Raw genomic sequence first — 72,089 nt, 5'->3', positions numbered from 1 at the left:
TTTTAAATTGGAGGGTTTTTTAAAATAACCTTCGGGTTCATAATGGATTGTGCCTTTCGGGGGGGGGGGGGGGGGAGGGGAGGAGGAGGGGCCTCGCGTTAGGTGAGTTGATCCTTACTACTCTCTTACGGGTCGCTGCTCCTCTGGCCCCTGGTTCACCTGGTATCTGCCATCTTCTCCACCCCACCGGTCGCATCTGCCAAATTTTGTAGTTCCTGGCAGTGTCTCGCCTGCATGCTGGGAGATATAGTCCATCGATGGCAAGTACATCCCCGAACTCACATCCACAGACTACATCTCTCTTTATGTATTGCGGACAGTTGGGTGTGTAGGTGAGCAGTGAGACTCAGACCCTCCCCCTCTCCCCCCAAGGCACACTCCATTATGGCGAAAGTTATGTTTTTTTGTACTGGTGCTTAGTTGCAGTGAAAAATATGTTTGTATGTTGAAATCAATCTAATATGTTTACAGTTTTGACTGTCTCAGGAGAACGACAACAGTTTTCTAAGGTTTGTTCAGCTCCCATACAAACAAATATGTTCCCTGAACTCAGAAGAGGTTTTCTCTGCCACACACGGGAGTTTCATGCCCTCTAATTAGTTACCAGTGAGAGTTTACTCCTCAATTCCGGTGAGAAAAATGGAGCACAGTTTAGGTTTAAGAAGGTGTAAAACTGTACATACAAAGTTACATCGATTGCTGGGGGGAAAAAAACATCAGTCCATCAAGTTCACCCAGAAAAAAAATTAAAAATAAAAATTGGTACATCACTGTCCTGGACCCACTGGATCATTCTCGTTTATCCCTACACTTTTTTTTTTTTTTTTTTTATACAGAGTGGAGCCTTATAAAAGTTATATACAGTATGTAGCACCAATATATAATTTTTTTTACATGAAAATGGAGTTACTTCCTTAAGGCCCATATGCTTTTTCATATGATTGCTTTAAGTGTTCCTTGTCCTAAGAGATCTCCTAAAAGATATTATTTTTGCCCTGGGCTTGGCTTCCTAGGGGCACCTATGAGCAATTTCAGACGCCATGGCGAAACCGGTTTCTGGGACGCCTATCTATTTTTTTTTTATACTACCGCTCTGGGATCCAGCCATTCTTCCACACCTCTGGCAGAAAAGAAAAAGGGGTCTTAAAAGCAGTAGCCTATTTGCTGTGGTGCAATCAAATTTTTCTATGCGTCGCTTTAAAGTGGATTCGAGATGAAAAACTATTTATAACAAGTAACTTGTCCATCTTAAGTTTTTAGATTTTACACAGCAAATCTAGCTGCAAACAGCTTCAACAGTACTGTATATGATTATTTCTTCCTGTGATACAATGAGAGCAGCCATATTCTGCATGTGATCATTACACACAGGCAAGCTGCTCTGCATCTCCACCCCTGTGAAAACTCTCCTCTCTCCGCCCCCTTGCCTCTAAATTCTCTGGCTGGTAACGCCTCCTCCCACTTCGGGAAAAACCTCCTCCTCCCAGACTGAGCTCCCATGAGCACTTGCAACATGGGACTCAGAATGCCTAGGCACTGGAAGAGCTGTGGGTGAGGCTTGTTTTGTTTATAGGGAATTGGGGTATATAAAAAAACAATTTGGCTTGAGGAATGCCCTATAAACTGTATGTATGTATGTATCCTCAGATCCACTTGAAATTACTGTGTTTAGGAAAGACAGCAAGAATGGAAGTTCAGGCCTTTTAGTTGCTTGCAGAGAATGAATGCTGATTTCTCTCCTCCCCCCCCCCCCCTTTTTTTCCCGATTCCCCTTCCGGCATTGAGAAGCCCACACATAATAGCTGTAAACCAACAAGAGTGCATGTGCCAAGAAAAGGGTCATTGTTTTTCTGAATGGGGTTACTTTAGCTCCCTTTTCCAAGGCACCAATTTGAAGTAACTAAATGCTTAAGAGCCAACGTCTAGCACGAGAACGCTGGCTGGAATCAAACTGGCTGGACTACAAGAACAAGCAGGCCTGGCTCCGTATAATTGGGGACGAGAGGGAGGAATGGCTGGACTGCAAAAAAATACACGCCCCGTGTTGTTACCCCCCAAAGAGGGTATATTTTCACCGGGCTGAAAACACGCCATTTTACCTCCCTAAAATCTCTACTCCCAAAATCACAGCCGCCAACTGTAAATTAACTTTCAATGCAGTTATATAAAGTCACACAGTGACTATAAACTGAACATGCTTGAAAAGGATGTTGTCTGTTCCTCCTAGACTAAAAGTTCATATTAGGATTTATCCATTCAACCTATCAAAAGAAGTGTGAAAATATACTTGCCTCTCCGTTTTTTGAGTAAAAAAAAAAATATCCTTCAAATCAAAGATAGCTTTATTGGCATGACCAACTTCAATACAGGCATTGCCAAAGCCGGGGGAATCCCCCATTCCCCCTGCTTTAGCAATGCCTGTATTGAAGCTTGGTCATGTCAATAAAGCTATGTTTGATTTGATTTGAAGGATATTTTATATTTTACTCGAAAATGGGGTGGGGGTGCAGTAAGTTAGCAGTTCATGGAGGTTTTTTTTTTTTTGGGGGGGGGGGGGGGGGGGAGTTTACAGTTAATTCATGCTCCTCCGTCTGTGGCATGCTGTGACATAGTGTGCAGCGATTGTCAATGTGGATTTCTCTTCTAGTAGAATGCAGAGTTTTCTCTAATTCTCTGTGTGAAAGTCTGGAAATAATTCCATCAGTTTTTTAATAATAATAATAATTCCTTTTTTTTGTATAGCGCCTTTCTCCTGTCGGACTCAAAGCGTTTGCGAGGCAGCCACTAGAGCGCACTCAGTAGGCTGGAGCAGTGTTAGAGAGTCTTGCCCAATGAACTCCTTACTGAATAGGTGCTGGCTTACTGAGTAGGAAGAGCCAGGATTTGAACCCAGGACTCCTACATCAGAGGCAGAGCCCTTAACCATTACACTATCCAGCCACCACTTACAGGTAGTTTCCCTGGTAGCGGTATATTTGGGGCAGTGCAGCAGGAAGTGATTTTCGTCCTCGAGGGTCTTCTGCTCACAGTGTTGGCACAGTCTCTCCTCCCTGGGTTTATACGTCTGTCTGTGTCTCCCAGACTCGATTTCGAGGATGTGAGCACTCAGTCTGTAGGTGCTCAGGATTTTCCTCTCTTGAGCATTTTGGAGAGTTTCCAGGTATTTTGTATTCTCTCTGTAGGGACTGGTATATGGTGAGCTTTTGGGACTGTTTTATTTCATTCCTCCATTTATTCTATCCAGAGGTCAAACGTTTTGGAGAAACGGGAAGAGCATGCATATACTATCACCTATCCTGATTCTCCCCCCGTTCTCCTCTCTGCCCCCCATAGCTTACCTTACAGCCCCCCCAAAAAAACCCAGGATCCACATCTGGTCAGCCAGGTCGGTCTCTAGTGTGCAGGCGCACACTAGAGACCGACTTCTCAACCGCAGGGTTTTTCACCTAAAAACCACAGCAATTTTCACATTTCAGGGAGGCAAGGGTTAATAGGCTTAATGGGGGGTATAGTTTATTTAAAAAACAAAAAAAACTCACTGATGCTGATCACTCACTAATGCTGTATTAGTTATCTGAGATCCTCTCACGAGTGATCTCAGTAACTGTAACAGCATAGTGACTGATGCAATGTTTACACGCATTCTGAATGAATGAGCACTGCCATTGGCTTTGGCAGTGCTCATTCAAACTTGCAAGCACTTTGATTGGCTTTGTGAACACATGTTCACATCAGCCAATCACGGATCAGCGGGTGCCCGATGCGTACGCACATGCGCGTGCAGGCGCGCGATCGCACACAGCGGCAAAGTAAACAAGAGTTGCTTATCTACGCCCCTGTGAATTTTAAAGGGGCGTAGATCAGCGTGGTAGAGGTTGCCAAGTGGTTAAGGCCTCGCTGCAGGGCTGTCCAACTCGGCACACAAGTGATTTCCCCCCCCCCCTCCCTTTTCTCCCCACCAACAGAGCTTGGTGGGGTCAGATCGGCCGAAGGATTGTTAGGCGGTCCTTAGGAGGTTAACCACGTTTTATCGATACTCTGCACCTCTTTCCCCCTTTTCTTAAAGGGAACTTAAAGAATTGTTTTTTCTGTTAGTCTTTTATTTATTAAAGGACACCAGAGTAGTCCTCATGCCCACTTTTTTGCGCATATGCCCCAAAACCCACCCCATCCCCCCCCCCCCCCAGCTAGTTCCTTGTCGGGCATTAGGCCGGAGGTGCGTTCCCAGTGCACTCCCGGCCATCAGGGACGCGTGCAGCCAAACCAGCGTCTGCGCACTAATGCCCGACCCGGCCGACAAGGCACTAGCCGCAGCGGGGGGATCATTTGCGCAAAAAAAGGAGGGGGGTGGAGAAAAACAGATGCAGAAATGTATGGGATTTCTGATCAACACCACACCAAGCATTGCACTTAATGTCAATCAGCAGCTGCAAAAGGCAATCCTGGGATGTTTGTCTGTCAGACGAGACCCCCCCCCCCCCCCCTTTTTTTTTGTTTCTTTTTACATTTTTACTCAAGCCGGAGCTCAAATTGCCTTAAAAACAGTGTAATTCACAGCAAAAGCGTTAGTTAGGTAATATAGGGGGATATGTATATTGTAGGATTACCTTTCGACGATTCTACTATTATTATTTAGGATTTATTTAGCACCAACATCTTCTGTAGCGCTGTACAGAGTATACGGCCCTGTCACTTAACTGTCCCTCAGAGGGGCTCAAAATCTAATCACTACCATAGTCTTATGTTCATGGATGTATCATTGTATGTATGTATTGCAGTCTAGGGCCGATTTAGAGGGAAGCCTGTTAACTTATATGTATGTTTTTGGAATATGGGAGGAAACCAGAGTGCCCTGAGGAAACCCACGCAGACACGGGGAGTACATACAAACCCCATACAGATAGTGCCCTGGCTGGGATTAGAACTGGGGACCCAGCGCTACATGGCGAAAGCGCTAACCACTACGCCACCGTGCTGCCCAATTAATAGCTCTAATAATCATTTATTATTAAGGTACCAAAAAAAAGTAAGACCCTTCTCAGCCAGCAAAACTTGCGACTGAAACCAGCAGGTCGATCCTCCAAAGAAATAAAGCATTTTATTGTCATTTTTTTCAGATGTTTAGACTAACCAGAAAGCTCATGGTGAACCAGAACTCATTGGAGTGTGTGAGGGGCTACAATGGTCCTAAAAGCCCCCTTACTAAAATGCTAAGAAAAACAAAAGTTTGCTTTCTTAAAACAGAAAGAATTTGCGATAATTCAGGTTGGAGTGAGCTTGAGATGTCTCCAAGGGCATCACTGCTGAATATATGCAAATTAACCATTGTTGCCCTTAGAAGCTAAACACACCTCCAGGTAAAGTGTAGAGAAACCGAGAGCCCAATATAGTGTAGTATGTTAAGCATAAATGAAGTAAAGGTTATCGTGAGAAAATTATACTCACAAACATGGGTTACCACACAGGCAACCACTGTATAGGCAGGTGAGGAGATTAGACCTGTCCTCACTCAGGGATAAGAAGTCGCTCTCTGTAGATGCGAAAGGGGGTAGATCACCCCTCCACCAGGGGTGGACACGGTATAGCAGTAGGAGAACAGAGGCGCCAGCAGGATAAAAGTGGATAAAAACTTTAAAATTTGCTGGGAGGAAGTGGTGGACTTACCTCCATAAAGCAGACACGAAAGACTGTCTGAATAGTAGTCACATTTATTAATTAGTACCCCAAAACAGTGCAACGCGTTTCGCAGGCCCAGCCCGCTTCATCAGGCAATAAAAGTGGGGACAAGACTGTAGACAAGAGACAGTACATTATGCTATAGTAAATTCTGCAAATTTGCATATTAATATATTGCATATCATAAAGCATACCATATGAAATAAATAGCTTCGTGGAGATGGCATAAAAGAGTTGGGTGTGCAAGTAGACAATAGGGGGTAGAGGCTATGGTGCTCGTGATAGTAATGGGCTATGGGGTGTTATTTTAAACAGATTTGCAATGAGTGGTATTGGTAATGGAAAAGGGTATATGTCAGCAAGAGTAATGGGTAATAGAGCATTGAGAAGAGAACAGGGGGCCAGAAATACAGGGTAAAGTGTGCAAATAAAATAACATAAAGAACTCACCAGAATTTCAGCAATAGCAGGTGTAGCGCCTCAGTGAAGTGGTGAGGACGCTCAGCTCCTTATATATACAGGTTCTTGCTAAAAGGGCCAATTAGATGCATGGGAGGTATTTGGTGGGCGGGGTTAGGGTGAGTGTGCGAGCAGCCAATGGGCTCTCGCCACCTGTGTTCAGTGAATTGGGTTTTTGGGAAGGGTGGGTGGGGTTAGGGCGGGCTTGTGAGTAGCCAATGGGCTCTCGCCACCTGTGTTCGGTGTATTGGGTAGTTGGGGGGCGGATACAGGTATCATGGTTACAAAATGTGCAGCTGAATAGTGTACTAGCTGAATAGAGTACTGGTTAAGGGCACTGCCTATGACATGGGAGACCAGGGTTCAAATCCCGGCCGGGGCATTATCTACTCATTGGTGTTTGGATGCTGTAAATGGGCAAAAGAATAAATTAAGTAAAAAAGAATATGCAAAGGTCTTTTTCAAGATTTAAATAAATATAATGATTCGATCCAGTGGGAATAAAATTAGTATATTTGACAGAGGGATTGATGTGTAAAAGTATTTAGCTGCCATCTAGTGGACCAAAAAGTTATGACCCGGTCCTAAGACACAAGCATCAATAGACATGTAAGAGCAACATAAAAATTAATAGAATAAATAGACATGTAAAAGCACCATAAGAATTAATAGAAACATAAATATAATATAAAAAATAACCAAATATGGATCAACTTAGTAGTCCTGGACAATTGTGGCAACTGGTAAAAAAGCACATAACAATCAAACCAAATTACACTTTTTGACATAAAAATATGTAGAATAATAATCAAGCCAGAGGTGTAGTTGTAAAAATGGACGGTTACACTAAAACTTATTGGGACAAATAAAATAAAATACAATAAATAAAAAAGTCATGAAACAAGACAAAAAAAGGGTAAAAGAGAGCGGCCAAGATAAAAGAAAAACGGTACAGGAGGTATTTTAGTAAATTTTTTCCAGAACTTCATTCAGACCCTCAGGGCTGAGGGTTCTTATAGTTTGTATCCAGAACATTTCAAATTTTTTTAGTTTTTCGAATGCATTTAACGAACTTGCATCAATTGAGTCAATTAGTGTAATGTTGAAGAATTGTGGGTTATTGGCGTGGTGAGTGCAGAAGTGCCGTGATACGCTGTGAAGGGGGAATTTTTTTGTGATGTTTCTTTTGTGTTGTCCGATTCTGCTGCGGGCCAACTGTGTAGTCCTCCCCACGTACTGGAGTCGACAGGGACATGAAATGAGGTAGATGACAAATTTAGATTCGCAGGTGAGGTGTTTTTTTATGGGATATTGAATACCGGTACTGGAGGACACAAAGAATGTGCAGGTGTTGATGAATTGACAGGCTGTGCAACGGTTTTTGTTGCAAGGGAAACAACCAGGCTCCTGTGTTTGAAGGGTGGTGGGTTGGATTGGTATACGTAATTTGCTTGGCGCTAAGAGATTGCGGAGATTTGGTGCTCTCCTATATGTAATTGATGGTGTTGTGGGTAGTATAGGTCGTAGATAGGGGTCTTGCATAAGGATGTCCCATCGGTTTTTTAGGATATTGCGGATGGACAGATGTTGGGCATTGTAACGAGTGATGAATCTGGGGGGGCATGTAGTATTAGTAGGTTGTTTGGTAGTGGTATGAGGGTTGGGATGTTTGGCTCTGTATCTTGCATCTTTGATCAGTTTTTTGGGGTAATGGCGGTCTGTGAATTTTTTGGTAAGGATCTCTGATTGAATGTCAAATTGTGATAGGTCCGTGCAGTTCCTATGTATTCTTCTGTATTGACTGTAGGGGGTGTTAGTAATCCAAGGGTGGTGGTGAAAGCTATTGAAATGTATGTAGTTGTTGGCATCGACTGGTTTGAAGTATGTTTTTGTCATAATGTGATTCGATTCTATGTATAAAGTGAGATCAAGGAATTCAATGGAGGAAATGTGGTGGTGGTGTGTGAATTGGAGTCCTGCTGTATTAGAGTTGAGGTAACTGACAAAATGTGGAATGCGTGAAGCGTCGCCTTTCCAGATGAAGATTAGGTCGTCAATATACCGCTTGTATAGTACTATGTTGTCGGAAAACGGATGATGTGTGGATAGTTTAAGTACTTCCAGGAGCCCCATTGTAAGATTGGCATACGAGGGGGCGAACGAGCTCCCCATCGCGGTCCCACTCGTCTGATGGTAAATTTTATCATTAAATGTGAATATGTTGTTTTTTAAGATGAATTCTGCACATTGCAGAAGGAAGGTTTGTTGTGTAGGTGGCATGGAAGGGTTGGTGGCTAAATAATATTGTAAGGCTTGAAGACCGAAGGAATGGGGGATATTGGTATAGAGGGAAGTGACATCGCATGTTAGCCAGACATAATCTGGCTGCCAAGCGATGCCACGTAGGAGTAGTATGAGCTGTTGTGAATCCTTGAGGAAGGAGGGCAGGGACTGTACGTGTGGCTGTAGGTGTTGGTCCAGGAATCTGGAAAGGTTGCAGGTGATGGAGTTGATACCTGATATAATGGGTCTACCGGGCGGTTTTTGTAAACTTTTATGTATTTTTGGTAAATAGTAGAAGATGGGGGTAATCGGTTGAGCGTTGATAATAAAATTTCTTTCATTTTTGGTGATGATGTTAGACAGGAAGGCATTATTGATAAGGGTTTTTAATGTAATATTTAGAGAGGGAGTTGGATCTGTAGTCAAGGTTTCGTAATGTTTGGGATTGTCGAGGAGCCTGGCTGCTTCCTCTAGGTAGTCTGCGTGATTGAGTATGACAATTCCCCCCCCTTTATCTGCAGGTTTAATAATCAGGTTATGGTTTTTTTGTAGATTTTTGAGGGCATGGGATTCACGTGGATTAAGGTTGGATTTGGCGGTGGGTAGGTCGTCCTGTAGCGTTTGTAGGTCTTTAAGAACTAAAGAGTAGAAAGTTTCAATGTAGCAGCCCTTAGAGGCTGCTGGGTAAAAGCGGGATCTCCCTTTTAACTGAGTAGTAATGTATTTTTCTGTGCTAATTTCAGGATGAGAAATGGTAACATTGGGTAGGGTGTCATTGTTGGTGATGATAAGCGAGGTTAGGGCATTATCTTCAGTGGGTTTGAGGTTTTTGATGGCAAAATGTCTTTTGAGTGTTAGTTTGCGGATATAACTATTGAGATCTGAGAAAAGTTCGAATGTATTGACTTGATTAGTTGGGCAAAAGGATAGGCCTTTTTCTAAGAGAGTAGTCTCATGGGTGCTAAGAATGTGGTCTGATAAATTGAAAATGCATCTGCTAGCATTTGTGGGGGATGGGGTTGTGATTATGGTTTGTTTCTTTTTCCTTTTCCCTCTACTTCCTCTTTTTCTATGTCTGGTAGTGGTCGTTTGGATTTGTTGGTGAGTTGGAAAAGTACTATCTCTGATCGCGGGCTTGGTAACTGGGTAGAGAGAATGTTTTGTGATAGTGCTGAGGGAAGTTCTAAAAAAGAGGGGGAAAGGGTGTGGTTAGCTGATTCACTGCTGGAGGTGGGGTTGTCATTAGTCATTTGAAAAAAGGTTTTTATATCAGTTTGGAGTTTGTGTGAGTTGGTGGTAGTATTGACCTGGGGTGGATTGGGGTTTTGATTGGTAGGGGATTGTGGGGTGGGGTGTATCGTAAAGTCTAAAGAGTCGGGGTCCGAGTGGCAGATGCTAATCTGGGATGCTTGGGCAGGTGAATCAACGGTGGTTGTAACAGGTATAGTGGGAGTGGTGTTTGAATTGGTGATGTTAGTGTTCTGAGTGGTTTTGAGCAGTGTTGCCGGGGGGCCATTGGGTATAAAGTTGAATTGGATAGAGGTCTGGTCTTTGTTGTTTTTTTTGGCGGCCCCAGTACGGGGGGTAGAGGTGATAGATGTTTTCTTGTTGGTTTTAGTGCGTTGGGTTTTTGGAGTTGCTGTGGGTTTTTTTGTGAGATCAAAACTGTTTGGGGGAGGGGCCATACCCATGAAGGGTGTGGGCTTGGGTACGGTGTTGGGGTGTGGTAGGGGAACAGTGTGTGAGGCTGGAGGTGTATGCAAAGGTGGTGGGGGAAGTGCTAAGGATGGTGTTGGTGCCTTTGGTGTGGGGAGTAGAATGGGAGGTGGTGGGAAGGGTGGGAACCAATATGTGGGTGGGGGAATATTGAGACTCATAAGTGGGGGCGGTGGTGGAGGTGGATGGTTGGGGCCCGTCGGCTGCGCAGCGGGGATAGGACGTGGCTTGCGTTCCCTCTCCCGATGCTCAGCATACGCTAGACGGTCCCTGTTCAGTTTTTTAAGTTTTGACTCTATGGTGTCAAGTTCGAAGCGTTTAACTCTAGAAGTGAGATTTGACATAAGAGGGTGATATTTGTCACTATTTTTATGGTTAAGTAGGAATTCCCTACATTCATTTATGATGGGCTGCAATTCACTGATTAAGGTTTTTCTTTTAGCTATGATCCTCTCCATCATGCCAGCAGTGCAGACTTCAAGGTAAATGTACCAATCTGCACTGAAGGTAAGATCCTTAGGGAAGGCCGTGAGAGTTTTAATTCGTATCCCATCGGGTGAGATCTTTTCATCAATGTATGTCTGCTGCATGGCAATGTCTGCTAGGTGGCCCCCACTTATGAGTCTCAATATTCCCCCACCCACATATTGGTTCCCACCCTTCCCACCACCTCCCATTCTACTCCCCACACCAAAGGCACCAACACCATCCTTAGCACTTCCCCCACCACCTTTGCATACACCTCCAGCCTCACACACTGTTCCCCTACCACACCCCAACACCGTACCCAAGCCCACACCCTTCATGGGTATGGCCCCTCCCCCAAACAGTTTTGATCTCACAAAAAAACCCACAGCAACTCCAAAAACCCAACGCACTAAAACCAACAAGAAAACATCTATCACCTCTACCCCCCGTACTGGGGCCGCCAAAAAAAACAACAAAGACCAGACCTCTATCCAATTCAACTTTATACCCAATGGCCCCCCGGCAACACTGCTCAAAACCACTCAGAACACTAACATCACCAATTCAAACACCACTCCCACTATACCTGTTACAACCACCGTTGATTCACCTGCCCAAGCATCCCAGATTAGCATCTGCCACTCGGACCCCGACTCTTTAGACTTTACGATACACCCCACCCCACAATCCCCTACCAATCAAAACCCCAATCCACCCCAGGTCAATACTACCACCAACTCACACAAACTCCAAACTGATATAAAAACCTTTTTTCAAATGACTAATGACAACCCCACCTCCAGCAGTGAATCAGCTAACCACACCCTTTCCCCCTCTTTTTTAGAACTTCCCTCAGCACTATCACAAAACATTCTCTCTACCCAGTTACCAAGCCCGCGATCAGAGATAGTACTTTTCCAACTCACCAACAAATCCAAACGACCACTACCAGACATAGAAAAAGAGGAAGTAGAGGGAAAAGGAAAAAGAAACAAACCATAATCACAACCCCATCCCCCACAAATGCTAGCAGATGCATTTTCAATTTATCAGACCACATTCTTAGCACCCATGAGACTACTCTCTTAGAAAAAGGCCTATCCTTTTGCCCAACTAATCAAGTCAATACATTCGAACTTTTCTCAGATCTCAATAGTTATATCCGCAAACTAACACTCAAAAGACATTTTGCCATCAAAAACCTCAAACCCACTGAAGATAATGCCCTAACCTCGCTTATCATCACCAACAATGACACCCTACCCAATGTTACCATTTCTCATCCTGAAATTAGCACAGAAAAATACATTACTACTCAGTTAAAAGGGAGATCCCGCTTTTACCCAGCAGCCTCTAAGGGCTGCTACATTGAAACTTTCTACTCTTTAGTTCTTAAAGACCTACAAACGCTACAGGACGACCTACCCACCGCCAAATCCAACCTTAATCCACGTGAATCCCATGCCCTCAAAAATCTACAAAAAAACCATAACCTGATTATTAAACCTGCAGATAAAGGGGGGGGAATTGTCATACTCAATCACGCAGACTACCTAGAGGAAGCAGCCAGGCTCCTCGACAATCCCAAACATTACGAAACCTTGACTACAGATCCAACTCCCTCTCTAAATATTACATTAAAAACCCTTATCAATAATGCCTTCCTGTCTAACATCATCACCAAAAATGAAAGAAATTTTATTATCAACGCTCAACCGATTACCCCCATCTTCTACTATTTACCAAAAATACATAAAAGTTTACAAAAACCGCCCGGTAGACCCATTATATCAGGTATCAACTCCATCACCTGCAACCTTTCCAGATTCCTGGACCAACACCTACAGCCACACGTACAGTCCCTGCCCTCCTTCCTCAAGGATTCACAACAGCTCATACTACTCCTACGTGGCATCGCTTGGCAGCCAGATTATGTCTGGCTAACATGCGATGTCACTTCCCTCTATACCAATATCCCCCATTCCTTCGGTCTTCAAGCCTTACAATATTATTTAGCCACCAACCCTTCCATGCCACCTACACAACAAACCTTCCTTCTGCAATGTGCAGAATTCATCTTAAAAAACAACATATTCACATTTAATGATAAAATTTACCATCAGACGAGTGGGACCGCGATGGGGAGCTCGTTCGCCCCCTCGTATGCCAATCTTACAATGGGGCTCCTGGAAGTACTTAAACTATCCACACATCATCCGTTTTCCGACAACATAGTACTATACAAGCGGTATATTGACGACCTAATCTTCATCTGGAAAGGCGACGCTTCACGCATTCCACATTTTGTCAGTTACCTCAACTCTAATACAGCAGGACTCCAATTCACACACCACCACCACATTTCCTCCATTGAATTCCTTGATCTCACTTTATACATAGAATCGAATCACATTATGACAAAAACATACTTCAAACCAGTCGATGCCAACAACTACATACATTTCAATAGCTTTCACCACCACCCTTGGATTACTAACACCCCCTACAGTCAATACAGAAGAATACATAGGAACTGCACGGACCTATCACAATTTGACATTCAATCAGAGATCCTTACCAAAAAATTCACAGACCGCCATTACCCCAAAAAACTGATCAAAGATGCAAGATACAGAGCCAAACATCCCAACCCTCATACCACTACCAAACAACCTACTAATACTACATGCCCCCCCAGATTCATCACTCGTTACAATGCCCAACATCTGTCCATCCGCAATATCCTAAAAAACCGATGGGACATCCTTATGCAAGACCCCTATCTACGACCTATACTACCCACAACACCATCAATTACATATAGGAGAGCACCAAATCTCCGCAATCTCTTAGCGCCAAGCAAATTACGTATACCAATCCAACCCACCACCCTTCAAACACAGGAGCCTGGTTGTTTCCCTTGCAACAAAAACCGTTGCACAGCCTGTCAATTCATCAACACCTGCACATTCTTTGTGTCCTCCAGTACCGGTATTCAATATCCCATAAAAAAACACCTCACCTGCGAATCTAAATTTGTCATCTACCTCATTTCATGTCCCTGTCGACTCCAGTACGTGGGGAGGACTACACAGTTGGCCCGCAGCAGAATCGGACAACACAAAAGAAACATCACAAAAAAATTCCCCCTTCACAGCGTATCACGGCACTTCTGCACTCACCACGCCAATAACCCACAATTCTTCAACATTACACTAATTGACTCAATTGATGCAAGTTCGTTAAACGCATTCGAAAAACTAAAAAAATTTGAAATGTTCTGGATACAAACTATAAGAACCCTCAGCCCTGAGGGTCTGAATGAAGTTCTGGAAAAAATTTACTAAAATACCTCCTGTACCGTTTTTCTTTTATCTTGGCCGCTCTCTTTTACCCTTTTTTTGTCTTGTTTCATGACTTTTTTATTTATTGTATTTTATTTTATTTGTCCCAATAAGTTTTAGTGTAACCGTCCATTTTTACAACTACACCTCTGGCTTGATTATTATTCTACATATTTTTATGTCAAAAAGTGTAATTTTGGTTTGATTGTTATGTGCTTTTTTTACCAGTTGCCACAATTGTCCAGGACTACTAAGTTGATCCATATTTGGTTATTTTTTATATTATATTTATGTTTCTATTAATTCTTATGGTGCTTTTACATGTCTATTTATTCTATTAATTTTTATGTTGCTCTTACATGTCTATTGATGCTTGTGTCTTAGGACCGGGTCATAACTTTTTGGTCCACTAGATGGCAGCTAAATACTTTTACACATCAATCCCTCTGTCAAATATACTAATTTTATTCCCACTGGATCGAATCATTATATTTATTTAAATCTTGAAAAAGACCTTTGCATATTCTTTTTTACTTAATTTATTCTTTTGCCCATTTACAGCATCCAAACACCAATGAGTAGATAATGCCCCGGCCGGGATTTGAACCCTGGTCTCCCATGTCATAGGCAGTGCCCTTAACCAGTACTCTATTCAGCTAGTACACTATTCAGCTGCACATTTTGTAACCATGATACCTGTATCCGCCCCCCAACTACCCAATACACCGAACACAGGTGGCGAGAGCCCATTGGCTACTCACAAGCCCGCCCTAACCCCACCCACCCTTCCCAAAAACCCAATTCACTGAACACAGGTGGCGAGAGCCCATTGGCTGCTCGCACACTCACCCTAACCCCGCCCACCAAATACCTCCCATGCATCTAATTGGCCCTTTTAGCAAGAACCTGTATATATAAGGAGCTGAGCGTTCTCACCACTTCACTGAGGCGCTACACCTGCTATTGCTGAAATTCTGGTGAGTTCTTTATGTTATTTTATTTGCACACTTTACCCTGTATTTCTGGCCCCCTGTTCTCTTCTCAATGCTCTATTACCCATTACTCTTGCTGACATATACCCTTTTCCATTACCAATACCACTCATTGCAAATCTGTTTAAAATAACACCCCATAGCCCATTACTATCACGAGCACCATAGCCTCTACCCCCTATTGTCTACTTGCACACCCAACTCTTTTATGCCATCTCCACGAAGCTATTTATTTCATATGGTATGCTTTATGATATGCAATATATTAATATGCAAATTTGCAGAATTTACTATAGCATAATGTACTGTCTCTTGTCTACAGTCTTGTCCCCACTTTTATTGCCTGATGAAGCGGGCTGGGCCTGCGAAACGCGTTGCACTGTTTTGGGGTACTAATTAATAAATGTGACTACTATTCAGACAGTCTTTCGTGTCTGCTTTATGGAGGTAAGTCCACCACTTCCTCCCAGCAAATTTTAAAGTTTTTATCCACTTTTATCCTGCTGGCGCCTCTGTTCTCCTACTGCTAAACACACCTCCAGAACCGCTGGAATGCAATGATGTGTCAGCTTGTTAATTTGTACAGAGCTAGAATAATCCAACATGCATACAGACTGTTTCGGATTGTTTGATCCTCATCAGTGCATGGCATGGATTACTGTGGCTCTATGCAGTAGGGCTTGTAATCCGAGAGGTACAGACTTACCAGCAAGCTCATGGTGACCCATAACTCATTGGAGTGTGTAAGGGACTACAATGGTCCTAAAAGGCCCCCTTGCTAGGATGTGAAGAATAACAAAAGTTTGCTTTCTTAGAACAGAAAGAATTTGCGATAATTTGTGTTTTTTCAGATGTTTGTAATGGGAAAAAAAAGCAAAACATTCCTTTTTGACACTCCTGAAAAAGCATAGTAGCTACTTTTTAAACTTTTTAGGCAATGAACAACTTAGACAGCGAGACGAGCACTTTAATGACAAAACCAGTCATCAGGCTTGTCTCCGCAGCCCCGCTCGCTTTGCGAGAAGCGGAAGAATAAACACTTTTTTTCCCACTGCTTTTGTAAAAAAGAATTTGACTTTAAATATCACGTCATAGAGCAAAATTAATTTTGACAAGAAAATCATGACCTGTTTTATAGTTTGCTCTTTAATTGAAATTGTGATTGAATTTCATTATAGTGTTTAAATATAAAAAAAAGAGGTTATTAGCGAGTTGAGTGCGCTGAACCATTTACGCTATGCCACTGTCAGCCAAGGTTTTGTTCTGAGCTCCGAAGTCTTTTCTGCTGCTCTGATATCCGTACATATAATTATCATATGAATTGAGGTGAAACTGCTTTCCAGATTAAATCCATCACGTAAAATTCGGAGATTTTTGCCGAGACTGAACGTGAATTAGTGTTTTGAAAGATTAGAGTGTTGAGCGTGGCTTCCTGTCTCTGTCCAGCTACCGGCGTGGGCCTGTGCGGTCCAACCAGCGGTCCACCCAGAGCAAGGCGCTGACCAGGTCCGATTTTCCTTGGAGTCGCCGGTTCATCGCCCAGCCATGTTTGCCTATTCGGTGACGGAGAAAGCATTGTTGGTAGAGGCTGATCATCCCAGTGAGAAGAGCGATATTTGCCAAGTTTTACGACTGAAAGCTGAAAGCGAGGTTTGTATGAATTTACTTATGGCGTTTAAAGGATGAGTGAAGGTAGACCTCATTCATACGAGTCATTGAGGGCCCTTGTACACTTAAAGAAAACCTGTAATGAGAAAAAGTTCCCCTGGGGGGTACTCACCTCGGGTGGGGGAAGCCTCCGGATCTGATTGAGGCTTCCCGCGTCCTCCTCGGTCCCACAGCAGTGGCAAAAAAGCTTATGGAACGGTAGGGATGTAAATATTTACCGTTCCAGCACAGGCGCAGTATCGGCTCTCCGCTCTGAGATAGGCGGAAATAGCCGATCGCTGTCAGGCCGCTCTACTGCGCAGGCGCAAGTCGCCTGCGCAGTAGAGCGGACCCGACAGAGATCGGCTATTTTCACCTATCTCTGTGCGGAGAGCCGCAACAGCGCCCCCGCCGGAGCTAGGAAAGGTAAATAAATCAGAGCTTGTCAGCCTTGTCGAGGGAGGATTCTGGGACACTTCAGGGGAGCCAGCGCTGGATTGCCTGCAGCTACAGGGGAGGGGGAAGCCTCATTGGGACCCTGAGGCTTCCCCCTACCGAGGTGAGTACCCCCCAGGGGGGACTTTTTTGGTTACAGGTTCTCTTTAATGTGTTGAGTTGAGTTGCATTTTGGCATCTGCAAAAATATCTGCGACGCATCTCAACTCAACGCAAAGCATTAAAATGCATTAAGTGTAGAAAGGGCCCTAAAGCAAGTGAAGGGTTCAAGATAGTTGCACTTGTTATGAATCTTAGCAGATAGGCATGGTCAATGAAATGCAAATATTTTTGAGTTGACGCAGGATTATGCAAATTCAGCTTCAAAATGGACCAATTAAATTTTTACCTCAGTAGGATTTGATTGGTTCATTTTGAAGCTGAATACATTTGCATAGAAAATTTTGCATCAATTTGAAATTATTTGCATCTAATTGGCCATCCCTAATAGCAGAAAAGCGCCAGGCTTTGAGGGTTATCAAGATGGGAAAGGGGTGGGAATATTGAGGTGCCCTATCAAAGTTTTTTGTTTGGGGCGAAGGGGGGGGGGGGTTACATCACTGCTTTAAAGGGGCACTACAGTAGGTAGTAGAAATCTGACAGAAGCGACAGGTTTTGGACTAGTCCATCTCTTCATAGGGGATTCTTAGCAAGGCTTTTATTCTTTATAAAGATATTCCCTAGAAAGGATTTAAACAATAATGCTGGCCAACTTTCCTGCTCGCTACGCAGTTTTTTTTTGGCAGTTGGACAGAGCAACTGCCATTCACTAAGTGCTTTTGAAAATAAATATATCCCTGAGAATCCCCCCATGAAGAGATGGACTAGTTCAAAACCTGTCGCTTCTGCCAGATTTCTACTACCTACTGTAAGTGACAGCAACATAGGAGAAAAGTAATTTATGGCTCATTTTACTCTGGAAAAAATGTACTTTTTATCTAAATGTACTTATCTGTATATGTTTGCACATATTTTAAATTTTACAGTTTTTCGCTGTAGTGCCCCTTTAATCTCTTTAGGAACGCGGTTTCTGACTTTTTGTTTTCAGTCTTGAGTTATATTTGTGGTTTATCGTATTTCTGTTTGCTGCTGCTGCTGCTGATGACAGGACAGTACGCAGGTGCCAGTTACCATCATCTGCAGAGTGGGTGATGAGCTTGCCCTCCGACAGAGGCCTCTCCTGGTCCACGTGTATGGCGCCTACGGGATGGACCTGAACATGAGTTTCAAAGCTGAGAATAGATTGCTGGTGGAAGACGGCTGGATATTGGCTTATTGTCATGTCAGGTAATGTCCAAAGTGTAAAAAACAAAACATTGTAGAACTGTGTGGAACGTTGAGCAATGCACCCTAAGAAGAAAACACAGAGACCACGGGAGCCCAAATGCAGTACGTCACAAAGTACTGTATATAAAAAATATTCACACAAATAGACTGCATAGAGAGCAACCAACCACTGGAAGCTTGTGAGATGCGCAAACCCGACTCTACTTTGGTACCCAGAGAGGGTGGTGAGGGTCGCACTCATGAAAAACCGCAGCAAGGTCCTGGCATGTGACATTAGCCATGTGGTGACCAGACTCGCCCTCGCAGGGAGGGAAACAAGCACAAAGGGGGCACAGGAGTTTATAAAACGGAGTTAAAAACAAATAAAAGGGGAATGGTGCTTACCTCAATGACAAATTCAAATAGATACATCTAATGAATTTTTAATAAACACAGGCAACGCGTTTCATAGGTCTCTGCCCACTTCCTCAGGCCAAATAAAGCGCCAAAAGATTTCAAGAGACAGAGAACCTCTGCCACCTGGCTCATGAAACCCTTCTGCACTTTATTTGGCCTGAGGAAGTTGGCAAAGACCCGCAAAATGCATTGGTGTTCATAAATGATCTTGCTAGATATACTGAAGCCCTCTTGTCGGAGCCATGTCACACCCCATCCCTCAGTACACTGCTCAGCAGAGAGTCCACTATTTTGGAAGAAATTGAATGCAGTTTTGAAGTTGAGTTGGGCCTCGTACACACATACAGTTGGGCGCTGTGTTCTGAACAGACCCATCACTAGCCTAGAGGCTATCAATGTTGGTATGGAGGGGGTAGGAGGAACAATGTGCAGCGCAAGACAGGAGCAGCTTCCAGAGGTTGTGGTGAGTAAGAATATTGAGGTCGGTCAGACGTCCCTAAAGCGGTTTAATCCATCATGTAAACATAGCTTTACCCAATATGTATGTTACATGTTCACTCATCCCAATGCAGATTGTGACCTTTTCCTGTAAACTCAAGCTTAGCCCAACCCATCTCCGTTTCCAAGCTTCTTTGTTGACCTTTTAACCATTTCCTTACCCTAGGTTATATCCCCTTATTAAAACTAGAGCAATTTTCTACATTTCATACTCCTACCATTAATTCACCAATAACTTTATTACTACTTATCACACCTAAATGATCCATACCTTGTTTTGTGGTACTTTTTGCTAAGTATTATTATATTTCCATGTAATATGCATTTTAATAGGATGGGAATAAGAAGAAGAAAAAATGCATTATTTCTCAGTGTTTAGCTATTATAATTATAAAACAAAACATGGGACACAATGGGACAGATTTATAAAAAACAAGTTAAAAGGGGAACTTCAGCCTAAACAAACATACTGTCATTACGTTACATTAGTTATGTTAATTAAAATAGATAGGTAATATAATCTCTTACCCACCCTGTTTTAAAAGAAAAAAGTGGGATACTGCTACACTTGTGATGGTAACCGAGCTGGACCTGGGTAGCCAACCCAAGGTCAAGGTAGGACAAAAGAAGGTTTGGTCCGCTTCAAAGTCACTCCAACTATTTATTAGGGACTTGTCCCGGAAACGCCACAGAAACACTCAGCTAACATGTTTCGGACCTACAATGGTCCTTAATCATAGCATGATTATGGCAAAATCATCACAAGTTTTAAAAGACATGGTAAGGGGAGTGGTTGGCCCAGATCCACCTACTAAAGGGTGGAGCCGAGCAAAATACAACCTCCACCCCCTCCTCATGTTACAAATGCTAAAATAAAATGCAATTTAAGAAACAACGAAATATAAAAGAGAAAAAGGTCTTCATTACCTCAGAGGAGAACACTGCATAAAAGATTGGTTTGCTAGAAGTACCCAAATACTGCAATCAGAACATACATAATGTATATAAGTAATGATATGCAAAAATTGATCTGAAGGTAAGACATGAAAGATACACTGGGGATACACAATAATAATGGTAATGTCCCAAAAACATTAGGGGAATCAAACCCAAAGGATAAACAACTAAGATGTAATGAGTGCCAAGTCCCATCTCGCATTTAAACCTCGTGGGGCTCTTGTCTCCAAGCGAAAGATCCAGAACGCCTCTCTCTTCTTAATTAGGGCTTGAAAATCCCCTCCTCTCTTAGGCAAAAATACCCTCTCTATGCCCTGGAAGGAGAAAGAGGACATGTTACCTCCATGAACACTTCTGAAGTGTTTAGCCACATTAGATATGTGTGTGGTAGACCACCCGGCCCCCAAGAAATGCTCTGAAATCCTAGCCCTAAGGGGTCTGGTGGTGCAACCCACATACTGCAGTGAGCATGCCAAACACGTCACCAAATCACATTTTTTTGTCCCACAATTGATGAAATGTTTCATAGTAAAATAAATCCCCGTGGTACATGATCGGATGGTGCGGGTCTGGCCATGCACAGAGCAATGACGACAAGTTGCAACAGCACACCTATATGAGCCCTTCACAGATAACCAAGTCGAAGTCTGTGGAACAGAGGTAAAAAGACTGGGCGACAGGAGACTGCCCAAAGTCAGAGCCCGGCGACTGGCAAATTTGATACCATTCTGAAGGAGAGGACGCAAAGCGTCGTCTCCCTCTAAAACCGGGAGATATTTCTTTATAGTCTGAACAACCTTGGTATATTCAGAACTGTAGGTAGTGACAAAAAAGGGACATCCCCCCGAAGTGCGCACAGGCGTCTTATCACGTACCAGGTTAGTCCGAGGAATAGAGCGGGCACGTTTTCTGCCTCTCTCTATCATCCAATGTGGATAACCTCTTTCAGACAGGCGCCTCCCAACCTCCGCAAATTCCTTGTCCAAACTCTCTGGATCCGAACAGTTCCGGCGGGCCCGAATAAATTCACCCACCGGAATAGCCCGGATCGTATGCTCAGGGTGACAGCTGCCTGCCCTCAGAGTCGAGTTACCCGCGCAGGATTTTCTATACGTGTATGTCCTGATGGATTTGGAAACTGTATCTCCCACCAGGGTGACATCCAGATAATGAACACTTTTGTCCTGCCATGTGTGTGTAAACTGGAGATTGCAGGCGTTGTCATTAAGAGAGGTGACAAATTCCTGCACTTCCTCCTGTCTCCCCTTCCCCTTTTGTCCTACCTGTTTTAAAAGAACAGGCAAATGTTTGTGATTTCATAGGAGCAGCCATCTTTTTCATGGGGCAGCTATCTTTTTGGTTGAAAGGAGGTGACAGGGAGCATGAGACACAGTTACAACTGTCCTGTGTCCTGATCACCCCTCGCAGCTGCGCGGTCTAGGCTTCAAATCTCAAATCCAAAAAGGTTTTTTTTTTTTTTTTTAAATGTGCACCAAAACAGTAGAACAAGAACAACATCATAAATCCCATCATGCTTTGAACAGCATCAGGGGAAAAATGCCCGGGCAGTTTTCTTCTGTGCAGCTAAAAATGAGGATTGGGTAAGAAAAACAAAGTTCTGATGATGTGAAACTGTTAAAGAAACACCAAGCCTTTACAGTGCTGCCGAGTAGAGTTTTAGTCTGGATGTTCACTTTAAGGAAAATTGGAGGAAGAAGTGGAGTAGATGCCCAGATCAAGGATTTTGATTGGTTACTCATGAGTAACTGCAGTTTTTATTCACCTGTGTGGCACCAGTTTTCCTTGCACTGGTTTTGATAAATCTGCCCCACTATCGATATCCCTTGTGTAAACTTGTTTTCTCCTTGCAGGGGTGGTGGTGAACTGGGCTGCCATTGGCATAAGCAGGGGATTCTGGGTAAAAAACAGAACGGACTACGCGACCTCCAGGCTTGTATAAACCACATGCATCGTCTGGGGTTGTCACAGCCCTGTTATACAGCAGTGATGGCTGCCAGCGCTGGAGGAGTCCTTGCTGGGGCGCTGTACAATTCTTCTCCTGAGCTTTTCCGAGCAATGATCCTGGAGGTAACCACATTTTATTTATTATTTTTACTCAGATTTATTTTACTTCCTGTTTCTTACCGAGCATGCGCGAGTTCATGAACCAGCATCATCCACACACAAAGGTGCCATCTCCATACCTCCCAACTTTTTGAGATAAGAAAGGAGGACACTTTAAGACATGCCTTGTCCGCACCTTTAACCACACCCATCGCCATGCATATCAAAAAGAATTCAGAATCAAACAATGTAGTTTTAGCATTCGAACCACACAGATCCATTTTTATTATCATTACTTTTTCTAAATTTTATATATCAGTTTACTGGTAATCGATGGTAATAAAGTTGGGTCAGTTAAAGAGAACCAGAGACGAAGCACCCGCATGTATTTTACCTTATAAATCAGTGGGAACATGACAGTAAACACCTAATCTGCTGTTTGTTTCATTGTTCTCTGTTTAATCTGACTGTTATCACCTCTGATAAGAATCCCCGACTGAGCACTCAGTCTAGCTTTGCTATGGAAAGATTATAGCTGAGTCTGTCTTTGGTGTCTTTCCAAGCCTGCCCCCTTGTGGCTCTGCTATAATGACTCAGCTATAATTATTCCCTGCAAAGCCAGACTGAATGCTCAGTCCGGGATTCTTATCACAGCTGTTAACAGAAACTTTTAGCAGTGACTGCGCTTCCCCTGGCCCCACTGTCGGTTTGTTCGCTCCCAGGACATGCATTTTGCACTTACAGGTGGGTATTAGCAAAGTTAGGGAATCTATCCTTTGGGGGGGACAGCGTGGCTAGTCCCCCCCTAGACGTCTGCCATGTCTGGGGGGTGTACCATCCACATGCTGTATTTTACCGACCTTAATTCTTTTACCGAACTGCCCTTTAGTGAATTGAGGCCTCCGGATTGTAAGCTTGCAAGAGCAGGGTTGATAAAAGCATTGTTGGAAGGATTGCTTTTAATGTAAGCATCCAAGCACTGTAAAATATAGGTAGCTGTTATTTTCCATACTGTTTGTTTTCCAGGCTCCTTTCCTGGATGTTCTGAACACCATGATGGACACATCGTTACCCCTGACGATAGAGGAGCAGGAAGAATGGGGCAATCCCCTGCACAACAAAGAACACTATCACTGCATACAGTCTTATTGTCCTTACCAGAATATCAAAGCCCAGGTAGGAACACTCTTAACATAGCTACTATAGAATGGTGTGCACCTTGTGTCCCGGATGTAAGTATCATGGTTTGTGGGTTGTTTATTGTCGCCATGTTAGGAGTCCTGTTTGGAGTTGCTCATGCCTCTACCTGCCACTGTCCAGCCCTTCCTCCTGTAGAATAAGTCCATGAAGTCCCATGCATGCATGTGAAATTTTTAATCCCGCCTTTTTGCTTGTGCCGAAAATGTTACAGGCACTCTCAACATGAGATTGCACGCCGCTGCTTGGTTGAAGTGCTATCGACTTTGAAAGTCGCAGAGAGCTCTGTCTTCAAAAGATTATTATCTCAAGTGTCTGGCACTGTATTTTTTTTTTTTTTTTTTTTTGCTGCAGAGGACAGTTCAAAAGTTCACTAGCCTGCTCTGTAAAATCATTTATAATGCTGAGTAGCGTGTAAAATGCAAATATTAGAGAATGATGCAATGTTATTTAAAAAAACGATATAACTGAAAATAAAAATATGAGAGTATTTTCTTTGCTACTAATTTTCTAGTAATTATTCGTACTACACAACCAATTCATTATATCATAATTTTTTTTTTGCTTCAGTGTCTCTTTTATCAGGTTACTTTATGTGCAAGTTGGGATGTTCAATGAAATGTGAAGAAGTTGGATTTGAGTGAGATTTGTATGCAAATGATCACAGATATGAAAATTGTTCCGAGTAAATTTATGCAAATTTTTATGCCTCGGTTTAAACCGGGGTTTAAATTGATTGGTCCATTTGCAAACTGCATACATTTGCCTAAAAGGTACATAATTTCTGAACAATTTGCATCTCACTGATCATCCTTAAAGAGGAACTCCAGCCTAAATAAGCATACTGTCATTAAGTTACATTAGTTATGTTAATTAAGATAGATAGCTAATATAATCTCTTACCCACACTGTTTTAAAAGAACAGGCAAATGTTTGATTTCATTAGGGCAGCCATCTTTTTGGTTGAAAGGAGGTGACAGGGAGCATGAGACACAGTTCCAACTGTCCTGTGTGCTGAGCACCTCTCCCAGTTGCTAGGCAACGTGAATAACAACTTAGGAAATCCCATCATGCTCTGCACAGCATTAGGGAAAAAAAGCCCATGCTTTTTTTCTTTGATGAGTGCTCCTTAGCTAAAAATTCAACTAAAAATGAGACTTTGGTAAGAAAAACAAAGTTCTAATGCTGTGAAACTGTTAAAGAAACACCAAGCCTTTTCAGTGCTGCGGAGTAGATTTTTAGTCCGGAGGTTCACTTAACTACCATACTAGATTGACTGAGTTCAGGTATCCCCCGAGCCCAACATAAATACCCCTTGAAGTACACATACTGAGTGTTGAAAACCTATGCCGGAATGTGCGAGCTCGCACACTAACCCCCTAATTTGATGTATTTGGTTGTTGGGTGGTCATTCTTTAACTACAAAAGATTTGGTGTCTTGAATTGGCATAATCTCTACCCTCTTATGCAAAGTCAGCCCCTTTATAATGTGAGTTAACCCCCCCGCCCCGGCATTTATGAACACATAACTTTTTCCCCTGTACACAACACCATGCACTGATCTGAGACAATCTTATGTGCTTTGGGTCCTACGGGAGAAAAGTGCTTTACAAATGTTTTGTTGTCATTGTTGTGTGTTTTTCTGCAATAAGTTTAATACACCTGATCTGCAGGATGGTCCCTGTATTGGAGGAAGGGAAGGTTAGCAGTCAGCATCCCAAAACAGCTCTGGGCCCCGCTGCGATCGCAGGTGTTGCTCTCCCCTCTATGTACGCCCCTGTAACAAAAACTTATTTTTTGGTGCCTTATCTCACCACCATGGTCAGCAGGGCCCACTTCCACAAGACAAGGCTAGACGTGACCATGACCGCTGGACAGATGGCATGCTTCAGCTGGGTCAGCACTTGGTATCCTCCCAGTGCTGGTTTCCTGTCGTTCGGCCTCACAAAGTTGTCCAGAAGTTCACTCTTTTTAGCGAGGTGATGTTTGTTCTGTGTGCTTGTTGGGTTTTCAGCCGTCATGCAGTGAATAACGTTCCCTGACGACGTGTGGCCTCTGAGCCCTTTTGCGGCAGTAACTTGTCACAACAGTCAGGAGCACTTTTGTTGTCATTTCTTTTTATGTCGAGCCGAAATGTGTGAAGCCGAGTTAACAATAGACTAATTGTAGCTGAAATTCCGGGGTCCTCATCCTGCGTGAGAGAGGCTGAAAGCTTTGCTGTGACCTGTTCGGAGCCAGGTGAAAGATCAGCCTGTTTGGTCTAACGTGTAATTTTCCTGGTATTTTGGGATTTTTAGAATTGTCCTTCCCTTCTGATCACGGCGTACGAGAACGACCAGCGCGTCCCTCTGAATGGAGTGCTCAGCTACGTAAGGAAGCTCAGGACAGCGGTGGAGCAGCACCAACAAAGTTCTGATCAGCCAGGTATGTGAACAGGTAGGAGCTGCAGAAAGGTGGAGTCTGAGCTCAGGGCAAAATTTCCTTTTTTGACCCTTAAAGGGACACTTAAGTCAAACAAAACAAATTAGTTTTACTCACCTAGGGCTGTCCGGTGCCCTCGCCGTCTCCCTCCGATCCTCCTGGCCCCGCCGGCAGCCACTTCCTGTTTCAGTGACAGGAGCTGACAGGCTGGGGACGCGAGTGATTCTTCGCGTTCCCAGACACATTAGCACCCTCTATGCTGCTATATGGTATATGATATATGCTATAGCAGCATAGATGGCACTATTGTGGCCAGGAACGCGAAGAATCACTCGCATCCCCAGCCTGTCAGCTCCTGTCACCGAAACAGGAAGTGGCTGCCGGCGGGGCCAGGAGGATCGGAGGGAGACAGCGAGGGCACCGGACAGCTGCAGGGGGCTATTGGAAGCCCCAGGTGAGTAAAACTTTTTTTTTTTTTGACTTAAGTGTCCCTTTAAAGGGAACCTGAGGCGGAGGTGATCTGGAGGCTGCCATATTTATTTCCTTTTAAACAATGCCAGTTACCTGCCAGTCCTGTTGATCTTTTGACTGCAGTAGTGTCTGAATCACACACCTGACACTTGTCAGATTTAGAAACATTTGATCTGAATACCTGTTCAGGGTCTATGGCTAAAAGTATAGTACTAATATTACCTTCACTACTAGCCTGGTATTTTTATCTAAACCACTTTGTCAGCTGTTTTTTGCACGTCTGCCATCATATTCCTAATCTTAAAGCAAACCTGTGACGAGAAAAAAAAGTTAGATACTTACTTTAAGACCGGAACTCTTGCACGTCACACAATGAAAAGTCTTTATTCCACGTATGGTTGCAGAAGAAATTCACATCTCTGTGTTTGTTTAGTCAGATCAAAATGTCTAATTAGTCCTTATCAGCAGCTGTGAATAGACTGCAGGAGCTCTGCCCAGGTAACTCTCTCCCGATGTGCTTCCTCCTCTTCCTGTCTGTGCTTCCGCCTGTGTTCAAGCGCGACCCTACTGCACATGCGCAATCATGGTCAGTAACACTAAGCTGCTTGTGCACGAAGGAAAAAGCCAGCCCTTTAACCTCCTGAGCCGCTCAGAAGGTTTTGTTACTTTTTGCCCGATTATTAAATGTGCCAAATGACCGTAAACCCTCTAGCTAGCACTAGACTAGCTAGAAGAAGTGTCCGGCACCCTCCGATCCCCGCCACTCCCCCATTTATTTATTACCCAGCCTTGGTCCAGCGATCGGCGCAGCCTCCCCTGACATCTCCGGTCTCTCTATGGGGAGGATCGCACATGACGTCGCCTACGTCATGCGCAAACCTAATCTTCCCCATATAGAGGCCAGAGCTGTGCAGGGAGGCTGCGCCGATCGCTGGATCCAGGGGGGGGGGGGACACAGGGGAGCAGCGGCCAATACTTTTACTAGCTAGCCTAGTGCTAGCTAGAGGGTTTACAGTCATTTGGCACAAATATTTAATTATGAGGGGCTCCTGGGGCCACAGAATGGTATGCCTGACACAGTGTCGGGCATACCGCTAAGGAGGTTAAAGTGGACCTGAACTCAGAACTTCCTCTGCTCTAAAAGATACACAACAGCAGAATAACCTTTAAACAAAGAACATTTCTTTGTTACAGCTGATACAAATCCTAAAATAAATCTCCAGTATTTCTACTTCCTGATTCATGGAAGCAGACATATTGTTTACAGCCTGTGCTTTCAAATGGGCTTATCTGCCATAGGCAGTCATGTGACATGGGGGAGATCAAATTACAACTAGTGATTAGACCAGGCATGGGCAAACTTGGTCCTCCAGCTGTTAAGGAACTACAAGACCCAAAATGCATTGCAGTAGTCTTTACAGCCACAGTCATGACTCATAAAGGCAAATGTGCTGTAGTTTCTTAAAGAGGAGCTGTTAGGTATAAGGTCTCAGAGAAAATAAACACATATATCAGTAGCTAAAGATTGGCTGTACTTACATTACATATGCATTTCACTGTCCACGTTTGGATTTCACAGAATTTGTATATAGTATATGCAGAGATTGATGCTCCTGACAGCTCATGGCAGGCTCCATGTTTGTCTGTCAAATGTGTCGTCATGTCCTGCCTGCTTCCTGATCACAGAAAAGCTGGTACTTGAACAACACAGTGTGCAGTGAATATTAATGAGCCATGTGGCTAGGAACAATAGCTGACTCCTGCAGTGTACTCTGCCCGGAGATTTATCAGTGCTACGCGCTGGACTGATTAGAAGCTGCTGTAACGTCTCATTAGCAGCCGAGGGGAGGGCCCCAGAATGCTTTGCAGTTTAGTATGCGGCTTGCGTCCTTATGGGTCTATAACAGCCTTTAAGATAAGCACACATCAAAGGTAACTGAGATTTTTATCTTCACTAATGGCTTTTGGGCTTCCTTCTAAACTGTTTAACACAGGAGAATAGAGGTTTAAATTAGCTTCTGCAGCCTGACAGTTACTCTTTAAAGGGAACCAGAGACGCTGGACATATAAAAAGAAAAAAGATTCTATACATACCTGGGGCTTCTTCCAGACCCATATGCACGGATCGCTCCCACGCCGCCGTCCTCCGCTTCCTGGATCTGCCGGTACCGGGTCCCGTCACTTCTGGCGGACGCGGCCAATTGTCCGCTTGAGCAGGGGCTCCCAGCATACCCTTACGCGTGCGGTTGCGAAGTATGCAGCCACACGCGTAAGGGTATGCTGAGAGCCCGTGTGATGCAGACAATTGGCCGCGTGCTGATGCCGACTGGCCGAAACTACGGGATCCGGCTGATACAGGAAGCGGCGGACGGCAGCGTTGGATCGATCATCGCTTATGGGGCTGGAGGAAGCTCCAGGTATGTATAAAATCTTTATTCTGGCGTCTCTGGTTCCCTTTAACAGCTGGAGGGCCAAGTTTGCCCATGCCTGGGTTAGACACAAATGAGGCAGAATTACATAGGCTAAACTCTTTAAATACATACAGGGTGCATTGCTGTTATGTTTTCCTTGTGTCCTGTGCAAGAGTTCAGGTCCACTTTAATATTAAAGTTCATACAAATGTATGCAAATTTTTATTAAAATATCTTCAGCTTGAAAATAGACCTACTGTATAAATTTAAACCTGGGTTTAAACTGATTGGTCCATTTTAAAACTGCATTATAACATTTGCATAAAATGTGCATAATTTTGGAAAAAATTGCATCTCATTGATAATCCCGATCACTGATATGGGTGTATTATTTGCTTTCAGGTTCCAGGACTCCCAATATATTGCTAGATGTCCGTCCTGGCGGGAGCCACTGCGACTCCCTGCCCTGGGAGGAGTCCCTGCAGAAGGTATGTGATGGGGCTGTGGTCCGCTCGATGAACACACACCGCGTAGCATTGGAAGATCGGTATCAGGCAGGGCCGGGCCGAGGCAGAGGCTGGAGAGGCTCCAGCCTCAGGGCGCAGTGTAGGAGGGGGCGCACAATTCATTCAGCTGTCATTCCTAATTGTGTATTAAGCAAAAAGAAATAAGAAAAGGGGATACATGGCAGTGACTGCAAGCCAGATAACTAAATATTAAGTTGTTGGGGAGGTTGTGGGCCCTGTGGCGCCTCTTAGTCTAATAGCAATCAGTGTGTGACTGCTGGGGTGGGAGGGATGGAGGGGCGCACTTTGGTGTCTCAGCCTAGGGTGCTGGAGGACCTTGTCCCTGCTCTGGTATCAGGTATAATCCTATTTGTTTACTGCAGGTGGGAATGCATCTCTCCTTCCTACACAAGGAGCTTCGTCTTGCTGGATCGGAGCTCTCCCGACACGATACATGAAGATTCTATGGAGAGAAGCCAGACCTCTTTTGTTTATATGGTGTATGCTTTTTTGTAAATAAACTTTATTTATGTTAAATCAAACCATCTGCTTCCATGCTCTACTTTCTGTCCTCTGCTTTGGCTGTTCCATGGTTGGCATATTAATTTGGACTTTGTCTCACAGACTTTTTTCCTTGTAGAAGATTGGCTCTTCTGAAGTGAACAGAGAGGTATATTGAGGCTGCCGTGTTTATTTCCTTTTAACCTCTTGAGGACTGCAGGGCTAAACCCCCCTAGTGACCAGGCCATTTTTAGTAAAATTGGGCCACTGCAGCTTTAAGGCCAAGCTGCAGGGCCGCACAACACAGCACACAAGTGATCCCCCCCTTTTCTCCCCACCAACAGAGCTCTCTGTTGGTGGGGTCTGATCGCTCCCCCCATGTTTGTTTTTTTTATAACAAATATTATTGTTGTTGTTTTTTTTTTAATCAAAATCCCTGTTTCTTTAAAGCTCTACCCTCCCTCCCTCCCCACAGCCAGCCAATTACGGCGATCGGCTGTCATAGGCTTCTGCCTATGAGAGCCGATGGCTCTCTTGTCCCCCATGGGGATAGCCGTGTCACACGGCTGTCCCCAGTGCAGCGCTGCTGCTGATCGCAGCGCCGCACAGTGTAAATAGACGGCGTGACCGCCGTCTAACAGTCTCCCGAGCGGCAATAGCCGCTCGGAGACTGAAGGCGGGGCGGAGCTCCGCCCCCCAAGCAGGAGATGCGTGCGCGCGATCTCATGCAAATTACAGCCCCAGGACTTTACGCCAATCGGCGTTAGGCGCTCCTGGGGCTGCCGCCGCGGCCACGCCCATCGGCGTGACGCGGTCGGAAAAAGGTTAAACAATACCAGTTGCCTGGCAGCCCTGCTGATCTGTTTGGCAGCAGTAGTGTCTGACTCACACCAGAAACAAGCATGCAGCTAATCTGTCCGATATGACAATAATGTCAGAAACACCTGATCTGCTGCATGCTTGTTCCAGGTCTATGGCTAACAGTATTAGAGGTAGAGGACCAGCAGGGCTGCCAGGCAACTGGTATTGTTTAAAAGGAAATAAACATGGCAGCCTCCATATAACTCTTCAGTTGTTCTTTAACCTCCTGAGCGTTACGCTGCTCAGGAGGTTGTTACTTTTTGCCTGATTTTGTAATAAAAGTGCTAAATGTTTGTAAATCCTTTACCTAGCACTAGGCTAGCTAGAAGTGTCCGGCACCCCCCTCCCCCCCCCCCCCCCCGATTGCTGCTGATCTCCCAACCCCCCCCAACCCCCCCCCCCCCACCCCGTTTATACATTACCCAGCCTGGATCCAGCAATCGGCGCAGCCTCCCAGCACAGCTCCGGTCTACACTATGGGGAGGATCGCAGATCACGTCGCCGACGTCGTGACGTCATGCGCAAACCCGATCCTCCCTATAGAGAGACCGAAGCTGTCCGGGGAGGCTGCACGATCGCTGGATCCATGGGGGATAACGTATAAACGGGGGAGCGGCGGCAATCGGGGGTGCCGGACACTTACTAGCTAGCCTAGTGCAAGCTAGAGGATTTACAGCCATTTGGCACTTTTATTTCTTTATGGGGGACTCCTGGGGCCATAGAGCGGTATGCCTGACACAGTGTTGGGCATACCGCTAAGGAGGTTAAAGAGCAACTTAAGCACAGGATTAAACTTTATTCCAATCAGGGCATTGTGGGAAATAACATCTGTTTCCGACTGCCAAGCAAGCAGCATCTCCCTCTGTGCATAGAACTCTTAGTAACGAACATTCCATACAGATCACCTGGCAGGACTAAAGATGTTCATATAAGTCGAAGGATATATAGTAAAAAAAAAAGTATTTTTGAAGAGACAAAGAAGTTTCAAGATGATTTTAAATTTTAATGTATCAGAAATCTGTAATATACATGACAAAAATTGGGACGGGTACCATCTGGACAAAATCAAGCCAGGAAACACCACTTAGACTACCATTGGACACAGCACACAGGTCTCTCCTGGTGTAACTTGCCTGTGTGCTGTGTCCAATGGTAGTCTTAAGTGGTGTTTCCTGGTTTGATTTTGTCCAGATGGTTCCCGTCCCAATTTTTGTCATGTATATTACAGATTACAATTGTTTGTGAAGGCCTGAAGAAGGTTACTCTGAAACAAGTCAACGTCGTCGCCTTTTTAAACAATTGCATATTTCAACATCTGTCTTTTGTACTTGATAATGGGATGCTGTTTGCAAAGATGAATTCGCTTGAAGATTTGTGAACTCTGTTTTTGCAAAAGAACTTTCTGATACATTAAAATTTAAGATCATTTTGAAACTTTGTCTCTTCAAAAATACTTTTTTACTATATATATATCCTTGTATAGTGTAATGGTTAAGGGCTTTGCCTCTGACACATGAGACCGGGGTTCGACTCTTGGCTCTGCCTGTTCAGTAAGCCAGCACCTATTCAGTAGGAGACCTTGAGCAAGTCTTCCTAACACTGCCACTGCCTACTGAGCACACCCTAGTGGTTGCAGCTCTGGCGCTTTGAGTCCGCCAGGAGAAAAGCGCGATATAAATGTTCTGTATTTGTTTGTTTGTTACTTATATGGTTATATTATTGGTGTTGTTGTGCACCATTGAGGATATGGTTTTTGGTCTCCCAATTTTTCCAATTACAGAGCTAAAGATGTCGCCAAGTGATACATTTCAGAATGTGAATCAGGGAGAGGAAACATTTTACAATGAGCAAACACTGACTAAATAATCTATAAATCACCACTGTAAAGACCCATCTACACGATACGATTCTTTGTGCGATTCAATTACGATTCTATTTACGTTCCTATTAAATCCAACATGTCCGATCAGGATTCGATTTGATTCAATTCGATTTGCCATTGTTTTGCAATAGCAAATTCGAATCCCAAACGGACATGTTGGATTGGATCGGATCGTAAATAGAATCGTAATCGTATCGCAGAAAGAATCGTATCGTGTAGATTGGGCTTAAAAAAAATAAGAAATTTTATTCAGTCCTGTTTTCACTACAGTTTCTCTTTAAAGATGACCTGTAGTGACAATAATATAATGAATAAAATTGCTTACGGTAATTGTGTCCAGCGTAGGCTGGGGGTGCTGGAGTTATTACAGGTTTTCTTTAAGTTCCTGCCGGTCTGAAGTCCAGACCTCTTCATGCACCGCAGGCTGTCGCTTCTATGAGCTGCAACCTTAGAGAGACAGTCTATTCCACTCCTCCTCTCAGTTTGAGCATCAGGATGAGGCCATCCAAGCAGCGGTAGATCCTTACCTATAAGAGACCTAAACTGACCAAATGCTTCTGTTCATAAATTGAAAACATTCAAGCTCACCACATGTGCATCGATCCTTCCGACTGATTTTCTGACCGTTTTAATTACTTTGACCAAATCTGCCAGTAAACTATTGCTCCAACATATCCCATCAATTCACTCTTTAATATGTTTTGTAAAATGTATCAAACTCTGACTGGACAGGTTAGCAAATGTCTGTGTGAGGGGAGTGTAGTGAACAGTTGGGGGAGAAGAGCATAAATGTTGACACCATTGAGATACATTACATGTGTGGTGAACGCAATTTCATAAACCACGCCAATCGCTCACGTTTTTAAGTAGGTGGGAACCCTGCCTAAGTGAATCATGCACTCTCTACCTAACCTTATTCTGTGGGAGGGAAGTCTGCTAAAACCAGATTTAAAGCGGGATTGTCACCATAAAAATCTAATTTGAACAGCAACTGGTCTGAGTGTATCAAGTGATAAAGATGCTAATCCTGCGTTCAAAACTTTCTGCTATTATAGTTTAAAGTTATCACATACCTTAGTAGCACTGGCCCTTTAATTGCCATTGCCATCGGCTGGCAAAACAGTTGCATTCCTCCTCTTCCCTTTATTTCCCCCTCCTTCTAATGATATGACAGTTCACTTCCTAGTATAGACCTCAGTGGGAGTGTCTGAAGACTCTGGGAGGAGGGCGGGTATTGAATACACACAATTAGCAAGAGGAGAAAAAAGAGTGAGGGAGGAAATGTCAGGATTAGCTTCATTCAAAGGTAACCAAGATGGAAACTGTCTAGAATAGGATTCTCCGCTCTCCCTTTATAAAATTTCACAGGACTCATAATGTGGACAGTGCAATACATCTGTTATGTAAGTACAACTAGTATTTATCTACTTATATATATGTTTTTTTATTTCTAGGTTAGCATGGGTGTCACTTGTTTTCTTAAAGCACTTTAGTCCCAGCTCAGATGGAGACCGCACACCGCTACACTATGGATTCCAGCAATGGGGGATGCTGAAAACTGCAGGGCAGTGCTGAGCTGACTTCCGTAGGACTTTAATTGTAATGCGAGGTGAGTGTGATATAGAGGCTGACATATTTATTTCCTTATTTAGTTGCCTGGCAATCCCCCTGTTCCTGTATCTATAATACTTTTAATCATAGACCCTGAACAAGCATGCAGCAGATCAGGTGCTCTGACTGAATTCTGACTGGATTAGCTGCATGCTTGATTCAGGTGTGTAGTTCAGACACTACTGATGCTAGAAGATCAGCAGGATAGCCAGGCAACTGGTATTGTGTCGAAAGTATGAAAAAAAAAAAAAAAATACGGCAGCCTCAATATACTTCTTACCTCGGGGTCACGTTAAGGTCCATGTACACTATATACACACACACACACACTAGCTGAAGACTCGGTGTTGCTTGGGTATGTATTTGGTTGTTGTTCGGTGGTCACTTTTTCTAACCTTGACACACAGTCACTCAATGACCAAGTTTGTGAGTTTTGGGGTCTTTGGCATCATTAAAGTGATATTGAAAGCAGTTTTTCTATCAAACAAATCTGATTGGCTGTTTGTGGTTCTGGCCCCTTTTTGGAATTTGAACCCCAGTGACCCAATGACTGACTGTATCAGGTTTGGAGCCTCTGCCATTTTAACTATTCCCATATAAAATGAACGGCTGAAATTTGATTGGCTGTTTTATGCCCCGTCCACTTTCTCTGAACCAAGTGACCAACTGTGGCAAGTTTGAGGTCTCTGGCTTTATTACTGTAAGAATGACAGACTTGTACATTTTCCCACTGATGTGAATGTGTGAAATCTGTTTTTGGCTCCGCCCATGTGTGCAGGGGGGGGGCATGAGACCTCCAGAACATATCATCCCGGGTAATAAGGAATCTGTATACCAAGTTTTTTTACACACACACACAGCGCTTTATAAATAAATAATAATAATAAATCTCTATACTAGCTGATTGCCCGGCGTTGCCCAGGTATGTATTTGGCTGGTGTTGGCATCCGCCCACTTTTTCTAACCTTAACACACAATTACTTAATGACCTAGTTTGTGAGTTTGCAGTCTTTGGCATCAATCATTTTCATTGAAATGAAATGAAACAAATCTGGCTGTGGCTCCACCCCCTTTTCTGAATTTGAACCCGTCACCCAATGACCAACTTTACCAGGTTTGAGGCTTGTGACATTAACAGCGCAAGAATGGCAGCAATTAAATGATTTACTTTAAAATCAATAGGTGCATTTTGATTGGCTTTTGTAGGCTCCACCCACTTTTCTGAATATGAATCCCAGTCACCCAGTGACCAACTGTGCAAAGTTTGAGAGCCCTGCCATTAATCGTGTAAGAATGGCTGCAGTTTATATTTCCCCAGTGAAATTTGTATTTGTCTCTGCCCACTTTTTGGTTATGGGGATAAAAGGTCTCCTATATGTTATTCCAGGTAATGTACTATGTGTGCCAAATTTTATTCAAATCCGTTCAGCCATTGTTGCGTGATTGAGTAACAAACTTTTGCATTTATAATATTAGTGAGATGAGATATGGAAAAAAATACAAAATGTTTTCAAAAGTTACAAAAGAATATTTTTATTTGCTGTCAAACATTGGCATGAATAGTATTTATATCTTTCTGTTTATGGCATTACAGCATTCGTGCCCACAGACTGTGGAAAAAGCAGCAGAATAAGGAAGGAGTGCATCTTCATAGACCTCAGCAGTTCTTGTAGAGTAAGTCGAAGGCGCTGGAGTAGCACGCCTTCTCCGATACGTAGCACCTGTCTTGGAAGGCCTCCATCTTGTGTAGAGGTTTGTTAGTTTTGTACTCCAGGATAAGCCCCTCACCACGCTCTGTGCTGACGGCGTTGGAGTTGTAGGTTTTCCCGGTGTTTTCTGATATCGTGCTTAACCGTACCTTGACTTGTGCTGGAAAATTGGCAATTATCTCTGGGATATTCACTGAGGTCCTTGTGCTGAAGTTTAGCACCACCATGAAGACTTTGTTTAGGCCGTCTATTTCTCTGGCGTAGGCGAGGATATTGGCATCGTTAAAGGCGTGGCAAAACCAACCCCTGTGAAGGGGCAGCTCGGCTTTCCGTAGCCGCACTAGATCCCGGTATAGGTTTAGGGTGGATCCTGATTGGGCCTTTTGAACCTGTGGAATAGATAGATCACATTATTGGATAACCTACTTTGTTTTGACCGTTTTCAAAATGGTAGATCAACTCTAGCTTGCCCCCTTGCTGAATATCAGAATTATATCCAGGACCCTTGGACACAGCCTGTCACGTCGTAATACGTGCGCGTCTCAATTAAAGTGGATCTGAGATAAACATTTACTCCTTGCATAATTATGTTTCTTTCATATAGTTTATAGGGCATTCCTCAAGACAAATACTTTTTTTTTAGTTTTAATACTCAAATTCCCTATAAACTAAACAAGCCTCGCCCACAGCTTTTTCACAGTGCCTTGGCACTGTAGCAAGGGCTTATGGGAGCTCAGTCTGGGCAGGAGGAGGAGAAGGAAGTTACTAGCCATTGATTTCACAGGCAGAAGGGAGGAGGAGAGGGGACTGAATTTACACACAGGCAAGCTGATAGCATCTCCAGCCCTCAGCCTGTGACAATGTGACAAACAGAACATGGCTTCTCTCATTGTATCACAGGAATAAATAATCATAAACTGTTGAAGCTGTTTGCAGCTAGATTTGCTGTGTAAACTATCTAAACTTTAGATAAGATATATAGACAAGTTACTTGTTATAGTTAGTTTTTCATCTCGGATCCGCTTTAAGGATGATCAATGATATGCAAATATTTCTGCGTTTATGCAAATGTATGTAAATGTTTATGCAAATACATGCAACTTGAAAATTTACCAATCAAGTCCCACCCAGGTTTAAATTGATAGGTCCATTTTCAAGCTGCATATATTTGCATAAAAATGTACATTTGCATAAACTCGGAAATATCTGCATCTCATTGATCATCTCAGTGAGATTGGCCACATTACGTGTGGTGCGATGCGACGAAAGTGCTTTGGACGCTGCAGAGGCGATGGAGACTACGAGCAGTGCCGCTTAGTCTGCTATTGCATTGGAGTCAATGGTACCGCAAACCAATCTGTTTAGATTGTTGCAGTAGCTGTGCGGTGCGCATGTGCAGATCATTCAACGTTTAGTGATGTACTTCCTGTCCAGCAGGAAGCGTGTCACTGAGCGGGGGTGGAGCTACTCAAACCACCCTGTCGACGCAGGATGTATGAAATAGGAAATGGTCAGCCACAAGGAGGATAGTGACAAAAAGAGAGACAGCCACACGGGGGTACTGAAAGAGGGAGAGACTGATGGCCATGGGAGGGGGGGGAAAGAGGGCTTGTTAATGTCAGAGGAAAGAGTCAGACACCTGGTGGGACACAAGATGAAAGTGATTCAGGCTGGGCGCACACATAGCCGAAACACTAGCATCGTGTAAAACGTTGCGTTTTATGCAGCATTGTTAGTCAATGGCAAAAATCTATTAACCCTTCGCACTCTCGCATGCAAATGTTCAAACAAATGCATTCACATATTCGCTCATCCAGGCACCACTGTCATCCCTACAGCTAAGTTAAAAGCCGGGGTCTTAGTTCACAGAAGAATGCATTCTTATGCTTAGTCACCTATACTGCGCAGAAGTACCCAGGTAAACAGGTGTCCTAACTCTGGCTCTGTAACATGCATAGTGCAGACATGCAAACATTCATTGCATCAAACCTATCTAGGGATTAGGAGCACACATTCTGACGTCCTCTCCTGGGACAGATAGCGCATCTTACCAATCGCACAAGGGAGCGAACGTAATGTATACATGCGCACCATGCACATACACCAGCATAAGCTGTGTGCATGCTGACAAACACATACAGGGGAAGGAGGGAGTGCACTGAATTAGACCCTAGCCACAGGGGTCAGTAACAAGAAAAAAATACATATATCCAGGCACATCGCCTCTAGTTAGGACATTATATAAGTTATTAAGGAAAGGGAGGTGCTGAAGGGGGTGTGGCCAGAAAACAGCAAAAATCTATTAACCCTTCGCACTCTTGTATGCCTGGGTACTTCTGCGCAGTATAGGTGACTAAGCATAAGAATGCATTCTTCTGTGAACTAAGACCCCGGCTTTTAACTAAGCTGTAGGGATAACAGTGGTGCCTGGATGAGTGAATCTGTGAATGCATTTGTTTGAACACTTGCATGCGAGAGTGCGCAGGGTTAATAGATTTTTGCTGTTTTCTGGCCACACCCCCTTCAGCACCTCCCTTTCCTTAATAACTTATTTAATGTCCTAACTAGAGGCGATGTGCCTGGATATATGTGTTTTTTTTCTTGTTAGTCAATGGGACGCAGAAAAAGATGCAGAGACCTGCAATTTACAGTAAGCATTTCGCAAAAGCGTGAACGCAATGACATGCCTATTTCATACGTTTTTCTATGTGTTTTTTTCAAGAAAATACGTTTTTTTAAGCTGCGTTTCCGCTTCCTGTTATCTTCCTAGTGATTTGCATAAAATTCAATAGAAAAACGCATACAAAATGCATATGCGTTTTGTAAATGCGTATCACAAAAAATTTAAAACGCACGAAAAATAAAATTTACAATACATGCAACATATACAAATAATAAGTGTTTTTTTCCCACAGTAAAATTAGCCATAAATTACTTTTCTCCTATGTTGCTGTCACTTACAGTAGGTAGTAGAAATCTGACAGAAGCGACAGGTTTTGGACTAGTCCATCTCTGCATAGGGGATTCTCAGCAAGGCTTTTATTCTTTAGAAAGCTATTCCCTAAAAGTATTTAAACAATGATGCTGGCCAGCTTCCCTGCTCCCTACACTGTTTTTTGGGCAGTTGGACAGAGCAATTGCCATTCACCAAGTGCTTTTGAAAATAAATCCCTGAGAATCCCCCATGACGAGATGGGACTAGTCCAAAACCTGTCGCTTCTGTCATATTTCTACTACCTACTGTAAGTGACAGCAACATAGGAGAAAAGTAGTTTATGGCTCATTTTACTCTGGAAAAAACGTACTTCTTATTTATATATGTTTGCACATAGTTTAAATTTTAAAAATTTTCACCATAGTGCCCCTTTAAAGAGATGCAAATTTTCCAGCTTGCATTAAAATGTTATAAATATTCGGAATGCAGCTTTGCATTGGGCCAATTAAATGCACTTCCTGACAATTTGGCCCATTTTCCAGTGTACAATTTACAGTACATTGTCATGCAGGTCAGCTGTATCAGCATATCGTACGTAGACCACCTCCACTCAGCTGTAACCCAGTAAAGTGAACCCGAGATGAGAGTGCTATGGAAGCCGCCATATTTATTTCCTTTTAAACAATGCCAGCCCTGCTACTGATCTATTTGGCTGCAGTAGTGTCTGAATCACACCAGAAACAAGCATGCAGCTAATCTAGTCAGATCTGACAATATTCAATCAGTCAGAAAGAGTCTAATAGAAATATCTGATCTGCTGCATAATTGTTCAGGGTCTATGGCTGAAAGCATTAGAGGCAGAGGATCAGCAGGACAATATAAATGTGGCAGCCTCCATATACCTCTCTTTCACTATAAAGTGTATTTTGGGTAATGTAGGCATACAGTGCTATATGTGTTATGTAATGTGGGGTGTACACTGCTGTGTGTGGGTATAATGTGGGGTTACAGTGTAACAAGGTTAAATAATCTAAATATGTATTTTCTTGTGCAATTTATAGCGTATAGTCTTATATGTGGGGGTGGGGGGTACAGACATACAGCCATATACAGTGGTTTGCAAAAGTATTCACCCCCTTGACGTTTTCTAGAAGGGGGTTCTTTGGACTTCATGGTGTTGTTGCTCCCAATATTCTCTAAGACAACCTCTGAGGCCCTCACAGAGCAGCTGTATTTGTACTGACATTTTACACACAGGTGCACTCTATTTAGTCATTAGCACTCATCAGGCAATGTCTATGGGCAACTGACTGCACTCAGACCAAAGGGGGCCGAATAATTACGCACACCCCACTTTGCAGTTATTCATTTGTAAAAAAAAATGTTTGGAATCATGTATGATTTTCGTTCCACTTCTCACATGTACACCACTTTGTGTTGGTCTTTCACGTGGAATTCCAATAAAATGGATTCATGTTTGTGGCAGTAATATGACAAAATGTGGAAAACTTCAAGGGGGCCGAATACTTTTGCAAACCACTGTATATGGCTGTAATGTGAGGTTGCTGGTGTATTGTGGGGGGAGGACGTGTGTGTTTTCAGTGACACATTTGTAAGTATAAACAGGGCCGGATTTGTACTCTTTATCTCCCAAGGCCACTGTCACCTGCTTCCCCCCTTCAGTATGGGTAGCGGGTTGACCCCTCCCCCCTTCCTTCCAGTATAGGTAGCGAGATGACCCCTTCCCTCTAGTATAGGTAGCATGATGCACCCCCCCCCCCCCCTCGTATAGGTAGCCGGGTGACCCCTTCCCCTTTACCTCCAGTATAGGTAGCCTTATGACTCCCTTAATCCCTCCTCCCCCCCCCCCCCCCTCCCTTTCAGTATAGGTAGCCAGCTCGCCTCCACACCTCAGCAGCCATCAGTGTCACTCATTTCTCTGCTCATGTCCTGTGCAGAAGCTTCCTCTTCCCCTCCACCTCCAATGCTGCCCAAGTCCATAGCCGCCCGCCACAATGTAAATGTGCACAGAGAGCAAGGTGGCTGCTTCACAGGCAGCTAGCAGCAGAGTAACTGGCGGTCACCTGATTTACCTGCATTGCAACATTTGCAAGCTTGCAAATGCTGCACCAATTTAGCCTGCTGCTTTGGTGCCCTTGCTCCTGTGGTGCCCTAGGCCATGGCCTACATCCGGCCTGGAGTATAACGTGCCAGGCAGACATAAGTAAAGGTGTAATATGCCATATGCTCAGTGGGGTGTACAATGCTGCATGTGTTGGTGTAATATAAGGGGATACAGTACCATATCAGTGGGTACAGTGTGTGTGCGGTGGGGGGAGCGGGATATATTTCATGCAATGACTTAGTAAAACAGTCCCAATTTTCAGTATTTAATATTTAACTTACTTCTACATTGAGTGTTTCATAGCCGGGGTGGACTGGCAGCCATGTCTCGTTTCCGGCGTTAAAGCCGGCGTTCTCTGTGGCATCCCACTGCATGGGCGTCTTCTCTGGGTAATGATTCTGCAGATGATGGAAGCAAAATGATGTCAATAGGATGAGTCATTAAGTGATGAAACTAGTTGGGCGGAGCCTGAACACGGAAGGAGACGCTAGACCACGTGGATCTTTTACTGATATGCGCATTTTAATCTGCAACATTGTAAGTGCAATTTTAAACCTTTTTTACGGAGAATAAAACAGTATTACACTATGCCAGTGTTTTGTTTGAGCCAAAGGTGCTGTTGTTATATGGATGCTGCGGAAGGAAAAGACGTTCAATAAGCGTGCATGCTGGTCAAGCTGGATCAGCCATAGCAGTTGGTAAGAGGCTAGTACTTCTATAGACTGTGCATGAGGAAGATTTATTGGTGCTGGGTCACTTTATTTACGCTGTGTGTGGTTCACTTTGGGGTGATGATCCTCAAACATACTATACCATAGAGTGTATCCCTTTCTTACATGTACGTCTGGAAAAACGGCTGAAGACACATCAGTATCGGAATTATCTGACAGGCTGGGCCACACGCGACATCTGCCAACTGTTGTGATTGGCAATTTAGTTTGGTGAGCACATATATTGCCTCTATGAGGATAAAGCATGCTTCTGTAGAAATTTCTTATTGATCCAGACATCGCCTAAATTTGGGACCTGAGAACTAGGACTTTTGTGTGCTGATCAGTTGTATTTAAAAGTTGACATTGGGTGTTATAATTACCATCACAGTTTGGACTATTATTGTTTTCAAAGTGGAATGGTGGGATTACTATACTAGGACCCTTCAGGTCCCCCCCTTTGTTAACATCTGAGAGTGTTGGTATATATCTCAATGAGAGGAGTATGATATAAAAAAAATCCGAATTTTATGTGTGTAACACATTAGAAAGACCTGTAGAGCGCTATTATCCTTCTTAAACAATAGGATGATAGACTGAGGTCATGTTTTCATGTGCTAAGAATGTAGAAGGGATAACTTCAGGGGTATAGAGCAGCACAAGTACACTCCATGTAATGCTACGGCTGTACACGGATCCTAAAGAAACAAGCATGCAGCCAAAGGAGGGAGAATCTGTTCAGCTTGACAAGTGCCATTGTCATGTGATACTGGAGGGGTGTGGAAAGAGGAATCGGGGAATCTGAGGACCAAGAAAGCACAAAGGAGACACAAACCAGGAGCCGATGCAAAAAGCCAAAACACCAACATATGTAAGAAGTAAAGGTACCTAAACATCAGACGATGTAAAATCTGGAATATCTTCCCTCAGGAAGTAGTTATGGCAAACTATATCTGCATTTAAAGAGGGCTTGGATGCTTTCCTTGCATTGAACAGCATCCACGGCTGTGATTACTAGGTAATTCCCAGAAGAGTTGATCCAGGGATTTATATACCATCTGGAGTCTGTAAGAAATGTTTCCCTTTTTAAAGGCGTTCTGTGTTTTTTTTTTTTAGAAAAAACAAAAACTGTGTCACTTACCTGGGGCTTCTACCGGCCCCCTGCAGCTATAAAGTCCCACACCGTCACTGAAGCCCCCTCCGTTCCATCGCCTATTATCCTTTTAACTAGACGAATGTCGCTGTAGGGCCACGGGCGCGTGTGTCCTCGCTCCTGCTTGCGTCTCTGGTAGTTTACTGCGCAGGTGCAGTATGAAGACTTGATAACTGTTTTTGTTTTTTAAAACACCCACAGAACCCCTTTAAATTGGCACAGGCCTTGTAAGGTTTTTTTTTTGGATTCCCCTGGATCAACTGGGATATGTTCGTGTTCAGGATGGTGTTTTGTTTTTTGTGGGGTTTTTTTATTTATTTTTTTATGGTTGGACCTGATGGACAAATGTCTTTTTTTCAACCAAACTAACTATGTAACAATGTATGAGCAGATTGACCAAAAGACAGATCTCTCTCTCTCCCCCTCTCTTCCTCTCTCTCTCTCTCCCCCATATGCCTATGATCGTCATCCCCATCATTACAACCAGTGAGTGTGGAAAGAAATTTTGAACTGCAGAGGCCCAGACCGAGTGTCCCTGGAACATTGCCAGAAACCTTCTCCACCAGGTCAGACTGGAACTCACCTGATTATATTTGTGTTCAATCTCTTTAAGATCCCCTTGATCATGGTGAAATATCAGCTCGTTTAGTCTTCTGTTTGTGTATCCGTTGTAACAAAGTGTGGTCTTGTGTCAAAACCTATGTTGCCCATAGCAACCAACAAATATTTATTACACATAATTTGGGTGAGGTTCAGTTGAAAGAGAGCTGGTGGGAGATGGGCGATAATTGATGGGGGTTGGGCGATTGTTCTGCTCCAGGGTGGTGTACAGCCATTACTCACTGGATCATATTCAGCTGACGGATAATTGTTTTCACCGAGTTCCGGGGTATCAGTCATTCCCAGTTCTTCTCCATAGTAAGTGGTGGGAGTTCCAGGCAGAGTCAACAAGAGCATATTGAGCACATTCACAAATTCTGGCCCCACCCGAGAGGAGATCCGGGGATTGCTGGGGCTTCCGACCTGTAAGGTAAGGAAATACACCTGATCACCCTCATATATATATTGTACTGCATCTACAAAAACTGGGCACTAAAGGCCAGCTCAGCAAGTAAAGTACAATCTAGCAACGTCCCAGTGCAGGTGCCCAATTTACTCTAAGGGCTCTTTCACACTAAGGCGTTGCGTTTGATGCGACGTTAAAGAGGCACTTAAGTGAGGAAAAAAAATTGAGTTGTACTCACCTGGGGCTTACCTCAGCCCCCTGCAGCTGATCGGTGCCCATGACGACCCGGAGCATCAGAGCGACTCGTCGTGGGCACCGATCAGCTGCAGGGGGCTGAGGTAAGCCCCAGGTGAGTAAAACTCAATTTTTTTTCCTCACTTAAGGTTCACTTTAAGGTCACATAACGTGCCCCTAATGCAACGCAATGTTAGTGTTGAAGTTCGACGTTATATTGAACTGCGTTATGCGTCTCTTGATGTGTACTTTTTGACGCATACTGATAGAACAAAAACACATTTTTTTAAAAAAACAAACAAACATTACTGAGCATGTGCAAACATTCTAACGCAGCCAAATAAGAGTATAACGCACAGCATGCTGCACTTTCATTTAGCGTGCAGCGTTACACTCCAACGCAACGTGGGCACTGTGAACAGCCCATTGAGTTTTCATTACTGTGAGTTGGGCTGCGTTACAGGCTGCTCTAACGTGGGACTTTAACGTCCTAATGTGAAAGCAGCCTTAAAGATAATTCATGAAGAAGCAGGTCATTAATTTCATCAAGTGAAAATGATTTGTAAAGCGCTTTTCTAAGCACTTTTGCAGAGCAATTTGTTTTTTCACTTCCTGACACAAGTCAGGAAGTGAACTCTTTGACCTGGAAAAGAATAAATACATTGGCCTCAATTCACTAAGCTTATCTCCTGTCTTTAATAACGTTTCTAGAGTTATCACCATGGTGATAAGGCATGTAGTATTCAGGAAACATTTTCCCTCAGGCAAACCTAAAGTTAACTCTTCTGTCTTTAAGTTAACTCTCCAATCCTTAAAATAACTCCAGAGTTAAAGACAGGCTGTTTATTAACTGTGTGTAAAAATAACTACAGAGGAGGTAAATTAACTACAGAGGAGGTAACGTAAGGAATGAAGAGATAAGATAACTCTCTTACTGTGTGGAGGTAAGTTTTCTCTTGCCTAATTATCTCCAGCATGATCTTAGTGTATTGAGGCCAATGTATTTATTCTTAAAAGCACTGGGGAAATCGCATAGAAAGCGCTTTATCAAGCACTTTGCGATATCCCTATACCTGCCATTGAGGCAATTCGCCCCAAAAATAGTACAGTCAGTGCTTTGGTGAGCGGAACCGAACCGTTCAGATGTGAACACTCTCATAGGGAATAATTGCACAAGTGCTTTCAGGCGCTTAAAAAAGCCAAAAGTGCCCTTAGTGTGAACAAGCCCTTAGTTTCTGACTGGCTGGCCACAATCATGTGATCTCACGTTTGGCTTCCTGTGTCAGGTTCCAACAAACAGCCAGTGGGGAGCATGCATGAAGAGGGTGTATAGGTGGGCAGAGCATCTGGCCTCCAGGGAAGACAGAGGGTAGTTAATATTTATTTTGCCCCCAACCTAAAGAGGAACTCCCGTGGAAATAATGTAATAAAAAATGCTTCATTTTTACAATAATTACGTATAAATGATTTAGTCAGTGTTTGCCCATTGTAAAATCTTTCCTCTCTCTGATTTACATTCTGACATTTATCACATGGTGATCTTTTTACTGCTGGCAGGTGGTGTCAGTGGAGGGAGATGCTGCTCGCTTTTTTGGCAAGCAGCATCTCCTTCCACTGATTGTCGGCTGCAAGGTGGCTCCCCCAGGACTGTATGGGGGGGGGGGGGGGGGAGATGAGCAGATGGTTTTCCCCCTCCCCCATTTGATTGATGGAGCTCCGCTCCGTCAACAGTCTGCCAGCAGCGATTCTTTCTGGCAGACTGTAAAAAAAAGAAACTGCAGTTTTTTTACTTGTACTTGTTATCTACTGCAGCGCTGTACTGGGGACAGCCCTGTTACTTGTCTGTCCCCTAGCTCGGCTCAAAGCGCAATCCCCTCTCATAGGCTGATGCATATGAGAGAGGATCGCCCTGATTGGTTCTTGGGGGAGGGGGGAAAAAAAAAAGAAAACACATTTTTATTAAAAATAAATTAATAAAAGAAAAAGGCCTGCAGCAGCAATCAGAGCCCACCTACAGAAAGCTCTGTTGGTGGGCAGAAAAGGGGGGCAGACTCATTTGTGTGTGGAGTTGTATGGCTGTGCAGCACACTGTTAAAGCTGCAGTGTGCTAAATTGTAAAAAATAGCCTGGTCACTAGGGGGGTCATAGGCAAACGCAGGGGGAGATTACAGATGCCCAGAATCCCCCCTCAGACCAGGGTTGGTGCAGTGTCTGCAGACAGGCACAAGTTGAAACACCAGAATAATTGCAGGCATCCAGTGAGTGTACAGAGCATGGAGCAGCAGTATGTGTACAGAGCATGGAGCAGCAGCGAGTGTACAGAGCATGGAGCAGCAGCGAGTGTACAGAGCATGGAGCAGCAGCGAGTGTACAGAGCATGGAGCAGCAGCGTGTGTACAGAGCATGGAGCAGCAGCGTGTGTACAGAGCATGAAGCAGCAGCGTGTGTACAGAGCATGAAGCAGCAGCGTGTGTACAGAGCCTGGAGCAGCAGCGTGTGTACAGAGCCTGGAGCAGCAGCGTGTGTACAGAGCCTGGAGCAGCAGCGTGTGTACAGAGCCTGGAGCAGCAGCGTGTGTACAGAGCCTGGAGCAGCAGCGTGTGTACAGAGCCTGGAGCAGCAGCGAGTGTACAGAGCCTGGAGCAGCAGCGAGTGTACAGAGCCTGGAGCAGCAGCGAGTGTACAGAGCATGGAGCAGCAGCGAGTGTACAGAGCATGGAGCAGCAGCGAGTGTACAGAGCATGGAGCAGCAGCGAGTGTACAGAGCATGGAGCAGCAGCGTGTGTACAGAGCATGGAGCAGCAGCGTGTGTACAGAGCATGAAGCAGCAGCGTGTGTACAGAGCATGAAGCAGCAGCGTGTGTACAGAGCCTGGAGCAGCAGCGTGTGTACAGAGCCTGGAGCAGCAGCGTGTGTACAGAGCCTGGAGCAGCAGCGTGTGTACAGAGCCTGGAGCAGCAGCGAGTGTACAGAGCCTGGAGCAGCAGCGAGTGTACAGAGCCTGGAGCAGCAGCGAGTGTACAGAGCCTGGAGCAGCAGCGAGTGTACAGAGCCTGGAGCAGCAGCGAGTGTACAGAGCCTGGAGCAGCAGCGAGTGTACAGAGCCTGGAGCAGCAGCGAGTGTACAGAGCCTGGAGCAGCAGCGAGTGTACAGAGCCTGGAGCAGCAGCGAGTGTACAGAGCCTGGAGCAGCAGCGAGTGTACAGAGCCTGGAGCAGCAGCGAGTGTACAGAGCCTGGAGCAGCAGCGAGTGTACAGAGCCTGGAGCAGCAGCGAGTGTACAGAGCCTGGAGCAGCAGCGAGTGTACAGAGCCTGGAGCAGCAGCGAGTGTACAGAGCCTGGAGCAGCAGCGAGTGTACAGAGAATTAAGCAGCAGCGTGTGTACAGAGCATGGAGCAGCAGCGAGTGTACAGAGCCTGGAGCAGCAGCGAGTGTACAGAGCATGAAGCAGCAGCGTGTGTACAGAGCATGGAGCAGCAGCGTGGGTACAGAGCATGGAGCAGCAGCGTGCGTACAGAGCCTGGAGCAGCAGCGTGCGTACAGAGCCTGGAGCAGCAGCGAGCGTACAGAGCCTGGAGCAGCAGCGAGCGTACAGAGCCTGGAGCAGCAGCGTGCGTACAGAGCCTGGAGCAGCAGCGTGCGTACAGAGCCTGGAGCAGCGAGTGTACAGAGCATGAAGCAGCAGCGTGTGTACAGAGCATGGAGCAGCAGCGAGTGTACAGAGCATGGAGCAGCAGTATGTGTACAGAGCATGGAGCAGCAGCGAGTGTACAGAGCATGGAGCAGCAGCGAGTGTACAGAGCATGGAGCAGCAGCGAGTGTACAGAGCATGGAGCAGCAGTGTGTACAGACCATGAAGCAGCAGCGTGTGTACAGAGCATGGAGCAGCAGCGTGTGTACAGAGCCTGGAGCAGCAGCGTGTGTACAGAGCCTGGAGCAGCAGCGTGTGTACAGAGCCTGGAGCAGCAGCGTGTGTACAGAGCCTGGAGCAGCAGCGTGTGTACAGAGCATGGAGCAGCAGCGTGTGTACAGAGCATGGAGCAGCAGCGTGTGTACAGAGCATGGAGCAGCAGCGTGTGTACAGAGCATGGAGCAGCAGCGTGTGTACAGAGCATGGAGCAGCAGCGTGTGTACAGAGCATGGAGCAGCAGCGTGTGTACAGAGCATGGAGCAGCAGCGTGTGTACAGAGCATGGAGCAGCAGCGTGTGTACAGAGCATGGAGCAGCAGCGTGTGTACAGAGCATAAAGCAGCAGTGTGTGTATGTACAGGGCATGGAGCAGCAGCATGTGTACAGAGCATGGAGCAGCAGCGTGTGTACAGAGCATGGAGCAGCAGCGAGTGTACAGAGCATGGAGCAGCAGCGAGTGTACAGAGCATGGAGCAGCAGCGAGTGTACAGAGCATGGAGCAGCAGCGAGTGTACAGAGCATGGAGCAGCAGCGAGTGTACAGAGCATGGAGCAGCAGCGAGTGTACAGAGCCTGGAGCAGCAGCGAGTGTACAGAGCCTGGAGCAGCAGCGAGTGTACAGAGCATGGAGCAGCAGCGAGTGTACAGAGCATGGAGCAGCAGCGAGTGTACAGAGCATGGAGCAGCTCTGGGGAACTTAACAAGGCCAGGTATGAGCCCTCTGCCCTGCTGTGTGAATGCTTCACTTTTCCCTTCATTAGCAATGTCGGCTGTCCTCATTATTATCTGTATCCAAACTGCTCCTGATCGATCCCGTTGTCGATCAGGGGCAGATCGGACATTTAGGAAATAATTGTCAGATCCCGTCAGTCAGACGGGAAATTGCATTACGTGTACCCAGCATGATGTCCTACTATATTATTATACTGCATTGTGCGTGGTTGAGTGAGACCTTTCAGAAATCCCCCCCTTGAAAATCCTGGGTTTGCCCCTGGGGGTGTGAGCCTGTGCTCCTCAAGGGGTTAAGACAGGCATGGGCAAACTCGGCCCTCCAGCTGTTACGGAACTACAAGTCCCACAATGCATTTGCCTTTATGAGTCATGACTGTGGCTGTCAGACTCCTGCAATGCATTGTGGGACTTGTAGTTCCATAACAGCTGGAGGGCCAAGTTTGCCCATGCCTGGATTAAGATACAGGCATACCATTTAAAGAGAACCCCCGAGGTGGGTTTGAAGAATTTTATCTGCATACAGAGGCTGGATCTGCCTATACAGCACAGCCTCTGTTGCTATCCCAAACCCCCCTAAGGTCCCCCTGCACTCTGCAATCCCTCATAAATCACAGCCATGCTGCTGACAAACAGCTTGTCAGAGCTGGCTGTGTTTATCTCTATAGTGTCAGTCTGCTGCTCTCCCCGCCTCCTGCAGAACTCCAGTCCCCGCCTGCATCCCTTCCCTCCCTGCTGATTGGAGGGAAGGGACTGGGGCAGGGACCGGAGCTATGCAGGAGGCGGGGGAGCAGCTGAGACTGACACTGCAGATGTAAACACAGCCTCACAGCATGGCTGTGATTTATGAGGGATTGCAGAGTGCAGGGGGACCTTAGTGGGGTTTGGGATAGCAACAGAGTCTGGGCTGTATAGGCAGATCCAGCCTCTGTATGCAGATAACATTCTTTAAACACACCTCGGGTTCTCTTTAATAAATAATGTATCTGGCAGTGATAAGCGAGGGAGCGGAACAGTCAAACAGCAATTAGTACATGATTTACTCTTATCTTATCTTGTTATTTTACTGCTTGAAAAACATTTCCAGTATCTCTGCATATCGCTAATAGGATTCCATGAAACCAGCATTTATAGCACTTCTGATTTGCAGCACTGTTTTATAGCACTTCTGCCTTACCGTCCAGTGCGGCCACTTTCCTTTGGGCATAGACTTCATCCACTGATTCACAACATTATAAATGGAGAAGGCGTCGAAGCCTCTGTCCAGATCGAGCAGGAAGGAGTTCAGGGGAAAGTCGGCCTCCTCGATGAACGAGTTGCCGTAATACAGCATTGTTTTGAATATCGATTCTTGGTCGTTGGAATCTACTCCCATGAACCTGCAGAGAAAAATCACAAAGGTGAATGGTGAAAAAAAACACTGCTTATTATTTAGAGCTCATGGAACTGAGCCATGGTTGCATTGCAGGAGTGTAACTACGACTGAGCTGTAAGGGGGCCACAACTACTACTTGACACCCTCTGATACAGGGGTCCATCCTTCAAATCATGTTATTTTTTTGTGTACTGGTTAAGGGCTGTGCCTCTGACACAGGAGACCAAGGTTTAAATCTTAGCTCTTCCTGTTCAGTAAGCCAGCACCTATTCAGTAAGGAGACCTTGGGCAAGACTCCCTAACACTGCTACTGCCTATAGAGCACATCCTAGTGGCTGCAGCTCTGGTAATTTGAGTCCGCCAGGAGTAAAGCACAACATAAATGTTCTGTATCTTGTCTACATGTTCTGTTACAGTCACAAATTGCCCAGATTGGGGACACTTTGGCGCAGTTGGTGAGCTTAAGCACATTAAAGCGCAACCAAGAGTCCCTGTCACTGTTTTCTTGTTGTGTGCTGCAGCCCCTCTGTATTTATATACTGTGTGCATGCTTTGCATAGAATTACATATAATTTGGTTTTTGCTGCTCATCCCCTGTCTATCTGCCCCTCATCTATCTATCTATCTATCTATCCATATCAATCCATCTATCTATCCATATCTATCTATCCATATCAATCCATCTATCTATCCATATCTATCTATCTATCTATCTATCCAGTATGTATATATATATATAGATAGATAGATAGATAGATAGATAGATAGATAGATAGATAGATAGATAGATAGATAGATGTACTGTGTAGATGGATGGATGGATGGATGGATAGATTAGATAGATACATCAATAGATAGATTAGATAGATACATCGATAGATAGATTAGATAGATACATCGATAGATAGATTAGATAGATTAGATAGATTAATAGATAGATACATAGATAGATACATAGATAGATACATAGATAGATACATAGATAGATACATAGATAGATAGATTAATAGATAGATACATAGATAGATAGATACATAGATAGATACATACATACATACATACATACATACATACATAGATACATACATAGATACATACATACATACATACATAGATAGATAGATAGATAGATAGATAGATAGATAGATAGATAGATAGATAGATAGATAGATAGATAGATAGATAGATAGATAGATAGATAGATAGATAGATAGATAGATAGATAGATAGATAGATAGATACATAGATAGATACATAGATAGATACATAGATAGATACATAGATAGATACATAGATAGATACATAGATAGATACATAGATAGATACATAGATAGATACATAGATAGATACATAGATAGATACATAGATAGATACATAGATAGATACATAGATAGATACATAGATAGATACATAGATAGATACATAGATAGATACATAGATAGATACATAGATAGATACATAGATAGATACATAGATAGATACATAGATAGATACATAGATAGATACATAGATAGATACATAGATAGATACATAGATAGATACATAGATAGATACATAGATAGATACATAGATAGATACATAGATAGATACATAGATAGATACATAGATAGATACATAGATAGATACATAGATAGATACATAGATAGATACATAGATAGATACATAGATAGATACATAGATAGATACATAGATAGATACATAGATAGATACATAGATAGATACATAGATAGATACATAGATAGATACATAGATAGATACATAGATAGATACATAGATAGATACATAGATAGATACATAGATAGATACATAGATAGATACATAGATAGATACATAGATAGATACATAGATAGATACATAGATAGATACATAGATAGATACATAGATAGATACATAGATAGATACATAGATAGATACATAGATAGATACATAGATAGATACATAGATAGATACATAGATAGATACATAGATAGATACATAGATAGATACATAGATAGATACATAGATAGATACATAGATAGATACATAGATAGATACATAGATAGATACATAGATAGATACATAGATAGATACATAGATAGATACATAGATAGATAGATACATACATACATACATACATACATACATACATACATACATACATACATACATACATACATACATACATACATACATACATACATACATACATACATACATACATACATACATACATACATACATACATAGATGGATAGATACCAGAAATTACATTGAGGCCTCCTCTGAGGACAGCCTGTGTTATGACTATGTACTTTGTAAAGTGTTGCCCTTGTGGTTTAGCTGGCCAGAGGCTTCCCCCTCCACCCCTTGTAGTATAAGTGGCCATATGCCCCCCCCCCCCCCCCCAGGAGCGCTGCTAATCACTCACCTCTCCACTTGCCTCCAGCGCTGAAGCTTCCTCTTCTCCATCCAGTGGCGTAGCTAAAGAGCTGTGGGCCCCGGTGCAAGTTTTACATGGGGCCCCCCCAGCACTCTATACATAACAATTGATACGGCGCACCAAAACCTGCCAAGGACAACCCCAGTGTCAGAGGTGCAAGAAGGGGATGGGGAACAGTGTGTTAAGGATTACTACTATTCAAAGCATCTATAGAAGTGATTATTACCAGCACAGGACCAATAGAGAGCTAATACTGTGATAGAGGGTGGACCCTTCGGGGCCCCTCTGGCCCAAGGGCCCCGATGCGTTCGCTACCTCTGCACCCCCCATTGCTACGCCCCTGTCTCCATCATTAGCCGCCACTGTGTATCTTTCTCTGCAGCCAGCGTTTCCTATCATGTGACTCGCCGCTACGTTACCGGCACATCACATGATGGTAAACGCTGACCGCAGAGGCAGCTACACAGGGGCAGCTAATGACGGAGGAGAAGAGGAAGCTTCAGAGCTGGAGGCAAGTGGAGAGGTGAGTGACTGTCTCTCACTGGGCTGGCTACTACTAGTCCTCTCCCCTCCCTCTGCCGGGCTGCCCCACAATTCATGGGTGGAGCTCTAGGGGTGCTATGTACCTGTGGGGGGGAAGCCCCCGACTGGCCCCACCCCTGTTTATTGATCAGGCTGGAATAAGAACACAAGTGCCTCTCTAACTGCCACAAGTAATACTAAAACAACCTAACTTCACCCAATGAGTCTGTTGTACCTGTAGCGTCCCGGCTCTCGGCTGTACTCATTCATGGTCTGCCGAAAGTCACGGATAATGTCATGCATGCCGACCTGGGTGGTGGTGTAGTCATGGTACAGCTCGGTGTAGTTAGTGACTGTACTCTGTGATAATAAGAGGAGATATCATGAAACAGATTTTGAAAATGTAGAGGATTGGTGCAGAAGGGAAGAGGTATCGAAGTGAGCGTCAAGCAAAAACAGGAAACAGGAAAGCAAAAACAGGAAAGGAACACACAAGCATTGCTCTCTGTTAAAAGCCAATTGTAAGCGAAAATGTGTCCTTTTTTCTCCTTCTAGCACTCGCCAGATGATTAGACTTGAACACTTACCGGGTTTTGGGCTTTGTCAACCTGTGGCTCATCTCGGAGGTGTTCAGCTTCCAAAAGGAACTTGGCGGCATCAACCGTGAAACCATCAACCCCTTTTCCCAGCCAAAATTTGATAATATCCTGAGGATGACATATATTCTGTTGTTATAGAAACTATACTGAAACACACTGACATTAGACTAGTCCTATATTTGCAAAGTATGTGGGGAATCTTCCTTGGAGAGAAGACCTGAGAACAATACGACTGCCAAAAGTTTCACGTCTACATTGTGTAGTGTGTGTCGTGTAGTTTGGGCCTACCTTGAGGCGGGTTTCACACTACAAATAGGCGTCACAAACAGGCCTTAAGAGAACACCGTGTTCGTACAAGGTGTTCCCTGTCTCGCTTTCGGTCAAGCAGGAAGTGACCAGTTACTTCCTGCTTCGGGTATGCGAAAGTGCGTACCCGAAGTGTGTTGTAAAAATACAAATATTTTAAAAAAATAATATTAACCACTTAAAGGACTTACAAGCCCAAATTAAAAAAAAAGTTCTGTACCTGAATGATTTTTGAAGGCACGGAGAACGCCATCCGCGCCCTCCGTGCAGTTCCGCCGGGTCCCCGCTGCTTCATTTTCCCCTGGGTCCGATCCCGACCCCACAGCCCGGGTCGGGCTTTCCTGCCTCTTCAAAAATGGCCGCCGGAGGTTGCCGCGGCTGCGCAGTCCGCACAGATGCGAGTGCGGCTGCGCAGCTCTAGGGTCTCCCTCCCTGATCCATGCTACAGGCTATCTCCTGTAGCGTGGATCTGCCGGCCATTTTTGAGGAGGCAGGAGAGCCCGACCCAGGCTGTGGGGTCGGGATCCGACCCAGGGGAAAATGAAGCAGCGGGGACCCGGCGGAACTACACGGAGGGCGCGGATGCCGTCCTCCGTGCCTTCAAAAATCATTCAGGTACAGAACTTTTTTTTTTTTTTTACTTGGGCTCGTAAGTACTTTAAAGATCCCTGGTACACATATCTACGCCCCTGTATACTTCACGTGCGGATCAGGGGCGTAGACATTTGTACTGTTAACTTACTGCTGCGTTCATGATCCCCACACCATTTTCGATCGCTTCACCATCACAGCCCCCTCCATCTGTGATCAGGATATGAGAATCAACTATTCTCAGCCCAGATCACCGTCCTCGTGAGTTCTGAGAGCTTGCAGAAAGGAGACACAAGCTCTCATTCAAAACAGACCCTACATTTCCATGTTTCTATTAATAGAACACGGTCTCAGTAGCACCATCTTGTGATCAAAAAGTAAAAACACACCCAATTATACCAATATACTGTTTTACATAGAAAATGTATAATTAGTTTATTTTATTATTTTTTAACCCGTTTCAACCCTGCACCATAGTTACCAAAATAAAACACTTGTTAAAAAAAAAATGAAAAAAAATTACATCATTTAAAATTTTTTCTACATAAATAGTTACCTTAGGGACTTTTCTAATATGTATGTCATGAGGGTATATTACTGTTAATTTTGCAAATAAAGTCTTGTAATAAGTGAAATAGCATTAAAAATCGCTAAATGGAAAAAATACACCTTTATTTCCAGATAAAATATTATCGTCATACATTGTACTAGGGACACAATTTGAATGTTGTAATAACCGGGACAAATGGGCAAATAAAATAGGTGGATTTTATGTATCGAAGCACATTTTATTTTAAAACTGAGAAATAATGATATTTCTTCTTTTTTTTTCTTATTACTCCCTTTACAATGCATATCAAATAAAATAATTCTTAGCAAAAAGTACCACCCAAAGAAAGCCTAATTTGTGGCAAAAAAAACCCAAAATATAGATCATTTCAGTGTGATAAGTAACAAAGTTATCGCTGAATGAATGGGAGGAGCGCCGAAATGTGAAAATTGTTTTGGTTTTTAAAGGGACACTGTAGGGGGGTCGGGGGAGAATGAGTTGAACTTACCCGGGACTTCTAATGGTCCCCCGCAGACATCCTGTGCCCGCGCAGCCACTCACCGATGCTCCAGCCCCGCCTCCGGCTCACTTCTGGAATTTCAGACTTTAAAGTCTGAAAACCACTGCGCCTGCATTGCCATGTCCTCGCTCTTGCTGATGTCACCAGGAGCGTACTGCAGAGGCAAAGACCATACTTAACCTGCTCAGTACGCTCCTGGTGACATCAGCGGGAGCGAGGACACAGCAATGCAGGCGTAGTGGTTTTATGACTTTAAAGTCTCAAATTCCAGAAGTGAACCGGAGGCGGGGCCGGAGCATCGGTGAGTGGCTGCGCAGGCACAGGATGCCCGCGGGGGACTATTAGAAGCCCCGTGTAAGTTCAGCTCATTCTCCCCCAACCCCCCCCCCTACAGTATCCCTTTAAGGGAAAAAAACTGTGATCTTGAAGTGGATAATGTTAGGAAAGTTGACGGTTCTCTCCTTATTTCACAAGGCCTAAGGCCTCCACAATGTCGACTAGGACTGAAGACTTTATCTTAGGGCAGATACTCAGCACTTTCCCTATCAGCCCATTCCTGTCATTCGTAGAAAAGTTAATAATTGTGAATCAGGTCATTTTCTTTATTGTTTTAAAGGCTCCTTGCAGAAGTTGTCAGCGTTGTGAAGTACGCACGGCGTAACTAAGTTCATAATTATCACTTAATGAGAAAACCATCGGGTGAAAAGTTCAGCAGGTTTACCGAGTTATTGAGCAACGATTTAACAGACTGATTGAAGTGTAAACTTATTAACCTCGCTAATTTTGCAGCGAGCTCTCCGTGTTCTGGTGGGACGCACAGAGGTGTGAAACGAGATGTCAACATCTGACACAGAACAATATAGACCTTATGTATGATTGGGATTAAGTGTTAATCAACCTAAAGAAAAACTACGATTAAAGAAAAAGTGCTGCTTATTAAAGTGTATTTATGCTTTATACTCACCTTCCTGCATAAGGTAAATGGAGCATATCAGGGGGAGGCGTATATCAAATAAATGTGTCTGGAAATTTGGTCGATAGTAAAATATTGGTATTAAAGGGAACCTAAACTGAGAAGGATGTGGATTTTACCTTTTAAAATAATACCAGTTGCCTGACTCTCCTGCTGATCCTGTGTCTAATACTTTTAGCCACAGCCCCTGAACAAGCATGCAGATCAGGTGCTCTGACTGAAGTCAGACTGGATTAGCTGCATGCTTGTTTCAGGTGTGTGATTCAGCCACTACTGCAGCCAACGAGATCAGCAGGACTGCTAGGCAACTGGTATTGGTTAAAAGGAAACATCCATATCCCTCTCAGTTTAGGTTCCCTTTAAATACTGCTCTCCTATACCTACTCTCACACAGAACTCTCCTACCTAACGCGTAACCCTTAGGCCCCATTCCTCCCCCCCCCCCCGCATAAACTACCTACCTAACCCCTAACCCTTAAACCCCCCTCCACAAACTACCTGCCTAACCCTTAACCCCCCCTTGCACAGACTACCTACCTAGCCCTTAACCCCCCCCTGCACAGACTACCTACCTAACGCCTAACCCTTAAACCCCCCCTGCACAAACTACCTGCCTAACCCTTAACCCCCCCCCCGCATGGACTGCCTACCTAACGCCTAACCCTTAACCCCCCCTGCACAAACTACCCGCCTAACCCTTAACCCCCCCCCTGCACAGACTGCCTACCTAACGCCTAACCCTTAACCCCCCCCCCTGCACAGACTGCCTACCTAACGCCTAACCCTTAACCCCCCCTGCATAGACTACCTACCTAGCGCCTAACCCTTAACCCCCCCCCCTCACAAACTACCTGCCTCACCCTTAACCCCTCCCCACGTGGACTACCTACCTAACCCTTAACCCCCCCTGCACAAGCTACCTGCCTAGCCCTTAACCCCCCCCCTGCACAGACTGCCTACCTAACGCCTAACCCTTAACCCCCCCTGCATAGACTACCTACCTGATGCCTAACCCTCAACCCCCCCTGCACAAACTATTTGCCTAACCCTTAACCCCCCCCCCCGCATGGACTACCTGCATAACCCTTAACCCCCCCTGCACAAACTACCTGCCTAACCCTTAACCCCCCCCCCCCCCCCTGCACAAACTACCTGCCTAACCCTTAACCCCTCCCCGCCAGGGTGCTTGGATAGTACTTTATAAAATCCGAAATGATCCAGATCCGGATATCCTCGTGAACGCGGATATCCGACCTATTCGGATATTCGGATAGAAAAACCGGAAGTGCCCTTTAAAATGCTTCCAAAATGTTTTGGAACATTAAAAAACACCTCCACTCCCTCCTTCCTCTCCTCCTCCCTCCTTCCTCTCCTCCTCCCTCCCTCCTCTCCTCCTCCCTCCCTCCTCTCCTCCTCCCTCCCTCCTCCCTTCTTGACCTGGGTTCGATTCCTGGCCAATGTATGTGAGCAATGTGCTTTTGACATCCTACAAATCCCTGGAAGACAACATCCATGAACAGTGAGGAGGAGGGAGAAGGGAGGGAGGAGGGTGGAGAGATTTTTATCTTTGTAATCGGTTTCGGATCCGGATATCTGCAATATCCGCGGATATCCGGATAATGCGCCCAAATATCCGCAGATAGCTATCCGGATTTAAAAAAAATCCGGAATCTGAATCCGATAGTGTAAAAAAGTTTTGATATCCGGGTTACCCGGATATCCGGAATCCGGATGAGCATCCCTGCTCCCCGCATAGACTACCTACCTAACGCCTAACCCTTAACCCCCCCTTCCTTGCTAAGACTGCCTACCTAACGCCTAACCCTTAACCCCCCCTTCCTTGCTAAGACAGCCTACCTAACGCCTAACCCTTAGACCACCCCTCCCGGCATAGACTAACTATCTAATGCCTAACTCTTGACTAACTCTTGAACCCCTTCCTTCCAGAACACACTACCTGCCTAATCCATAACCCCTCCCCCCCCCCCCCCCCATGCACCATAGCTATCTAAACCTAACCCCCCCTCCCGCACAAACTACCTACTTAACGCCTATTTATTTATTGTATTTATAAAGCGCAAACATATTACGCAGCGCTGACGCCTAACCCTTAACCCCCGCACACACTACCAGCCTAATCTCTAAACCCCTTTCCCCGCACCTAACACCCCTGCACTCACTTCCGAAGAAGAAAAAGCGCAAATGGGCTTAAAATCATAGGCATATTTTACATTGGCGCCTATGGCGGTGCCCAATTAGTCCACTTGCCGCATGCGCTTTTATTTACTGCTTCAGGGGGTAAGGGATGCTAGTCTTGGCAGTCCAAAATTGCTATTTGTGACCTGAGCTTAAAGTGAACCGAGGAGCATTTTTAGCACCCAGGGCATCTCAATAGCACATTAAAAATGCATACTAACAATATGGTGCATCGCTAAAAAAATCCATTCTGCCTCTTCTTTTTATATGTAAATGTTTGTTAGAGGCTTTTATTACCCTACTTCCACCTCCAGCTATCCACAGAAAGAGCAGGCAAATAAAGACTGCTGTATTTAGCAGTAGCAATGAGTAAATAAAAGCTTTCATCAGGAGATAGGACACTGTCCTTCAAACAGTTTAGAGAAAGTCACACTTGATTACCTTCACACCTTCCCCTGGATAAATAAGGACAGAGGGAAGGGAGGGATGACAGCTCCTACAGCTATTAGAAATCATAAACTGTAGGAGAAAGAAAAGCTGCTCTGATCCCTTTAAAGCAAACCTGAACTGACAATAAATGTAGGAGACAGCCAGTAGTATGAGTAGCAGCAATAGTATACAGAACCTCCCTGAAGTCTCATATTTCTATTTTTGAATTTAAGAGATTCAGTTTTATCTGTAAATTTTGCGTAGCAGTTATTTCAACGTGACAAAACAATCTGGTTCATTCAGCTGCTAACAAAAACAAAGAATTAATATTTAAACTTTCCAGCTCTCTTTTGTTATCAGCAGTGTTTGTTCACCGAGATAAAAGTTATTTCCGTTTCCTCATCATAGCTGCATTCCACTTGCTGTTCGACTGCTTCATTTGCATACAGATAACTCTACTCTCTTAACTCTTTAAATGCATACAGTCAGGTTGTAAGTGGGCTTAGTACTTTAAGTACCCATGTTTATCTCATAAATTTTACCGACCCTTAGTGCATATTATGCATAGTTATGTTCAAATCAAGAATGCTGTTACAAACAAAAAGCTGTTGCTGAGTTTCCTTTACAAGTATGATTGCACACATAGATTTTCTTTGCCCTTCCACGGTTCGGCCCAGTGCACACCAAAAACCTGTAGCAGATCTGCAAAACGCTAGAGGTTTTTGATGCAGATTTCAGAGCGATTCTAGGCATGTTTAGAGACGTTTTCTAAACATGCCTTGCGTTTTTTGGAGTGTTTTTGTGTAGCAGATTTCATATATTGTTACAGTAAAGCTGTTACTGAACAGCTTCTGTAACAAAAACGCCTGGAAAACCGCTGTGATCTAGCATTTTTCAGAGCTGTTTTCCACTTTCCTATACTTTAACATTGATGCAGAAACGCCTCAGAAATCGAAAAAATGCTGCAGCCCCCGAGTTTGCGTTTGGGGGAAAAACGAACCGCTCTGGTGTGCACCATCCCATTCACTTTCATTACCCAAGCGGTTTCCCCCCTGCAAGCATTTTTAAAAACGCTCCAGAACCGCTCTGGTGTGCACCAGCCCTTCCTTTAGATAAAATTAATCTCTTTCATTGTTGAGTTTCTCTGTGAGTCCCTGCGAAGTGAACAACACTGAAAGATCACAAATGTGATCAAAGCTCCACCCACATCTCCCTAATGATTCTTAGACAATAGATAGATCGTCCATCACTAAAGAGGCGTGGCTGAAGTGGTGACTGCAGTAGGCCCACCCTCCTATGTTATGGAGGGACTGTATTACTATGGATTTTACATGATATGTGGTGGGGGAGGGGTAAGAATGTAGTAGTATGGGTAGTAGATCATATGTAGGGAGGTACTGAGCACCAATATTCTGCTTCTGCTGACTGCTAGACTTTGATGATTTCAATGCAATTTTTTATTACTTATTATAAATGAGGGTGAGATTTATAAAATCCATGTCTGTTTTCTAGGATCACTTATTTCTGGTCATCTCTACCATGAAGATGGTCAAATAGTCTATTACCTTCTACAACTGTTACTTTACCCCACATATGCGTGTATGGGCTCAAAGTGCCTTGTAAATGCTTCTCAATAAAAGGGGGCTTTTAGGACCATTGTAGTCCCTTACACAGCCCAATGAGTTCTGGGTCACCATGAGCTTGCTGGTTAGTCTGTGCCTCTCGGATTTACAAGCCCTATTCCATAGAGCCAAATTAATCCATGCCATGCACTGATGAGGATCAAACAATCCGAAACAGTCTGTATGCATGTTGGATTATTCTGGCTCTGTACAAATTAACAAGCTGACACATCATTGCATTCCAGCGGTTCTGGAGGTGTGTTTAGCTTCTAAGGGTAACAATGGTTAATTTGCATATATTCAGCAGTGATGCACTGGGAGACATCTCAAGCTCACTCCAACCTGAATTATCGCAAATTCTTTCTGTTTTAGGAAAGCAAACTTTTGTTTTTCTTAACATCTTAGTAAGGGGGCTTTTAGGACCATTGTAGTCCCTTACACACCCCAATGAGTTCTGGGTCACCATGAGCTTGCTGGTTAGTCTGTACCTCTCGGTTTACAAGCCCTACTCCATAGAGCCAAATTAATCCATGCCATGCACTGATGAGGATCAAACAATCCGAAACAGTCTGTATGCATTTTGGATTATTATGGCTCTGTACAAATGAACAAGCTGACACATCATTGCATTCCAGCGGTTCTGGAGGTGTGTTTAGCTTCTAAGGGTACAATGGTTAATTTGCATATATTCAGCAGTGATGCACTGGGAGACATCTCGAGCTCACTCCAACCTGAATTATCGCAAATTCTTTCTGTTTTAGGAAAGCAAACTTTTGTTTTTCAATAAGAGGTGCTACACTAAACACACACGTGTGACATCACACATACATGACTGAGATACTTACTAGAATCTCGTTCTGGACATCTGGATTGTGAAAATTTAAATCCGGTTGTTCTTTGCGGAACTGGTGAAAGTAGCACTGCCCCCTGATAGAGTCGTACTCCCAGGCAGAGCCTCCGTACACGCCCACCTGAAAATCAATAAATGGAGTCAAGCAAATTTTAATATATTCCTCAAAATGAAATAGAAAATACTACATCGCAGTTATCAATAGAAATGCAATCAGACATGGAAACCCTGACGGAGTGTGTTTTGTTTATTTCTTTTTTGCTCACTAAGAATAGAGGTGTAGTATCTCTGAAATGACCACACCTCCCTCACTAAACTCCACGACTGACCTGTCTCCTTCCTCACTTCCTTTTTCCTCACTTCCTGTCTCTTTTCCTCACTTCCTGTCTCTTTTCCTCACTTCCTGTCTTTCCTTCCTTATTTCCTTCCTTCAGGTGTCCACATTTCTTACTCCCCCACTGTGTGGTGGCATGGCAAAACAGGAATATATTACAGATAACAGATGAACCATAGCTCCCAACTGTCCCTTTTTTGGATGGACAGTCCCTCTTTGGGAATTAAATCCATCTGTCCCTCTTTTTTCTGCACTTGTCCCACTTTTAGGATTGATTTACAGATCCGTGAAAAATGTTTTCTACCAAAAATGTGTTAATAGAGTTTAAACTTTATTCCCATCCTTTAAATTGATATACAGTGTTTCTTCTTTTTTTCCCTCATACAAAGGAAAACCAATTATAATAGAAAAGAGAAGAATTATAAAACTACGGCGTGTTTGTTGCTTATGACTTCTTTGTGGGATGCTTGACAAGGGGTAAGGTGGGGGCGTGACTAGAGGTGTGGCAAGAGCATGGTTAGAGGTGTTATACCCCATATAGGCACTCTTAGAGTTGCTCCATCTTGTATTTTTGCCTGAGGAAGCTTGCGCGAAACGCGTTGCAGATTTTTTGGAGTAAGAAATGTAATTTGTATAATACACATTATTGTGTCTTCTTTTGTGGGGAGGTAAGTTCACTATTAACGCCTTCCCCCCCCCCCCCCCCCCCCAAAAAAAAATAATGTAAACGGTTTTATACTTCATTGGAGCCTCTGTTCCTCAAAATGGCGTGCCAGGGGTGTGTATTAAAGCGGACATGAACTTAGAACTTCCTCTCTGCTTTAAGAGATAAGCAACACCAGAATAACCTTCAAAGAAAAACATTTCTTTGTTACAGCATACATAACTCCTGCAATAAATCTGCAGTTTGTCTACTTCCTGCTTTCATGAAAGCAGACTAAAGGGGCCCATACACTTAGCCGATTTTTGATCGATCGATCAAAATCGATCAATAGATTGACCAATCGACCGATTTGCGCAGATTTCGATCGATTTCAATCGATCTGGCAGGCTGGAAAATTTAGGTCGATCTGTTGAGATTGCTTATAATTTTGCATTGGCCCTAATGGAAATCTGATGGCAAATAAATGCCATGAGATCGATTTTCAATAGATTTCAAACTGAAATCTATTGGAAATCTATTCCTATTAAAAAATGTTCCTAAACACATCAGATAGATCAGAAATCTATCTGCTGCTAATCTAACGAGTGTATGGCCACCTTTAGGGTTAACATCCTGAGCTTACATATCAGCTGTGTAAGCCGAGGACTGACGAATTTCTGTCCTGGCACAGCTTAGAATTGTATGTGTAGTACGGATAATAAATAGAACATTAGTAGCAAAGAAAAGTCTCATTTTTTTTTGTCAGTTATATAGCTTTATTTATAACATTCCTTCAGACTGTTGAAGTTGCAGTTTAGAATCCACACTCTGTCTTTTAAATTGTAAGGGCCCATTCACACTAGGGATCGTAAAATGCTAGCAGAATCGTTAGCATTTTGCAGCAGCGATTTTTTTTCCCATTTGCAGTAGCAATTTTTTACCCGATTACCACTTATCTTTCATTGTGCATTTTCATGATTTTTGAGCATTCGCGATTTGCTGTTTTTTAACATTGCAACCGGCGATTGTGCCAGTGAGATCACTGCCGTATTATTATTACTCTAACATTTTTAAAAGTGCTAGCGATCGCCGTGGATTCGGCGATCAGCGGTAAACACCCGCTAATCACCCCAGTGATGGGCCCTAAAACAGAGCAGAGCTAATAACCCTTTGAACTTTTCTGCAATTAAACCTTATCTCAAGCTGTCTCTCGCTGTTTCTTGGCATGTCCGGTCTGCATCGAATCGGATAGGGATCGATTCTGCAAAGCTATCATCGATTCCTTTATCATTCGGGAGCAGTTTAGACATGTACACACGCTTCAACTTCCTGTCCGATCACCCGTGGATGGGATGGGTAATTGCAGCATGTCTGCCCAGCATTAGCCCACAGCAAGCCAAAAATTACTCAGAATAATTTTGATAGTACTTTTTCACCTACTTTTTGGTCTTATTTCAAATGCAAAGAGCTAAAAGGTTATTTTAAAGAGAAGATGAAAAATTATCTCCGAGGAGAAAAAGTGATTTCATGAATTAGCTCTCCTTACAGTTAAAGAGACACTGAAGCGAGAATAAATCTCGCTTCAGAGCTTATATTCAGCAGGGACATGTGTGCCCCTGCTAAACCGCCGCTATCCCGCGGCTAAACGGGGGTCCCTTACCTCCCCAATCCCCCCCCCCCCGCAAAATCTACGACCAAATTGGTCGTAGATTTTGCTGCTGCTGGAGGCAGGGCTAACGGCTGCAGCCCTGCCTCTCTGCGCCGTCTATCAGCGGCGCATCGCCGCCTCTCCCCCGCCCCTCTCAGCGAAGGAAGACTGAGAGGGGCGGGGGAAAGGCGGAGATACGCGCTGACAGACGCGCGTGAGGCAGGGCTGCGGCCATTAGCCCCGCCTGAATGCGGAAGCGCTCCCCCGCTGTACGGAGGGGGATTTGGGGGTAAAGGGACCCCCGTTCAGCCGTGGGATAGCGGCGGTTTAGCAGAGGCACACGTGCCCCTGCTGAATATAAGCACTGAAGCGAGATTTATTCTCGCTTCAGTGTCTCTTTAAAAGATGAATGAATCAACGCCAGCTGTTTGCACTCATGCAGTAAGCGGAACATACATGGGCAAATTATGTTTACAATTTATATTCGTAATTAAAAAAACATTTGTGCAGCGCTGATATACTGTATATTATTTATAGCAACTTTTTGGCAAAAGCAGGATAGTACTGTGTGTGCGTGTATGATATATATATATATATATATATATATATATATATATATATATATATATATATATATATATATATATATATATATATATATATATGTATGTATACACATACACATACACACACAAGCATCTTTTTTACAGTTTCCCACAAGCTATATGTAGCGGCTAGGTTCTGCCTGTCTAGTAGCTTTATCAGATATGTCGGCTTTAGGAAGTCTTACCCAGTTATTGGGTGCTGTAGAGCGGCCTATGACATCTACACAGTCATGCCAGATATAATAGTCTTTATATTTGTCTGTTTTATTCCTGCTTAACTGAAACCACCTGTGCTTGTTGCTGGTGTGATTGGGAATGAGGTCAATGATCAGTTTTATACCTGGGTGAGAGAAAACGGAAAGATTATGAAACTGACGCAAACAAGATTTTAAACAAATCAAATTTAGCTATGACCTGGACTAGAAAAAAAATATATTCTCCCCAAGGGTGCATACTTACAATGACACATCTGTCAAGTCACAAAAACAGAAAAAGTGATAACTCATGGCAGTATATTATTATTATTGATTTATAAAGTGCCAACACATTCCGTGGCACTGTACAAAGTAAAAAACAAACATGGGGTACAAAGTACTACAATAGTACACACCAAATATAGACACTGGTACAAAATACAGAATAGACATACCTGTAGTAATTGCAGTGACAAAAGTAACAAAATTAATAAAATGTATATCAAATTCTAAGACACAAAGGGGTAGGAGAGCCCTGCCCTTGCAAGCTTAAAGCAAACCTGTAAGCAAAAACTTCTGCATTCCGTCCATAGGATAAAATATAATAATAATAATAATCCGAACATTTGTATAGCGCTTTTCTCCTGTCGGACTCAAAGCGCTCAAGAGCTGCAGCCACTGGGACGCGCTCAAGAGGCCACCCTGCAGTGTTAGGGAGTCTTGCCTTGAACTCCTTACTGAATAGGTACTTGACCTAGCCAGGATTCGAACCCTGGTCTCCCATGTCAAAGGCAGAGCCCTTAACCAGTACACTATCCAGCCAAAAGTCAATTTCTTTTATGAAATCATCAATAGAAAATTAGCAAAAAGTATGGCAGCATGCGAGCTGACGCGTTTCTGAGCCCACTGGGTCCTTAGTCGTAGCTAAAGCAAATCTGAACTACAAATTAAAAATCAGAATAAACAGACGCATGCCATACTTACTTGCTGTGTAGTCTGCTTATCAATCTCTTTCTCCTCTCCTGTATCCTGTTTGTCCACTCTGATCAATGGAATTCTCCATCCTCCATTTTAAAAATTGCCATTACCCCATAACAGTTTTCAGGTCAACACACTGTTTAACTGTAGTATTGCCCACTTGAACCATAGGGAAACATGGACATTACCTTGCTCATCAGTTGTCCTTTTAGTTATAACTAACAGCAACTGATATATAACTGACAGCAACTGATATATAACTGACAGCAACTTATATATTTCAGTTCTGACAAAATCTTGTCAGTAATAGAAGGAATCATTGTTACAACACAATGGTGAGCTTCTGAGAGGAACTGACGGCAAGGTAAGTATGTAATATTCAATTGCAGGTACATCGTGTTTATTTTAAATAATTTTACTCGGTTCAGGTTCCCTTTCAAATTAAAAGGTATTTTTTTTAGTATATTTTAATACCTCTGTCCTAAAGCTAAGCATACACATACAATAACTGTCATCTGTTGGTGATCGTGAAACTATCCCTCAGGCGACAATTTGGGGAACAATGCTGTGCACAGACTAGTGATGTATTCTGCGTCTAACATAGGTCTGGAGGGGCTGAATATAGCATTGTGATTTGTTGGAGCTCAGGGGGTTTTAAGGATCCAACAGGACAGATTCTTAACACCCGATACCAGAGCACGCTCAATCGAAGATCGCTGTACACACAGAATGATCGTCAACTGAAATGGTTGTTATAGGTCATTTCATACTAGTTAATACCATGCCGCACTTGTGGCTGCCCAAGCCTGTTGTGGAGTAGTTTTAACGCCGGCAGCTTTCAAACATGGAACGCAATAGCGTTCCCTTGACGGTCGGTAAGGTAACGCCCACCTCAGGCGACATTAGTCAAGTGTGTGAATAAAGACTGATGTTTAATTGACAGCCATGTCAGTGTGACATCAAATCTGGTACATTCAGCTCAAATACAGAGAAATGAAGACCTTTTGATCTTTTTAGCACTACCCTGTTATCAGCAGTGTTTGTTCAGCTAGATACAAGTGTTTTGGCTTCTAACTACTTCTCAGAACAGCTGCATGTAATTGGACTTCTCTGATTGCACAGATAAAGCACCTAAACTTTGCAGTGAAAACAGATCTACTTCCGATCAATGGCTAGGCTGACCCTTGTGATCCAATCCAATTATGAGTAAATATTACCTTGCATTTATCATACCTAACAATTATTCTACTATGCAAGCAAACCGTCCTACATACAGACTGAGCCAATGAAAGGGATTTTATCACATAAGGAGACTCCGCTTGGACCACAGAGTGTCAGCTCACCTTTATCATGCAGAGCAGTCATCATGTTCTCAAAATCTGTCATTGTACCAAAACTGGGATCCACCTCCCGGAAGTCCTCCACAGCATAGTGGAAATCCTTCAGAGAGGACTTGTAAAATGGAGCCACCCAGACTGTTTTCACATCAAGGTAGACAAAGTGGTCGATCTTCTCTTGAACGCCTGGAAGATAGAGAAGTAAAAGTAGAAATCTACTGATGGGACATGCCCCGCCCTGGCAGCTTATTGGGGTAAAGTCGGAGAAACTATTCACATTCCTCCCAACCTTTTGAGATAAGAAAGAGGGACACTTAAAGAAAACCTGTAATGAGAAAAAGTTCCCCTGGGGGGTACTCACCTCGTGTGAGGGAAGCCTCCGCATCCTATCGAGGCTTCCCCCATCCTCCTGTGTCCCACGGCGGCGGCGAAAAAGCATTTTAAATATTTACCTTCCCAGCCCCCGAGCAGGCGCCGTATCGGCTCTCCGCTCGGAGATAGGCAGAAATAGCCGCTCACTGTCGGTCTGCTCTACTGCGCAGGCGCAATTCTCCTGCCCCTGCGCAGTAGAGTGGACCTGACAGAGATCGGCTATTTCAGCCTTTCTCCATGCGAAGAGCTGCAACAGCACCACCCGCTGGAGCCAGGAAAGGTAAATATATTAGCCCTGTCGGCCTGTTGGGGGAGGATTGCGGGACACTTTGGGGGAGGCAGAGCTGGATTGCTTGCAGCTACAGCGGAGGGGGAAGCCTCATTGGGACCCTGAGGTTTCCCCCTACCGAGGTGAGTACCCCCCGGGGACGTTTTTTTTTGTTACAGGTTCTCTTTAAGCCACGACGAAGTTTTCATGAGAAAATTATGTTGTTTTATAATTCAAACCACACTGATCCTTTATTTCCTGATTCATTTTCCTTCATATTAACGTTTGAAAATAAGACATATATCAATATAAAGCATGGAAATAGTGCATCATGAGGGTCAACTTTGACCCTCTACATCACAGTCAGCAGGCACGTTGTAGCCAATCAGGCTACACTCCCTCCTGGAGCCACTCCCCCCCTTATAAATGGCAGGCAGCCCCGGGCTTTTCACTCAGTCGTGTGCCTGCATTAATTAGAGCAGGGAGAGCTACTGTGCAGAGACCTATAGGAAAAGCTTAGTTAGGCTCTTGTAGGCTTCTTAGCTTGCTCCTTGCTGATTCTTATTGCTAAAAAAGCACCCCTCAACAGCTCTTTTGAGAGCTAATCTTGTACTTGTGATCTTTTTTTTTTGTCTATGTGGCCCACTTGCATTATATACAGCCCTGTCTGTCAGTCGCAGCTGGCCTTTGGCCTCTTGGTGGTATAATTACTGCTGTGCCAGGTGCACATTATAATACCGAGGTGCGCTAAGGGGCCCAAAGTCCAATGAGTACATTTAGGATTTCACAGGTCATTTTGAGGCATTTGATTTCCAGACTACTCCTCACTCTTTAGGGCCCCTAAAATGCCAGGGCAGTATAGGATCCCCACAAATGACCCCATTATAGAAAGAAAACACCCCAAGATATTCCGTTAGGAGTGTGGTGAGTTCATAGAAGATTTTATTTTTTGTCACAAGTTAGCAGAAATTGATTTTTAGTGTTTTTTTTTTTTCCACAAAGTGTCATTTCCCACTAACTTGTGACAAAAAAAAATAAAATCTTCTATGAACTCACCATACTCCTAACAGAATACCTTGGGGTGTCTTCTATTGCACTAAGTCTACATGAAAGTTCTTGCTGTTTTACTCCTGTGTTGAAAATATTTACATATCCGCAAGGAACCTCCTACTGAGATATTTTGATGGAATCCCTTTGTATTTTGTGTCAATAAAGATTTTTGATATTTTTGTACCACAAAGACCTTGCACGAATTTTTGATGATCTTTTCTATGGTTCTTTCTATTCACATTAAATTTACAAGTGGGTGCAGTGGATGACCCTAAAAAGGATCGAAAAGGTTTTTTTCTCCTTTTCTGCCTATACAAAAAGGATATCACCCCCATTTACATAACTGCCTAATCCTAAAACCCACCTGGTGTGCCTAAGACCCCCCCTGGTGGTGCCTAACCCTAAGACCCCCCATTGGTGGTGCCTAACCATAAGACACCCCAAAATCTGCAAACAATAATACGATAAAGAACAATTTAATCGCAGCCGCCCACTAAATAGCGTAACGGCTAACAACAATAATACGATAATTTAATCGCAGCCGACTGCTGAAAAGCCTAATGTCTCAATATTAAAGTGAATGCCAACCGCATTTAAAAAAATGAGACAGATACTTACCCAAGGAGAGGGAAGGCTCTGGGTCCTATAGAGCCTTCCGGCTCCTCTCCTGGTCCCCTCGTTCCAGTGCTGGCTCACCCGGTAGCAGTATGTGACTAATTTAGTCAAATACAGCTGTACCCGGCCGAAGGAGGCTTCAGAAGTCTTTAGGGAGCCCGAGTGCTCCTGAAGAAGGGCGGCCCTGTACTGCACCTGCGCAAGCACGCTCTCTTGCACGCTCACGCCTGTGCAGTATGGAGCCGCACGTCTTCGGGAGGACACGGCTCCCGAAGACTTCCAAATACCCTTTCAGTGGGGGATTGAAATGGGGGGGGGGAGCCAGCACAGGATAGATAAAGAGCACCAAGAGAGGAGACATAAGGCTCTATATGACCCAGAGCCTTCCCTCTCCTTAGGTAAGTATTTGCTTCATTTTTTTTTAAAAAATGCGGTTCCCATTCACTTTAAGGTAAATAACAATTGCGCCCATTTTTAGCCACGCTTTTATCAACTGCTCCTGTATTTTCTGCTATGACCCAGGTGAGGTATATAAACTCTGCCACCTAATCACAGACAATTTGTAAAAACTACAGTGCCCAGTTTTTGTTGAATCATTCATGCTTTCCCATGCTCTCCAACCACCCTACATTAACTTTTAGAGAATATTTATAATAGCAGACATATTTTCCATGTTCCTGATATTCCAACACATAGAAAAGTCAAAAATTCAAAAATTACCTTTAAGGTCCCCGGAGCCATCGTTATCGCTGTCTCTGAAGGACTTCGGGTAGACCTGATAGATAGGGCTGCTCTGCCACCAGTCGAGACACTTGGGGGACAGGGCTATGATGGCGATGGTGGATGCCACAATAGCCAAGGTGGCAGCAATGATGAGCCAGAAGAGGATCTCACGCAAGATCCGGTAGCATGGTCGGGTGGAGAACTGAAGAAGGACTTCTTTAGGCATGCCAGCATAGGGCTTCAAGGGGATGTTGTCATATGTATCTAGCTTAACAGCGTAAGTGGAGTCTTCAACTTCGCTGTTTTTCCGGCTTGCTCTCTCCACCTCTCCATCGTGATCTGCAACAAACCCGTTATTTTCATGCCCAGTTTTCTCCTTTAACTCAACCTCGTTGACCCCTTCGGACATCTTTACGGGAAGGTCCACGTCGTCCGTTTCCTCAGAGATGACTGCCTGAAGCAAAGTGCACCTGAGGCTGCCCAATTCCCTTTAAATACTGCAGCTCAGGTCAAGGTACACAGAGACGGAACAGTTCAAAGTCCTGGTAATCAGTGACAACCCACAGCTGCATAGTCAAATGGATTATTGAGCACCTGCAGACAGTCTCCTTGGTTGTAAATGTACAGCAAATAAAACTCATCTGAAATCTGAGAGCAGAACTCACAGTGAAGTACAAGTCATTCTTGGCAATGATGTCTATCAGGCAGAACAATGGAAGTCTGAGGAACAGAAATTCCTCGCTCCGGTCAAACAATGCATCCATTATAAAGACAAGTATGAATTTCAAATATTTTGATTGCAATGGTTACTAGCTACCAACGAATCGTTTGGCAACACTGAGTGAGGAACGGGGTGTCTCTAGAAAAAATCGTCACTAAAGAGACATGACGGGCAGATATAAGTCCCACAGAGAACAGTGATGAGGAAAAAATATTCTCCTGATGCCTGGTACACACAATGCAATTTCCCGTCAGAACGATGGGTTGAATAATTTCTGACAAGTCCGATCAGGTTTCCAAACGATTTTCCGATCAATTTTGTGCAGAAGTGATCGTAAATCGATTGGAAACCTGAGAAAACCTGTTAGAACCATTTCACCACGACAGGTTCCTTCCCCTTAAAGCGGATCCGAGATGAAAAACTGACTATAACAAGAAACTTGTCTATATATCTTATATAAAGTTTAGATAGTTTACACAGCAAATCTAGCTGCAAACAGCTTCAACAGTTTAAGATGATTTATTCCAGTGATACAATGAGAGCAGCCATGTTCTGTTTGTCATCATTACACACAGGTAATCTGCAACTGCATCTCCACCCCTCAGCCTGTGAAAAATTCACTCCCCCCTCCTCCCCTCTGCCTCTGAGATCTCTGGCTATTAACCTCCTCCTCCTCCTGCCCAGACTGAGCTCCCATAAGCCCTTGCTACATGGGTCTGAGTGCCTTGGCAATTTGGAGGGCGGGGCTTGTTTAGTTTATAGGGAATTAGAGTATTCAAAAAAAAAAAAAGTATTTGGCTTGAGGAATGCCCTATAAACAATATGTAAGGAACACAATTATGCAATGTGTAAAAGTTCATCTCGGATCCACTTTAAAGAGAACAGGAGGTAAGAGGGATAAGGAGGCTGCCATATTTATTTCCTTGTAAACAATGCCAGTTTCCTGGCAGCCCTGTTGATCTTTTGGCATAAGTAGTGTCTGAGTCAAAACCCTGG

General features: G+C 44.0%; 2 protein-coding genes across 2 annotated transcripts in view; one reads left to right on the top strand and one right to left on the bottom strand.

The window, feature by feature from the left end:
• The window catches only part of PREPL (prolyl endopeptidase like), a 78,267-nt gene extending 48,437 nt beyond the window's left edge, over window positions 1-29,830 (top strand). The window contains exons 9-15 of the mRNA XM_068233021.1: window positions 16,385-16,588; window positions 18,189-18,367; window positions 22,090-22,306; window positions 23,309-23,458; window positions 25,777-25,903; window positions 29,185-29,270; window positions 29,672-29,830. Of these exons, the coding sequence (XP_068089122.1) occupies window positions 16,385-16,588; window positions 18,189-18,367; window positions 22,090-22,306; window positions 23,309-23,458; window positions 25,777-25,903; window positions 29,185-29,270; window positions 29,672-29,746 (1,038 nt within the window). The 3' untranslated portion in view covers window positions 29,747-29,830. The remainder of the gene's footprint in view (window positions 1-16,384; window positions 16,589-18,188; window positions 18,368-22,089; window positions 22,307-23,308; window positions 23,459-25,776; window positions 25,904-29,184; window positions 29,271-29,671) is intronic.
• A 5,820-nt stretch (window positions 29,831-35,650) lies between these two features.
• SLC3A1 (solute carrier family 3 member 1) lies at window positions 35,651-71,004 on the bottom strand. Its single transcript, XM_068233020.1, has 10 exons — window positions 70,370-71,004; window positions 67,351-67,530; window positions 65,021-65,175; window positions 61,601-61,726; window positions 53,557-53,676; window positions 53,205-53,329; window positions 49,831-50,032; window positions 43,619-43,798; window positions 41,194-41,310; window positions 35,651-36,241 (listed from the first exon to the last, which is right to left on the bottom strand). Exons 1-10 carry the CDS (start codon window positions 70,779-70,781, stop codon window positions 35,801-35,803), a joined length of 2,058 nt encoding a protein of 685 aa, XP_068089121.1. The 5' UTR covers window positions 70,782-71,004; the 3' UTR covers window positions 35,651-35,800.
• Window positions 71,005-72,089: the final 1,085 nt, after the last annotated feature.

This window comes from Hyperolius riggenbachi, chromosome 4 (assembly GCF_040937935.1).
Source record: "Hyperolius riggenbachi isolate aHypRig1 chromosome 4, aHypRig1.pri, whole genome shotgun sequence".
In the NCBI taxonomy this organism is placed as follows: domain Eukaryota; kingdom Metazoa; phylum Chordata; class Amphibia; order Anura; family Hyperoliidae; genus Hyperolius; species Hyperolius riggenbachi.
Note: the sequence above shows the minus strand (reverse complement) of the source record. Positions and strands in the feature narration are given on the sequence as shown.

Coding starts and splice junctions, on each gene's coding strand:
- SLC3A1 (XM_068233020.1), bottom strand. CDS start 70,781: ATGTCCGAAGGGGTCAACGAGGTTGAGTTAAAGGAGAAAACTGGGCAT. Junction 50,033..53,204: donor CGAGAGCCGGGACGCTACAG/GTACAACAGACT, acceptor TTTTCTCTGCAG/GTTCATGGGAGTAGATTCCA. Junction 43,799..49,830: donor GAAAGTGGCCGCACTGGACG/GTAAGGCAGAAG, acceptor CTTACCTTACAG/GTCGGAAGCCCCAGCAATCC.